General features: G+C 33.4%; 2 protein-coding genes across 2 annotated transcripts; one reads left to right on the top strand and one right to left on the bottom strand.

The window, feature by feature from the left end:
• Positions 1–26,798: 26,798 nt before the first annotated feature.
• Positions 26,799–30,055, bottom strand: LOC139889219 (uncharacterized). The gene is made up of 10 exons (XM_071872183.1): positions 29,879–30,055; positions 28,648–28,921; positions 28,473–28,560; positions 28,256–28,380; positions 28,087–28,174; positions 27,885–28,002; positions 27,654–27,796; positions 27,411–27,531; positions 27,034–27,341; positions 26,799–26,886 (listed from the first exon to the last, which is right to left on the bottom strand). The coding sequence occupies exons 1-10, from the start codon at positions 30,053–30,055 to the stop codon at positions 26,799–26,801; spliced, it is 1,530 nt and encodes a 509-aa protein (XP_071728284.1).
• A 26,563-nt stretch (positions 30,056–56,618) lies between these two features.
• On the top strand, positions 56,619–60,362 carry LOC139892393 (plant intracellular Ras-group-related LRR protein 7-like). Its single transcript, XM_071875460.1, has 9 exons — positions 56,619–56,756; positions 58,014–58,083; positions 58,386–58,432; positions 58,545–58,653; positions 58,751–58,836; positions 59,095–59,185; positions 59,474–59,559; positions 59,664–59,750; positions 59,976–60,362. The coding sequence occupies exons 1-9, from the start codon at positions 56,658–56,660 to the stop codon at positions 60,084–60,086; spliced, it is 786 nt and encodes a 261-aa protein (XP_071731561.1). The 5' UTR covers positions 56,619–56,657; the 3' UTR covers positions 60,087–60,362.
• Positions 60,363–72,089: the final 11,727 nt, after the last annotated feature.

The raw sequence follows: 72,089 nt of genomic DNA, 5'->3' as shown, positions 1-72,089 counted from the left end.
CTGTTAACAGAATCACATACATGTTCAAAAAAAATTCTTAACATTAACAGAAAGTAGAATTTATCAAGTACTCATTTAGCCTTAATGTTTACAAATTATCCATACTTCGTAACACCGGTACAGTGCTAATTTAACTATACAATTTTAGATGAACTTGTTAACCTAATATGTTTACAACCCACACATACACATGTAAATCTCAAAACAAAGTTATTGTTTAAAAACAACATACATTACCACATTTCTTTAATTTTGAACTGCATCAAATAAGTAGTTACTGAACATGGTAAAAAAAAAAAAAGGCAGTTAAAGTCTCACATATGGTAAGAACCCATACAAAAATAATAACTAACACAATCGAACACTTTTAGTATTTACATTTACCATGAATGATTATGTTTAAAGTTGGGTTTTTATTGTTAGACATCCATAATCTAAAGTTACTGAAAGAAGTGTCAGATTTTTTTTTTCCTTTAAGCAACAGATGTACCACATGCAGGATTTAGGCTCACAAATAATCAACTCCAAATCTATATTTAGCCTACAAATTAGGGATTTCAATGTTAATCCCTCCAACATCGGTAGTTTTATCACATTTAGAGTTTGTTACCGCGATGCCAAATTTTCTCAACTGCTCAGCTATGCATAATTGCTCAGTTATATTATATTCTATTGACCCATTTCAAAATGAAGAACCTCGTGTAATTACCTGATGACTTGGATGGGGTGTTTACAAAGGGTTGGTTGCGTCCTCTCAGTTGTGTAATGAAAGTCCCTGCACACAAGAAAGGAAACTGAGAAAACAGTGAGTGGACGTCATAGAATTTCCACCAACTTCACTTTGATCTATATATCATTTGTGTTTATGTATTCAAACATAGATGTACAATATATATATATATATATATATATATATATATATATATATATATATATATATATATATATATATATATATATATATATATATATATATATATATATATATATATACATAAACTGAACTACTACAAACAATTTATGAAGCTTGAGCTCATCAAAACAATATATATCAAATAATAAACCCATACAACACTTATATATATACAACGGAGGCTTGCTCAGTTCTATCACAAAACGCCTAAAACGTACAATGAAAAATGAAAACAAATTCGTAAGCAAGGTATACAATTCGTTTAGTACTCACGTTGTGACATTGTAAAAAACATAGCATGGGCCACCAGTTGATTCACATTACATACCTTTTCTAATCATCCAAGATATGTAGCATGTTGCACATATCTGGCAACACCTACACATACAGTGGCTGTGTAGCCAGTGCTCAAACCTGCACATTAAAAAACACTCTCGGTAAGAACCTAAGCTTTATACCTGAGATGAACGCATAGAGTAACAAAGCATATTTTAGAATGACGACATTGTTATCGTTAGATATATTTCTAATGACACCCTGACTCAATTAAGAAGGTGACAGGTCAATGACCTATAAAAGGTAATATGGCGACGTCTCCAAATACGTGAAAGTTGACACTCACAATCCACATATCATGTACGCTATACGCAAAAAGCCACAGCACTTGAGTTGGGAATACCATAGACAAATTGTGATGCCCCGTACTAAATCATCATGTACGGACCATCAACAACAGGATCATTACAAGGTTAAGTACTATATGCATTTTCAAAAAGAGTTTGCATTCATAATTAAAAGTGATGTCAAACCAACACCGAAAGTTTTACATTCCAAAAGTATGCTTCACTAAGTAGAAGCAATAATTAAGTGTACGTGACCCCAAATGGTCGTTACAAGTCATAATTCAAAAGTACTAATGTTTGAATGCAAAGTAAAGTAGTTCATGCGTGGACAACTCTAAGCAGCGGGTGTCTACAGCACAACAAGTAAGACAGCGGAAGCAACCTCAAGCACCTGAGAAATACATGCTTAAAAACGTCAACACAAAGGTTGGTGAGTTATAGTTTAAGTATAACAGTATGTATGGTAGGCCACGAGATTTCAGTGCTACAAAGAGCGTTTCAAAACAGTATGATAAAGTATATGTTAACCGTGGGCACTTGGTAACTAACTTAACGTTTATACCCCCTGAAAGTACACTTGGCAATTGCGTATGTCTATGAAGTATTAAACACTCGTTAAATGCTAGCGCTACTAGCCCGAGTGGGGATGTCAAACCCTATGGATCCATATCTAAGATTCGCGTTCACGGTTCAAAAACCAATGATTAAACGTTACCGAGCTAAAGGGAATGTTTCTGCCGTTGTATAACCCACACATATATAAGTTTAAGTACTCGTGCCTAGTATGTAAGACATAAAATCCGCATGTATTCTCAGTTCCCAAAATAAGTTAAAGTAAAAAGGGAATGCTATAACTCACAATGATATGTAGCGGTAAAGTAGTAGTCGGGAAAGGTGTGCAAGTAAACGGTCCGAGGTCCTCAACCTAAGTCAAATAGTACTAAGTCAGTAAATCGTCTTAATAGGTTTAAAAGTATGTATTTAAGGTCTTAAGGGTCATCATCATTCATCATCAAACAAAAGGCGTAAAGTAAGTTTCGTTTATGAAAGTAGTTTAAAACAAAGTCTGACTTCAGTCAGTCACCACGGCCTCTACCCTTACTGAATTAAGGTGAGACCAGTGGTCATGGCTCCGTCTATGAGTCCCTTAAGTGTGATAAAATTTACAGAATCAAACTCGTCTTGGTTTGACCGTGGCGATGGTCTAAGTGCGAGTAGGTCAGAAATTTCTGCACAACGTTAAAGGACATAGTAACGATCGGAGGGCCATAAATCCTAAACCGTAACTCGGATTAAGACGAGTCCTATATGAAAAGTTATCTACTCGAAAAGATCTATCTAAAAATCATGGTTAGAACAGCTCAGGTCTGATGGTCTGTTACAGAAACAGCAGGTCAGTAGGTTTTGGACAGAAACAGTAAGTTTAAGTGAATTCCGGTAGTCTTGGTGCTTGATGTTCATCATGGTTCTCATCCTTGATGCATATAGCTTCAAGTGTACAACTCATTGATGTATCTACATCCTCTTAACCAAGTCTTGACCATCATAACTCTAGTGCAAGTCTAAGACATGAAGCACAACTCACTTAAGAGTTGCATGTAGTTTGATGAACCAAAGTTACATCAAAGTCTTAGGTTTGACACTTATATGAACTATAAAAGAAATATTGAACTATAAACTTGAAAGTTAACTAACTAATCAAGATCATAAGTAGTAGAACATAGTTCTTAGTTTGATCTTGAAGATCCAAGACTCAAAAGTCTAGATCCAAAGTTATATTTAAAGAAAACTTATTTGTGTGTTCTTGAACTTTCAAAGTTAACTTAATTTGTTCAAGAGATATGAGATCAAGAATAACTTGTAGTACTTGACCATATACACTAACTACATGAAATTAAAGTGCATAAATTGAAGAAGTAAACTTAAATAAATAAGAAAAGGTTCATGGTTTGTTCATACTTTTAAAGATTCAACCAAGGTTTGATCTTTAAGTAAAGTAAACTTTAAGTTTACTTCAAGAACTACAAGTATGAATTTAACAACTATGAACTTACAACCTTTGAAACAATAAATGTAGAATCATAAACTAGTAAGTTTATGTTCTTGTGTTCTTGAAAATACAAGATAATAGAAGAATCAAAACTAGAAAGTTAGATTCTTGAAAGCTAGTAAGTAACTACAACTAGTAAGTAACAATTAACAACAAGTAATCAAACAAGCAAGTAATAAAAGATGATGATGATGATGATGATGATGATGATGATTATGTGCTTCATGGCTACGGTTTTGGGACAAGAAAGAAGAGGGAAAGAGTCTTCAAATTTCTTACCAAAACTAGAGAGAAAATAGAGGAAAGTTGAGAGGATTTCAAGTGTGTGTTTTTGAGAGAGTAAACAAAGAGTGAAAGTAATGAGAAAATGAATTCAAAACCCCCTTATTGCCATCCCAAACCTACCGCCAGCAGCCTCAAGGGGAGAGGGAGAAGATTCAATGGTTCCAAGCATGTAAAGAGGTTAAAAGTTGGTTAATAGAATAGGTTACATGGGGATTATAAGGTAACTAGATTCCTATTGATCAAAACAACTAGTTACATGTTCTAAGTAGTACTTACAAGGAAGAGTGGGCTAACTAAGTCCACTAATAATGTAGGGTGGGCTTACAAGTCTTAATTCATGAGTCCATTATCTTTAAACAAGCCCAAGTCCAACTAATAACAAGTTAAACCAATTAAAGCCCAAGTAATTAACTAATAGCCATAGTTAATCAAAATAATTAATAAACCTTAATCATGAATGCAAATAATATCTAGAAATATTATTCGTGAAGTTTCGTGTGTCACAAAGACGTTTCGGGCACTTAAAAGTCAAGTACGGGCAGTCAAGGCAATATGTAAATGTAATAACATACATTCGTTTAATCACACGTATTAATAATAATAATTATTAATAAATAAATGTTGGAAATTCCAGGGTCGTTACATTACCCACCTGTTAAAGAAAATTTCGTCCCGAAATTTAAGCTGAGGTAGATGGAGGAGTCGGGAAAATGTGAGGATACTTCCGTATCATTTGATCCTCTCACTCCTAAGTAAACTCAGGTCCTCGTTTGGCATTCCATTGTACTCGAACGATCGAAATCTTGTTACGTTTCAAAGTTTTGATCTCACGATCCATAATTTCAACAGGTTCCTCCACAAAGTGGAGTTCGTTATCAATTGTAAGTTCTTCCAGTGGTATGATAAGTTCTGGTGCAGCAAGACACTTCTTCAAGTTTGACACGTGGAAGGTAGGATGAACTGAGCTCAATTGTGCTGGTAGATCCAAACGGTATGCAACGGGTCCAACACGTTTCAAGATTTCGAAAGGACCAATGTATCGTGGGTTCAACTTTCCACATTTTCCAAAACGGATCACACCTTTCCAAGGTGCAACCTTTAACATTACACGATCACCAACGTTGAATTCAAAGTCTTTACGTTTAAGATCAGCATAACTCTTTTGGCGATCACGGGCAGTCTTAAGTCTAGCTTGAATCTGAGCAATCTTCTCCGTCGTTTCGTGGACTACCTCGGGTCCGGTGATTTGCTTTTCACCTACTTCGGCCCAACAAATAGGAGATCGGCACTTACGGCCATACAATGCTTCAAAAGGTGTAGCATTAATGCTCGAGTGATAACTGTTGTTGTACGAGAATTCAGCGAGTGGAAAATGCCTTTCCCAGGCCTTTCCAAAATCAATGACACATGCACGCAGCATGTCCTCCAAGGTCTGAATCGTGCGTTCACTTTGCCCGTCAGTCTGAGGGTGATAAGCAGTACTCATGTCGAGACGAGTTCCCATGGCTTCTTGCAAAGAACGCCAAAATCTAGAAGCAAAACGGGGATCGCGATCTAAGATGATCAATAAAGGTACACCATGACGAGATACAACCTCTTTGATGTATAACTGAGCAAGTCTCTCCATTGTATCAGTTTCGTTCATCGCTAGAAAGTGTGCAGATTTGGTAAGGCGGTCAACAATAACCCAAATAGTATCGTATCCGCCCACCGTCTTTGGTAGCTTGGTGATGAAATCCATTGTTATCCATTCCCACTTCCATTGTGGGATTTCTGGTTGTTGAAGTAAACCAGAAGGTCTCTGATGCTAGGCTTTAACCTTCGAGCAAGTCAAACACTTACCAACATAAGTCGCAACGTCCTTCTTAAGATTCAGCCACCAATACTGTTCTTTAAGGTCGTGGTACATTTTGCCTGCACCGGGGTGAATCGAATATCTCGATTTGTGTGCTTCATCAAGTATGAGGTTCCGTAGATCTCCATAGAGAGGTACCCAAATTCTTTCGGCATAACATCGGAGTCCAGACTCCCTAACCTCGAATCGAGAGACAAGTATGTTCAAATGTTCGTGAGATATGTTCTCCTCCTTGAGAGCCTCAACTTGGGCTACTCTGATCTGGCTGTTGAGGTTCGAATGGATGGTGATGTTCAGAGCCCTAACACGAAGAGGTTCCGTCATCTCCTTTCGGCTTAAAGCGTCAGCTACAACATTGGCCTTGCCAGGGTGATAACGGAGTTCACAATCATAGTCGTTGAGCGTCTCGATCCATCGACGCTGTCTCATATTCAGTTGTTTCTGATCAAAGATGTGCTGGAGACTCTTGTGATCGGTGAATATAGTGCTCTTAGTTCCATACAAATAATGTCTCCACAATTTGAGCGCAAAGACAACGGCTCCAAGTTCAAGATCATGTGTAGTGTAGTTCCACTCTTGAATCTTTAATTGGCGGGAGGCATAGGCAATAACCTTTGATCGTTGCATCAGTACACAACCAAAACCACTCTTCGATGCATCACAATAAACAACAAAGTCGTCACTGCCTTCAGGAAGTGATAGGATAGGTGCGGTGGTCAACTTCTTCTTCAAAGTTTGGAATGCTGATTCGTGTGCGGGTTCCCAAATGAACTTCTTGCCCTTGTGAGTCAGCGCGGTCAAAGGACGCGCAATCAGAGAGAAACCTTCGATAAACCTTCGATAATAACCGGCGAGACCTAGGAATTGGCGAATATGCGTTGGAGTAGTGGGGGTCTCCCATTTGCTGATGGCTTCAATCTTGGCGGGATCAACTTTGATACCCTGGTCGCTCACAACATGACCCAGAAACTGTACTTCCTTCAACCAAAATTCGCACTTGGAGAATTTGGCGTAAAGTTGCTCTTGTCTTAAGAGTTCAAGCACTAATCGGAGGTGTTGCTCATGTTCTTCTTCGCTCTTAGAGTAGATGAGGATATCATCTATGAAGACGATAACAAACTTGTCCAAGTAAGGCTTCCAGACACGATTCATGAGGTCCATGAACACGGCAGGTGCATTTTTCAAACTGAATGGCATCACGAGAAACTCATAATGACCATAACGGGTCCTGAATGCAGTTTTCATCACGTCACCTTCCTTCACCCTCAGCTGGTGATATCCGGATCGCAAATCGATCTTTGAATAAACGCTCGATCCTTATAGTTGATCAAAAAGGTCGTCAATTCGTGGAAGAGGATACCGATTCTTGATAGTCAATTTGTTGAGTTTACGGTAGTCGATACACATACGGAAGGATCCATCCTTATTCTTCACAAACAACACAGGTGTGCCCCAAGGCGAGAAACTTGGTTGGATAAACCCACGGTCTAACAGCTCTTGTAGTTGACTCTGTAATTCTTGCATCTCGGAAGGTGCGAGTCTATAAGGTGCGTGAGCTACAGGTGCAGCTCCTGGCACTAAATCAATCTGATACTCTACTGCTCTCTGCGGCGGCAATCCAGGCAATTCCTCTGGGAAGACATCGGAAAATTCGTTCACAATTCGAACGTCATTCACGCTCTTCACCTCAGTTTCTACCGCTTTCACATGTGCTAGGACAGCAAAACGTCCCTTCTTCATAATCTTTTGTGCTTTCACGCAACTAATGAGGTTCAACTTCGAGGTACATCTCTCTCCATAGATAACCAGTGGTTCGCCATCTCCTTATGGTATGCGAAGTTCTTTATCTCCACAGATAATATCGGCCTTTATCTTTCTCAACCAATCCATACCGACGATCACGTCAAAACTTCCCAGTTTGATAGGTATCAAATCAATTTCGAAATCTGCACCAGCTATGTTGATAATAGCTCCTCGACTAATGTGGTCAACTTTTTCAAGTTTACCGTTGGCGACCTCGACAAGCATACTTTCTTTTAACGGGACTAATGACCAATTAATCTTATCGTAAAAAAGTCTACATACATAACTTCTATCCGCACCAGTATCAAACAAGACAGAAGCTAAAAGATTGTTGATTGTGAATATACCTGTCACCAAGTCAGGGTTATCGCGTGCGTCCCTTGCATTAACATTAAAAGCTCTACCACGGGGTGGTCCTCAATCTTTTCGCTTGTTTGGGCACGCATTTCTGAAATGGCCCGTCTGTCCGCATTCGTAGCACTTCTTCGGTCCATTGGTGTTTGGCTTCCCATTCAAAGTGGTGACCTTGCAGTCTTTTCCGATATGCCCAGCCCGTTGGCATTTCTCACAAACAACATTGCAATACCCAGTGTGGTGTTTGTAACACCTCTTGCATTGAGGTAGGGTTCCCTTGTAGTTCGGGTTGGAGTTGGTGTTGTTGTTAGGATTAGGGTTTCCACCGTTGTTGTGCCTCTTGGCGGGGGTTTGATCGTAGTTTCTCCCTCTGTTGTTGTTGTTGTTGTTGTTGTTGTTGTGGTTGTTGTGGTTGTTGTGGTTATTGTGGTTGTTGTCCCATTTCCTCTTTTCGCTACTACCAGCCTCAAACTTAGCCTTCTCCGGCTCATCAATAAGAATCTGATTCATGAGAGTATGAGCCATGCGCATTGCTTCGGGAACATTCGGTGGTTTGGATGAGGTAACATTACCCTTGATGGACTTAGGAAGTCCCGAGAAGTATTTCTCCAAGCGCTTAAATTCGGGGGTGACCATGGTCGGACACATAAGAGCCAACTCCAAAAACCTACGATTGTAACTGTTAAGGTCGTTCCCTACGGCCTTCAACTGCATGAATTCAATTTCCATCTTCTGAATTTTGGTTCTCGGACAATACTCATCAATCATAGCCGCCTTGAATTCCTCCCATGGCGTAGCATACGCCTCATCGATACCTTTCGCTTGAGCTAACGTGTTCCACCACGTTAGCGCGCCGTCAGATAGCGTGCAAGATGCAAACTTGGTCTTATTGTCCTCTGAACAGTTGCTAACTCGGAATACTGATTCAAGTTTCTCGAACCATCTGGTGAGACCAACTGGTCCCTCGGTGCCGCTGAAGTTATGCGGTTTGCAATTCTGGAATTCCTTGTAAGTACACCCATTTCGAACGGGTGGGATAACCGGTGGTGGTGGCGGTGGAGCTTCAAGATTTCTTTCTGCTAGGGCTGCAGCGACCCGTTCATTGATCATGTCCTCAATCTGGGCGGCGGTAGGTGTGGATCTTCCGTTAGCCATGGTATTCTAAACAAAAATTTTGACTCAAGTCAAAATCCAGTATGCAAGTAGTAATAATACAGTATATAGTGACCAACATGGAATCAAAACATCACATGTTATTAAATAATGCATCTAGGTATAAATACCACAGAATCATCGTACAACAATGTAAATAGAACATCGTGCAAGAATTAAATAACGCAAAGTTCCATTAATTAATAATAATAAGTTTCATACATCTGAATAAGTTCGTACAATACATATGAAATACATGAAACTATATCTAGATTACATCATGAAATCTAAATACAAGGTCCTACGGTGAAGGCGGGTGAACTGCTCCTCGAGCCAACTGCTCCTCGAGCTCAGTTACTCGAGCTCGGAGAGTCTCAATCTCCCTCATCAGTTCCTCGTTAGAGGGAGCTGGTGGGGCAGGCGGTGCAGGTGGGGCGGGTGGTGCGGGTGGTGCCGGCGGTGCTGATGTAGATGGTCCGGCTCTGGATGTAGACGGTACATCCCTAGATGTAAGTGGTCCGTATCTAAATCTAGGTGGTAAGGTTCCAGGAATAGTCAATACGTAACGGGGAACCTTACGTATCTGTGGGTCGGCAGGGTATGGCACAACTCTTTTACGAGCAGTAACCCTACGATGATGGCCAAATGCGTCAGTAAAAGCACGACCTCCATTCACCCCTGGAATGACGGTGCCGTCGAAACGGTACCGCTTCTTCGGCGGGGTGGAGGGTGCCTGAATAGGTCTGTCAGCAGGATCCTCATCATCGCTGGAGTCGTCTGATGATGAAGAATCAGCGGATGATGAGTCATCCGAATCGTGTGGTGGTGACACTGGTGGCTGAGCTGGTAATCCGAAGCGTCCGAAGGCGGCCAACATCTGTCTGTGTCTGCCTGGCGGAATCATGACTAAACGTCCGTCGGGAGTGCATCGGCAAGGCGTGCGCATGTGGTTACGAAACGGACCTTCCCCGAACTCCGTGCGGATCTCAATATCACCAATACGGGGCTGTGACCTCGAGGGTCTGGGAGCAGACACTGGGGCAGGTGCACTAGTACCAGCTCCGGAAGTAGAAGCGCCGGGATCACTAGTGGGTGTCGGGGCCAGTGTATCGACAGTAGCAGCAGCAGGTGTAGCAGTAGGTAGGGCGACGGGGTCTGAGTCTGTACTGCCCGAAATGCCAGCAGGTGAAACATCCGACATCTGAATAAGGAAAAATAAATTTTCCATGTCAGTATGTCATAAAGCAAGCAAATAATAGGCCAACAGTTTAAATCATGTATAACGGTAACTAGCATGGCAATAACAGTAATTCGTATGAAAGTAGCATGCAATCGAAAGCAAGTAGCATCATGCAGTAGTGAAATCATGTAGTAGCATACGGCATATAGCGGAAAAAGTAAGCAGTAGCATGCAGTAAATTCAGCGAAAACAAGTAAACTAGCAAGTTATAGATTAGTCCTATTAGTGAATCCTACTCGGGTCGGTCTTAGACTCACTAATGCAACCTAAGTCCCTACAACCAATGCTCTGATACCAAATGTGATGCCCCGTACTAAATCATCATGTACGGACCATCAACAACAGGATCATTACAAGGTTAAGTACTATATGCGTTTTCAAAAAGAGTTTGCATTCATAATTAAAAGTGATGTCAAACCAACATCGAAAGTTTTACATTCCAAAAGTATGCTTCACTAAGTAGAAGCAATAATTAAGTGTACGTGACCCCAAATGGTCATTACAAGTCATAATTCAAAAGTACTAATGTTTGAATGCAAAGTAAAGTAGTTCATGCGTGGACAACTATAAGCAGCGGGTGTCTACAGCACAACAAGTAAGACAGCGGAAGCAACCTCAAGCACCTGAGAAATACATGCTTAAAAACGTTAACACAAAGGTTGGTGAGCTATAGTTTAAGTATAACAGTATGTATGGTAGGCCACGAGATTTCAGTGCTACAAAGAGCGTTTCAAAACAGTATGATAAAGTATATGTTAACCGTGGGCACTTGGTAACTAACTTAACATTTATACCCCCTGAAAGTACACTTGGCAAGTGCGTATGTCTACGAAGTATTAAACACTCGTTAAATGCTAGCGCTACTAGCCCAAGTGGGGATGTCAAACCCTATGGATCCATATCTAAGATTCGCGTTCACGGTTCAAAAACCAATGATTAAACGTTACCGAGCTAAAGGGAATGTTTCTGCCGTTGTATAACCCACACATATATAAGTTTAAGTACTCATGCCTAGTATGTAAAACATAAAATCTGCATGTATTCTCAGCTCCCAAAATAAGTTAAAGTAAAAAGGGAATGCTATAACTCACAATGATATGTAGCGGTAAAGTAGTAGTCGGGAAAGGTGTGCAAGTAAACGGTCCGAGGTCCTCAATGTAGTGACCCGAACTTTTCCATGTTTATATATATTAATTGAGATTGATATTTACATGATTAAATGTTTCCAACATGTTAAGCAATCAAACTTGTTAAGACTTGATTAATTGAAATATGTTTCATATAGACAATTGACCACCCAAGTTGACCGGTGATTCACGAACGTTAAAACTTGTAAAAACTATATGATGACGTATATATGGATATATATATAGTTAACATGATACTATGATAAGTAAACATATCATTAAGTATATTAACAATGAACTACATATGTAAAATCAAGACTACTAACTTAATGATTTTTAAACGAGACATATATGTAACGATTATAGTTGTAAAGACATTTAATGTATATATATCATATTAAGAGATATTCATACATGATAATATCATGATAATATAATAATTTAAAATCTCATTTGATATTATAAACATTGGGTTAACAACATTTAACAAGATCGTTAACCTAAAGGTTTCAAAACAACACTTACATGTAACGACTAACGATGACTTAACGACTCAGTTAAAATGTATATACATGTAGTGTTTTAATATGTATTTATACACTTTTGAAAGACTTCAATACACTTATCAAAATACTTCTACTTAACAAAAATGCTTACAATTATATCCTCGTTCAGTTTCATCAACAATTCTACTCGTATGCACCCGTATTCGTGCTCGTACAATACACAGCTTTTAGATGTATGTACTATTGGTATATACACTCCAATGATCAGCTCTTAGCAGCCCATGTGAGTCACCTAACACATGTGGGAACCATCATTTGGCAACTAGCATGAAATATCTCATAAAATTACAAAAATATGAGTAATCATTCATGACTTATTTACATGAAAACAAAATTACATATCCTTTATATCTAATCCATACACCAACGACCAAAAACACCTACAAAAACTTTCATTCTTCAATTTTCTTCATCTAATTGATCTCTCTCAAGTTCTATCTTCAAGTTCTAAGTGTTCTTCATATATTCTACAAGTTCTAGTTACATAAAATCAAGAATACTTTCAAGTTTGCTAGCTCACTTCCAATCTTGTAAGGTGATCATCCAACCTCAAGAAATCTTTGTTTCTTACAGTAGGTTATCATTCTAATACAAGGTAATAATCATATTCAAACTTTGGTTCAATTTCTATAACTATAACAATCTTATTTCAAGTGATGATCTTACTTGAACTTGTTTTCGTGTCATGATTCTGCTTCAAGAACTTCGAGCCATCCAAGGATCCGTTGAAGCTAGATCCATTTTTCTCTTTTCTAGTAGGTTTATCCAAGGAAATTAGGGTAGTAATGATATTCATAACATCATTCGATTCATACATATAAAGCTATCTTATTCGAAGGTTTAAACTTGTAATCACTAGAACATAGTTTAGTTAATTCTAAACTTGTTCGCAAACAAAAGTTAATCCTTCTAACTTGACTTTTAAAATCAACTAAACACATGTTCTATATCTATATGATATGCTAACTTAATGATTTAAAACCTGGAAACACGAAAAACACCGTAAAACCGGATTTACGCCGTCGTAGTAACACCGCGGGCTGTTTTGGGTTAGTTAATTAAAAACTATGATAAACTTTGATTTAAAAGTTGTTATTCTGAGAAAATGATTTTTATTATGAACATGAAATTATATCCAAAAATTATGGTTAAACTCAAAGTGGAAGTATGTTTTCTAAAATGGTCATCTAGACGTCGTTCTTTCGACTGAAATGACTACCTTTACAAAAATGACTTGTAACTTATTTTTCCGACTATAAACCTATACTTTTTCTGTTTAGATTCATAAAATAGAGTTCAATATGAAACCATAGCAATTTGATTCACTCAAAACGGATTTAAAATGAAGAAGTTATGGGTAAAACAAGATTGGATAATTTTTCTCATTTTAGCTACGTGAAAATTGGTAACAAATCTATTCCAACCATAACTTAATCAACTTGTATTGTATATTATGTAATCTTGACATACCATAGACACGTATACAATGTTTCTACCTATCATGTCGACACATCTATATATATTTCGGAACAACCATAGACACTCTATATGTGAATGTTGGAGTTAGCTATACAGGGTTGAGGTTGATTCCAAAATATATATAGTTTGAGTTGTGATCAATACTGAGATACGTATACACTGGGTCGTGGATTGATTCAAGATAATATTTATCGATTTATTTCTGTACATCTAACTTTGGACAACTAGTTGTAGGTTACTAACGAGGACAGCTGACTTAATAAACTTAAAACATCAAAATATATTAAAAGTATTGTAAATATATTTTGAACATACTTTGATATATATGTATATATTGTTATAGGTTCGTGAATCAACCAGTGGCCAAGTCTTACTTCCCAACGAAGTAAAAATCTGTGAAAGTGAGTTATAGTCCCACTTTTAAAATCTAATATTTTTGGGATGAGAATACATGCAGGTTTTATAAATGATTTACAAAATAGACACAAGTACGTGAAACTACATTCTATGGTTGAATTATCGAAATCGAATATTCCCCTTTTTATTAAGTCTGGTAATCTAAGAATTAGGGAATAGACACCCTAATTGACGCGAATCTTAAAGATAGATCTATTGGGCCTAACAAACCCCATCTAAAGTACCGGATGCTTTAGTACTTCGAAATTTATATCATATCCGAAGGGTGTCCCGGAATGATGGGGATATTCTTATATATGCATCTTGTTAATGTCGGTTACCAGGTGTTCACCATATGAATGATTTTTATCTCTATGTATGGGATGTGTATTGAAATATGAAATCTTGTGGTCTATTATTATGATTTGATATATATAGGTTAAACCTATAACTCACCAACATTTTTGTTGACGTTTTAAGCATGTTTATTCTCAGGTGATTATTAAGAGCTTCCGCTGTCGCATACTTAAATAAGGACGAGATTTGGAGTCCATGCTTGTATGATATTGTGTAAAAACTGCATTCAAGAAACTTATTTTGTTGTAACATATTTGTATTGTAAACCATTATGTAATGGTCGTGTGTAAACAGGATATTTTAGATTATCATTATTTGATAATCTACGTAAAGCTTTTTAAACCTTTATTGATGAAATAAAGGTTATGGTTTGTTTTAAAATGAATGCAGTCTTTGAAAAACGTCTCATATAGAGGTCAGAACCTCGCAGCGAAATCAATTAATATGGAACGTTTTTAATCAATAAGAACGGGACATTTCAGTTGGTATCCGAGCATTGGTCTTAGAGAACCAGAATTTTGTATTAGTGTGTCTTATTGAGTTTGTTAGGATGCATTAGTGAGTCTGGACTTCGACCGTGTTTACTTGAAAAATGATTGCTTAACAAATTTTGTTGGAAACTATATATTTTTAACATGTGAATATTATGTGATATATTAATCTCTTAACGCGTTTGATATTATGTGATAGATGTCTACCTCTAGAACAAGTCCCATTGAATCACCTAATAATAATGAAGAGTCAAATGTAAATTGGAATGATTCGTGGACTGATTCACAAGTTCTCGAAGAGTAACCGGAAGAAGAGTCGGAACCGGAAGAAGAATCGGAACCGGAAGAAGAATCGGAACCGGATGAAGAAATAGAACCGGTGGGGGAAATAATAAAACGGTTAAGTAAAAGAAAATCCTCAACCAACCGACCAAGGTTAATTATGGTCAATGGTGTTTCCGCCAAGAAAGCAAAATATTGGGAGGATTACCAATTCTCCGATGAATCGGATTCCGACGAGAATTCCGATAATGTTATAGAAATTACCCCAACTGAATTTAAAAAGGCAAAAGAAAATAATAAGGGAAAGGGCATAAAAATAGAGAAATCTAATTCTAACCCCGAAGTCCTTAAGTTGTAACAATGACCCGGGAACCTCTAAACCACCGGGTTTTTCTAAACCAATGTGGAAAACGACGGCTCGTATTAGGAGAACATCATATATCCCTAGAAACTTGGCAAAACGAACCAAAACCGAAGAAGAAGAAACAAGCGAGTCGGAATAAGATAGTTGTATTTGTGTGGTGTAATATATGTAATATAGTGTGCTTATGCTTTATGATATATGTAAAAATTGCTTGTATTAATAAGTATTTTTTTTTTTTTTATGAATCTAACTCTTGTCTATTTTACAGTATAAAAACACAAAATGGATAGACAACCCAATATTTTAAGAGACCTACCCGGAGACATGATTGATGAAATCTTGTCTAGAGTCGATCAGAATTCTTCGGCACAACTATTTAAGGCGAGATCAGTTTGTAAGACATTCGAAGAACATTCCAAGAATGCCTTGGTTTATAAAAGGCTTTCGTTCAAAAGATAGGGGATATCACATTGGGAAATCTATAAGTTACGATGTGTTTACTTTGACGCATATATTGCGGGGAACCCAAATGCTATTTTACGCAATGGGTTAAGAAATTATTTTGACTCAATATATCCGAATATTGGACTTCGTGATTTAGAAAAAGCGGCTAACATGCAACATAAAGAAGCATGTTATGCTTACGGATTAGTAATGTTCACTTCTCACCAAAGTGAGAACAAGAACATCGGGCTACAACTATTAAACAAAACGTTCCCACAAGTGATGGAGTCGGTAATTGGGGTAAGAAATGAGGTTTTTAGATTGTTACGGGACTGTTGGACATTACGTAACCCTCGTCCCTTTGACGACGTTACAATACGCTATCTTATCAACGGCCATAACGGTTATGTTCCACAAGACCAAGGATGGGAAGTAATCCTAGTAAAACCAGAATGCATGACTTGTTTCTGGACGTATGAATTACGTGTCTTTATTGCCTTTGCTGAACGACTTGTGTACTAGCTAGAATTATCTTCACAACCATCTTGTATCAAATTTATTGTGTGCTATATTTCATGCTATATGTAAAATAAGCGGTATTGTAAGTTTGTAAAATATTGTGTAAAAGTTTGAACGCGAAATATTATTATAATCAGTTTTTCATATAGAATTGTAGTAGTTGAATTGTATATTAGCTACTAAGTATGAACTTAACGGGTAGGTACTACCCGAAATTAAACTTATAAAATGCTAATATGAAGAAAAAGCTTTTATAAATGAGTTCATATTATGCTACGAAATACTATTAACTACTCTTAATATTCTGTATGATTAACTTGTTCCATTTGACTATTTTGAAGGAAATGGCACCGACTACTCGACACACCGTGAATATGAATGAAGAGGAATTCCGTACTTTTCTAGCTTCAAACATAGCCGCAGTACAGGCTGCGCTACATACCAACAATAACCTTGGATCTAGCAGTACAGGAAATCGTGTAGGATGCACCTACAAAGAATTCACTGCCTACAAACCTTTGGAATTTGATGGAACCGAAGGACCGATCGGATTGAAACGGTGGACCGAGAAGGTCGAATCGGTGTTTGCCATAAGTAAGTGTACTGAAGAGGACAAAGTGAAGTACGCTACGCATACCTTCACAGGTTCTGCGTTAACATGGTGGAATACCTATCTAGAGCAAGTGGGACAAGACGATGCGTACGCACTACCGTGGTCAGCATTCAAGCACTTGATGAACGAGAAGTACCGTCCCAGAACCGAGGTCAATAAGCTCAAGACAGAACTTAGAGGGTTATGAACCCAAGGATTTGATATTACCACGTACGAAAGATGATTCACAGAATTGTGCCTATTGTGTCCGGGAGCATTCGAAGATGAGGAAGAGAAGATCGACGCGTTTGTGAAAGGATTACCGGAAAGAATCCAAGAAGATATAAGTTCACACGAGCCCGCCTCCATACAACAGGCATGTAGAATGGCTCACAAACTAGTGAACCAGATTGAAGAAAGAATTAAAGAACAGATTGCTGAAGAGGCCAATGTGAAGCAAGTCAAAAGAAAGTGGGAGGAAAACGGTGATAAGAATCACCAATACAACAACAACAGCAATTACAACAATAATCGCAACAATTATCCCAACAATCGCAACATCAATCGCAACTACAACAAACAGCCCAACAACAACAACAACAACAACAACAACAACAACAACTACAACAATCATCCCAACAACAATAATAACCGCAACAATAACAACAATCAGAAGCAGCTATGCCAAAGGTGTGAAAAGTATCACTCGGGGTTCTGCACCAAATTTTGCAACAAGTGTAAAAGAAATGGTCATAGCGCGGCGAAGTGTGAGGTCTACAGACCAGGGGTTAATAGAACGAAAGGAACAAATGGTGTCGGAACGAGTAATGGCGGAGCAAGTAGTGTCGGACCAAGTTATGCCAATGTAGTTTGTTATAAATGTGGAAAACCGGGCCACATTATTAGAAATTGCCCGAACCAGGAGAACACGAATGGACAAGGCAGCGGAAGAGTTTTCAATATTAATGCGGCAGAGGCACAGGAAGACCCGGAGCTTGTTACGGGTACGTTTCTTATTGACAATAAATCTGCTTACGTTTTATTTGATTCGGGTGCGGATAGAAGCTATATGAGTAGAGATTTTTGTGCTAAATTAAGTTGTCCATTGACGCCTTTGGATAGTAAATTTTTACTCGAATTAGCAAATGGTAAATTAATTTCAGCAGATAATATATGTCGGAATCGAGAAATTAAACTGGTTAGCGAAACATTTAAGATTGATTTGATACCAGTAGAGTTAGGGAGTTTTGATGTGATAATCGGTATGGACTGGTTGAAAGAAGTGAAAGCAGAGATCGTTTGTTACAAAAATGCAATTCGCATTATACGAGAAAAAGGAAAACCCTTAATGGTGTACGGAGAAAAGGGCAACACGAAGCTACATCTTATTAGTAATTTGAAGGCACAAAAACTAATAAGAAAAGGTTGCTATGCTGTTCTAGCACACGTCGATAAAGTACAAACTGAAGAAAAGAGCATCAATGATGTTCCCATTGCAAAAGAATTTCCCGATGTATTTCCGAAAGAATTACCGGGATTACCCCCACATAGATCCGTTGAATTTCAAATAGATCTTGTACCAGGAGCTGCACCAATAGCTCGTGCTCCTTACAGACTCGCACCCAGCGAGATGAAAGAACTGCAAAGCCAATTACAAGAACTTTTAGATCGTGGTTTCATTCGACCAAGCACATCACCGTGGGGAGCTCCAGTTTTGTTTGTCAAGAAGAAAGATGGTACATTCAGGTTGTGTATCGACTACCGAGAGTTGAACAAACTTACCATCAAGAACTGCTACCCACTATCGAGAATCGACGACTTATTTGATCAACTACAAGGCTCGTCTGTTTATTCAAAGATTGACTTACGTTTCGGGTATCATCAAATGCGGGTGAAAGAAGATGATATTCCAAAGACTGCTTTCAGAACACGTTACGGTCATTACGAGTTTATGGTCATGCCGTTTAGTTTAACTAATGCACCAGCTGTGTTCATGGACCTTATGAACCGAGTGTGTGGACCATACCTTGACAAGTTTGTCATTGTTTTCATTGATGACATACTTATTTACTCAAAGAATGACCAAGAACACGGTGAACATTTGAGAAAGGTGTTAGAAGTATTGAGGAAGGAAGAATTGTACGCTAAGTTTTCAAAGTGTGCATTTTGGTTGGAAGAAGTTCAATTCCTCGGTCACATAGTGAACAAAGAAGGTATTAAGGTGGATCCGGCAAAGATAGAAACTGTTGAAAAGTGGGAAACCCCGAAAACTCCGAAACACATACGCCAGTTTTTAGGACTAGCTGGTTACTACAGAAGGTTCATCCAAGACTTTTCCAGAATAGCAAAACCCTTGACTGCATTAATGCATAAAGGGAAGAAATTTGAATGGAATGATGAACAAGAGAAAGCTTTTCAGTTATTGAAGAAAAATCTAACTACGGCACCTATATTGTCATTGCCTGAAGGGAATGATGATTTTGTGATTTATTGTGACGCATCAAAGCAAGGTCTCGGTTGTGTATTAATGCAACGAACGAAGGTGATTGCTTATGCGTCTAGACAATTGAAGATTCACGAACAAAATTATACGACGCATGATTTGGAATTAGGCGCGGTTGTTTTTGCATTAAAGACTTGGAGGCACTACTTATATGGGGTCAAAAGTATTATATATACCGACCACAAAAGTCTTCAACACATATTTAATCAGAAACAACTGAATATGAGGCAGCGTAGGTGGATTGAATTATTGAATGATTACGACTTTGAGATTCGTTACCACCCGGGGAAGGCAAATGTGGTAGTCGATGCCTTGAGCAGGAAGGACAGAGAACCCATTCGAGTAAAATCTATGAATATAATGATTCATAATAACCTTACTACTCAAATAAAGGAGGCGCAACAAGGAGTTTTAAAAGAGGGAAATTTAAAGGATGAAATACCCAAAGGATCGGAGAAGCATCTTAATATTTGGGAAGACGGAACCCGGTATAGGGCTGAAAGGATTTGGGTGCCAAAATTTGGAGATATGAGAGAAATGGTACTTAGAGAAGCTCATAAAACCAGATACTCAATACATCCTGGAACGGGGAAGATGTACAAGGATCTCAAGAAACATTTTTGGTGGCCGGGTATGAAAGCCGATGTTGCTAAATACACAGGAGAATGTTTGACGTGTTCTAAGGTCAAAGCTGAGCATCAGAAACCATCAGGTCTACTTCAACAACCCGAAATCCCGAAATGGAAATGGGAAAACATTACCATGGATTTCATCACTAAATTGCCAAGGACTGCAAGTGGTTTTGATACTATTTGAGTAATAGTTGATCGTCTCACCAAATCAGCACACTTCCTGCCAATAAGAGAAGATGACAAGATGGAGAAGTTAGCACGACTGTATTTGAAGGAAGTCATCTCCAGACATGGAATACCAATCTCTATTATCTCTGATAGGGATGGCAGATTTATTTCAAGATTCTGGCAGACATTACAGCAAGCATTAGGAACTCGTCTAGACATGAGTACTGCCTATCATCCACAAACTTATGGGCAGAGCGAAAGGATGATACAAATGCTTGAAGACATGCTACGAGCATGTGTTATTGATTTCGGAAACAGTTGGGATCGACATCTACCGTTAGCAGAATTTTTCTACAACAACAGCTACCATTCAAGCATTGAGATGGCACCGTTTGAAGCACTTTATGGTAGAAAGTGCAGGTCTCCGATTTGTTGGAGTGAAGTGGGGGATAGACAGATTACGGGTCCGGAGATTATACAAGAAACTACCGAGAAGATCATCCAAATTCAACAACGGTTGAAAACCGCCCAAAGTCGATAAAAGAGCTACGCTGACATTAAAAGAAAAGATATAGAATTTGAAATTGGAGAGATGGTCATGATTAAAGTTGCACCTTGGAAAGGCGTTGTTCGATTTGGTAAACGAGGGAAATTAAATCCAAGGTATAGTGGACCATTCAAGATTATTGATCGTGTCGGACCAGTAGCTTACCGACTTGAGTTACCTCAACAACTCGTGGCTGTACATAACACTTTCCACGTCTCGAATTTGAAGAAATGTTTTGCTAAAGAAGATCTCACTATTCCGTTAGATGAAATCCAAATCAATGAAAAACTTCAATTCATCGAAGAACCCGTCGAAATAATGGATCGTGAGGTTAAAAGACTTAAGCAAAACAAGATACCAATTGTTAAGGTTCGATGGAATGCTCGTAGAGGACCCGAGTTCACCTGGGAGCATGAAGATCAGATGAAGAAGAAATACCTGCATCTATTTCCAGAAGATTCATCAACACCTTCAACAGCTTAAAATTTCGGGACGAAATTTATTTAACGGGTAGGTACTGTAGTGACCCGAACTTTTCCATGTTTATATATATTAATTGAGATTGATATTTACATGATTAAATGTTTCCAACATGTTAAGCAATCAAACTCGTTAAGACTTGATTAATTGAAATATGTTTCATATAGACAATTGACCACCCAAGTTGACCGGTGATTCACGAACGTTAAAACTTGTAAAAACTATATGATGACATATATATGGATATATATATATATATATAGTTAACATGATACTATGATAAGTAAACATATCATTAAGTATATTAACAATGAACTACATATGTAAAAACAAGACTACTAACTTAATGATTTTTAAACGAGACATATATGTAACGATTATAGTTGTAAAGACATTTAATGTATATATATCATATTAAGAGATATTCATACATGATAATATCACGATAATATAATAATTTAAAATCTCATTTGATATTATAAACATTGGGTTAACAACATTTAACAAGATCGTTAACCTAAAGGTTTCAAAACAACACTTACATGTAACGACTAACGATGACTTAACGACTCAGTTAAAATGTATATACATGTAGTGTTTTAATATGTATTTATACACTTTTGAAAGACTTCAATACACTTATCAAAATACTTCTACTTAACAAAAATGCTTACAATTACATCCTCGTTCAGTTTCATCAACAATTCTACTCGTATGCACCCGTATTCGTACTCGTACAATACACAGCTTTTAGATGTATGTACTATTGGTATATACACTCCAATGATCAGCTCTTAGCAGCCCATGTGAGTCATCTAACACATGTGGGAACCATCATTTAGAAACTAGCATGAAATATCTCATAAAATTACAAAAATATGAGTAATCATTCATGACTTATTTACATGAAAAAAAAATTACATATCCTTTATATCTAATCCATACACCAACGACCAAAAACACCTACAAACACTTTCATTCTTCAATTTTCTTCATCTAATTGATCTCTCTCAAGTTCTATCTTCAAGTTCTAAGTGTTCTTCATATATTCTACAAGTTCTAGTTACATAAAATCAAGAATACTTTCAAGTTTGCTAGCTCACTTCCAATCTTGTAAGGTGATCATCCAACCTCAAGAAATCTTTGTTTCTTACAGTAGGTTATCATTCTAATACAAGGTAATAATCATATTCAAACTTTGGTTCAATTTCTATAAGTATAACAATCTTATTTCAAGTGATGATCTTACTTGAACTTGTTTTCGTGTCATGATTCTGCTTCAAGAACTTCGAGCCATCCAAGGATCCGTTGAAGCTAGATCCATTTTTCTCTTTTCCAGTAGGTTTATCCAAGGAAATTAAGATAGTAATGATGTTCATAACATCATTCGATTCATACATATAAAGCTATCTTATTCGAAGGTTTAAACTTGTAATCACTAGAACATAGTTTAGTTAATTCTAAACTTGTTCGCAAACAAAAGTTAATCCTTCTAACTTGACTTTTAAAATCAACTAAACACATGTTCTATATCTATATGATATGCTAACTTAATGATTTAAAACCTGGAAACACGAAAAACACCGTAAAACCGGATTTACGCCGTCGTAGTAACACCGCGGGCTGTTTTGGATTAGTTAATTAAAAACTATGATAAACTTTGATTTAAAAGTTGTTATTCTGAGAAAATGATTTTTATTATGAACATGAAACTATATCCAAAAATTATGGTTAAACTCAAAGTGGAAGTATGTTTTCTAAAATGGTCATCTAGACGTCGTTCTTTCGACTGAAATGACTACCTTTACAAAAACGACTTGTAACTTATTTTTCCGACTATAAACCTATACTTTTTCTGTTTAGATTCATAAAATAGAGTTCAATATGAAACCATAGCAATTTGATTCACTCAAAACGGATTTAAAATGAAGAAGTTATGGGTAAAACAAGATTGGATAATTTTTCTCATTTTAGCTACGTGAAAATTGGTAACAAATCTATTCCAACCATAACTTAATCAACTTGTATTGTATATTATGTAATCTTGAGATACCATAGACACGTATACAATGTTTCGACCTATCATGTCGACACATCTATATATATTTCGGAACAACCATAGACACTCTATATGTGAATGTTGGAGTTAGCTATACAGGATTGAGGTTGATTCCAAAATATATATAGTTTGAGTTGTGATCAATACTGAGATACGTATACACTGGGTCGTGGATTGATTCAAGATAATATTTATCGATTTATTTCTGTACATCTAACTTTGGACAACTAGTTGTAGGTTACTAACGAGGACAGCTGACTTAATAAACTTAAAACATCAAAATATATTAAAAGTGTTGTAAATATATTTTGAACATACTTTGATATATATGTATATATTGTTATAGGTTCGTGAATCAACCAGTGGCCAAGTCTTACTTCCCGACGAAGTAAAAATCTGTGAAAGTGAGTTATAGTCCCACTTTTAAAATCTAATATTTTTGGGATGAGAATACATGCAGGTTTTATAAATGATTTACAAAATAGACACAAGTACGTGAAACTACATTCTATGGTTGAATTATCGAAATCGAATATTCCCCTTTTTATTAAGTCTGGTAATCTAAGAATTAGGGAACAGACACCCTAATTGACGTGAATCCTAAAGATAGATCTATTGGGCCTAACAAACCCCATCCAAAGTACCGGATGCTTTAGTACTTCGAAATTTATATCATATCCGAAGGGTGTCCCGGAATGATGGGGATATTCTTATATATGCATCTTGTTAATGTCGGTTACCAGGTGTTCACCATATGAATGATTTTTATCTCTATGTATGGGATGTGTATTGAAATATGAAATCTTGTGGTCTATTATTATGATTTGATATATATAGGTTAAACCTATAACTCACCAACATTTTTGTTGACGTTTTAAGCATGTTTATTCTCAGGTGATTATTAAGAGCTTCCGCTGTCGCATACTTAAATAAGGACGAGATTTGGAGTCCATGCTTGTATGATATTGTGTAAAAACTGCATTCAAGAAACTTATTTTGTTGTAACATATTTGTATTGTAAACCATTATGTAATGGTCGTGTGTAAACAGGATATTTTAGATTATCATTATTTGATAATCTACGTAAAGCTTTTTAAACCTTTATTGATGAAATAAAGGTTATGGTTTGTTTTAAAATGAATGCAGTCTTTGAAAAACGTCTCATATAGAGGTCAAAACCTCGCAAAGAAATCAATTAATATGGAACGTTTTTAATCAATAAGAACGGGACATTTCACTCAACCTAAGTCAAATAGTACTAAGTCAGTAAATCGTCTTAATAGGTTTAAAAGTATGTATTTAAGGTCTTAAGGGTCATCATCATTCATCATCAAACAAAAGGCGTAAAGTAAGTTTCGTTTATGAAAGTAGTTTAAAACAAAGTCTGACTTCAGTCAGTCACCACGGCCTCTACCCTTACTGAATTAAGGTGAGACCAGTGGCCATGGCTCCGTCTATGAGTCCCTTAAGTGTGGTAAAATTTACAGAAGCAAACTCGTCTTGGTTTGACCGTGGCGACGGTCTAAGTGTGAGTAGGTCAGAAATTTCTGCACAACGTTAAAGGACATAGTAACGATCGGAGGGCCATAAATCCTAATCCGTAACTCGGATTAAGACGAGTCCTATATGAAAATTTATCTAATCGAAAAGATATATCTAAAAACCATGGTTATAATAGCCCAGGTCTGATGGTCTGTTACAGAAACAGCAGGTCAGTAGGTTTTGGACAGAAACAGTAAGTTTAAGTGAGTTCCGGTAGTCTTGGTGCTTGATGTTCATCATGGTTCTCATCCTTGATGCATATAGCTTCAAGTGTACAACTCATTGATGTATCTACATCATCTTAACCAAGTCTTGACCATCATAACTCTAGTGCAAGTCTAAGACATGAAGCACAACTCACTTAAGAGTTGCATGTAGTTTGATGAACCAAAGTTACATCAAAGTCTTAGGTTTGACACTTATATGAACTATAAAAGAAATATTGAACTATAAACTTGAAATTTAACTAATTAATCAAGATCATAAGTAGTAGAACATAGTTCTTAGTTTGATCTTGAAGATCCAAGACTCAAAAGTCTAGATCCAAAGTTATATTTAAAGAAAACTTATTTGTGTGTTCTTGAACTTTCAAAGTTAACTTAATTTGTTTAAGAGATATGAGATCAAGACTAACTTGTAGTACTTGACCATATACACTAACTACATGAAATTAAAGTGCATAAATTGAAGAAGTAAACTTAAATAAACAAGAAAAGGTTCATGGTTTGTTCATACTTTTAAAGATTCAACCAAGGTTTGATCTTTAAGTAAAGTAAACTTTAAGTTTACTTCAAGAACTACAAGTATGAATTTAACAACTATGAACTTACAACCTTTGAAACAATAAATGTAGAATCATAAACTAGTAAGTTTATGTTCTTGTGTTCTTGAAAATACAAGATAATAGAAGAATCAAAACTAGAAAGTTAGATTCTTGAAAGCTAGTAAGTAACTACAACTAGTAAGTAACAATTAACAACAAGTAATCAAACAAGCAAGTAATAAAAGATGATGATGATGATGATGATTATGTACTTCATGGCTACGGTTTTGGGACAAGAAAGAAGAGGGAAAGAGTCTTCAAATTTCTTACCAAAACTAGAGAGAAAATAGAGGAAAGTTGAGAGGTTTTCAAGTGTGTGTTTTTGAGAGAGTAAATAAAGAGTGAAAGTAATGAGAAAATGAATTCAAAACCCCCTTATTGCCATCCCAAACCTACGGCCAGCAGCCTCAAGGGGAGAGGGAGAAGATTCAATGGTTCCAAGCATGTAAAGAGGTTAAAAGTTGGTTAATAGAATAGGTTACATGGGGATTATAAGGTAAATAGATTCCTATTGATCAAAACAACTAGTTACATGTTCTAAGTAGTACTTACAAGGAAGAGTGGGCTAACTAAGTCCACTAATAATGTAGGGTGGGCTTACAAGTCTTAATTCATGAGTCCATTATCTTTAAACAAGCCCAAGTCCAACTAATAACAAGTTAAACCAATTAAAGCCCAAGTAATTAACTAATAGCCATAGTTAATCAAAATGATTAATAAACCTTAATCATGAATGCAAATAATATCTAGAAATATTATTCGTGAAGTTTCGTGTGTCACAAAGACGTTTCGGGCACTTAAAAGTCAAGTACGGGCAGTCAAGGCAATATGTAAATGTAATAACGTACATTCGTTTAATCACGCGTATTAATAATAATAATTATTAATAAATAAATGTTGGAAATTCCAGGGTCGTTACACAAATGATGTGATTGTAATGCATTTAAAAATCAACCAACACAACACAAACATAATGAAAATGAAGGCTGCTGATGTATAAGCAAAAATTGCTTTTATTGATGTAGTATATTATTATAAGTAGCATGGAAACAAAACAAAAACAAATGAAAACCAAAAAGTGTCTTAGAAAACCAACATGGAAATTTTAAAAGTCAATAGGCTGACCCTTTTTATTTATCACTAAAAAACAACCTATGCATTGGTACAAACGCTAGTCTTGGGATTTGTGTCATCTCCAGCTATCCCATCCTCATCTTCAGTGTCACTTGTAACAACAAACCTGCGGGGGAGCATAATGGTGTATATAAGAATAACGATGGTGTATGAAGGTGGCAAACATAAAAGATAAGAATTTTAGTTGTGCGTGTAGGTCTGTTGCAATACATGTAAGTGTACTATGTGAATACAAATATAATTAACATCTTACTTGTGACGGGTGACACGCTCTACAACCTTCGAAGGTGTAGGAACTTCTACGGTTCTCTTTGTGGCTTTTGCTGTTGAGGGCGAAGGGCCGACCAGTTTCGAAGCTTTGTCAACGATTGTAGGACCCAAATCGTCTTCCAAATCGTCAGTGGGTGGGTTCTCGGGAGCAATTTCATGGGGGTACACTTTAACACAGTTGAAAGTCTCATATGGCCCGTGCTCAAAATAGGATATTGTCTTCAACAAAACCACTTGCTTGGTATTCAGGAGATTAGCGAGCGCATTCGGCAACACCGTGTTGCAAGTCTCCTAATCCACAACACGTCAGCAAACCAAACAACTATTAACGTGTGAAGTTTATTAAAAATAGAGGCTTACCATGTCTAGCTCGAGCAACAGCCTCGCTGCAGTAGTCTTGGTCAGTTCCTCAGCTGTATCATCGAAAAGAACAATAACTGCGGACGCAGTTCCATCTGTGACATCACATTCCACACGAAACCTGAAACATTTAAATGCGTGTGACAAACCCTTTGGTAGAAAGGCATCTCAGGTGGTTAAGCATGACATTTGTAAAGGCTGCTATCGTGGAAGTGAATACCTTGTTAGTGGCTCTGGAACAACATCGCTGCACGACGCACACCAGTGTTGGTTATGCTTTCGTGAGAGCCCCTTCCGTGCCTTACAGACATTGCAAGTGTTGTAGTACCAGCTGTTTTTAGGCGGATGTTTGTGATCTCAACTCTGCACTTGAACACATCATCCGACTATAATGAAATGATAAAAACCAAACAGAATTAGTTGTACATTTTAGTTGATAAGAGAAGGTGAGGTCGTCGGTGCAGTCATACTTACGATGTGCTTTTTCCCCTTCCAAACCATTGCAAACAGCTCAGAAAGTGTTCCTTCTTTTGATGGTGGAAGCTGCCACACTGAAGAAGTGTCTTCCACGTCGGCTGGGAGTTCAACGCCACTGCAAGAAGCACGGTGGGAAATTTTTTGGAACAAAACAGTGTATAATGTGAATATTACATATTAGTATTAGTGCGGACCAAACCTAATTTTCTCTAGGAACTTCACAAGCGTCGGAATCTGAATGTCATTGATAATTTGGGTGGCGGAGGTGCTCGAGAGAGATAGGTTGCCTGGAAATAGCAAAAACTCAGTGATACAAACAGGGCATAAATGAATCGAATTAATTGATATAGGCTATGTTCAGAGGGTACCGTTAAAGGTCTTTTTGAATGATACGGAGGTTAGAATGATGCAATATAAAGTATTAGCAGTAGGCATCTTCTCCACAAAAGACGGACCTAAGGTTCCCCAAAGTGAGGTTTTCATTCTTCGACCCCTATGGAAAAGTAAAAGAGTAGAAACAAATGTACAGATAGCTATTGATAGATGGGAAAAGTAGAGAGTTTTAAAGTTTAGATTGTTGTACACCTTTCATTAGCAAGGTCAAATTCTAGATTGACCGCCCCTGATTTCTGTGTTTGGGGCTCCCCGACGTTAATGACACGCCCAACTACGTCTACAGCAATTAGAGTCCACTTTTTCAGTAAGTGACAACAACAATAAATTGTAGGTAAAGTACTGGGCAAGGGTAATTAAGTTATACCAATCACGTATTTGCCAGAAGTGAGTTCCATGTCTTCCATTTCAACGCAGCTGAAGGGATGACGGACAAACAAAGCTTCCTCACGTGCGGGCTGTTTTCTTAGGAATGTGGAACCGGTGAACTGAATGAGTAGCTTGTTATCCTTCATAGTACGGTACTCAACTTTATTGCGCACCACATCAAAGTGGTTGAGCAAGTAGATGGATCCCTCCTTCAATCGAGGGATGAAATGGTGAGCAACATTGCTCTTAGCGGTCAACTGGATTACATCGCCCTGCATCACATGAAAGGGAATTCATTAGTATACCTGATACCAAGCGACGGTCAAATATGGGAACAATTAGCGGTTTCAAAAATACAAAGAAGCAGGGTAGTTTGGAGGGTGAGGAGCAGCAAGAATGTTTTTCTAAAATGCCACAAAAACCATAGCCACTCTTTATGTGGAAGTAAATAGGAGACATTTATGTGAGGAACAATGTACGGAACCTACATGTTAAAAACTTGGGATACAGAGTAGTGTAACACATGACAATAAAGGAGCGGATTCAGAAAATTAGAGAATTAGGGTAAGTTGGAGAATTAGGGTTTACGAAAGTGTAATGCCTAAATTGCATACAATGTTGCTCCTATTTAAATGACTACTTATCATTACAGGTAAATAAGAAACATAAGTGTGAGATACCTTCTAAATACAATTATAGCAAAAGTGTTGCACACAGCCTAAAAACCAATATTCATAACCTTTATTTGTGGGTAAATACCTTCTAAATACAGCTATTGCCAAAGTGTGACACACAACCTAAAAACCAATATCTATGACCTTTATTTAGGTTCAAACGGTCTAATAGGAAACACGGTCGAAAGTAAAGCACTGAATAAATATGAGGAATAGTGCACTATGAAACACTATCATTTTTTGAAAAATATATTTGACTTCTGTTTATGAATAAAACCTGTAATAGGATATAGTTTTGACCAATAGTGTATAAATATCATTCACCTATTTGAACCTCATCCGGTAATTACATATTCTGTTAGAACTAAGCACATGGCTAATTCAACAAAAATAGCCAATTTAAATGCAAATCCAAAGTTAATTTGTTGACCTGTTATAAATATCATTCACCTATTTGAACCTCATCCGGTAATTACATATTCTTTTAGAACTAAGCACATAATAATTCAACAAAATTAGCCAATGTAAATGCAAATCAAAAGTTAATTTGTCGACCTGTTCATCGGAAGCGATGAAGTCTGTGCTCAGATACGTGCCGTAGGCGGTATACGTATCCCAACTTCTACATATCATGAGTTTCACCTCCGCTTCCTTGCCAATTTCGAGCTGCCTAAAAAAGGCGTATGCTTTTCTCTCAACACTGCCGGCGGATGTTTCTTTAGCATGTGCCATTGTAATATTATTAATTTAATACTCTGTTGCAGTTGATATTGAACACAATACTGAGTGACCTTGAAATTTATACCCATCCCAAACATCTATCTAGTAATGCAGCAAACAAATGTCCTCTTCAACAGCCGAATTGAATTAAAATATTCAATTGGACAAACGAAGGGATCTACAACAGGCACATTCAATTCAGATATTGAATTGGAGTAATAGTAAACAGAGTAACTGTCCAACTTTTTAGCAAACCAAAAATCTTGAATTAAAATTGACTGTAATATAGGAATTGAATTGGGTTCGCGTTGGGAAAAATGGGCTTACAGGATACAGATCTGGGAAGAAGGGAGGTGGCCGATTGAATTAGGGGGAAGGTAGGGTTCATGCAGGAGATGCAATTGCATATCCGTCCACCATGATTCTGGAATTCAAGTCGATTAGGGATAAGAAACGATGAAGAAATAGAATAGTGGCCAGTAGCGGGATATAAGGATTTAATTAAATAAATTTATCTTTTTTAAATGTAATTTAGAAGCCTTTTTATGTATGAATTGAATTTTTTTATATATATTAATATAGTAATATAGTAAACGTATTAAAATTGCAATTGTAGGAATAATTAGCATGGAATTAAATAGGCTGATTTATGACACAGGGTGTCACTTTTTAGGTGGTAATAGATATAGATGATTGTGAAATTCTATATTTGATTTGATTTTATATATATGTTTAATGTTTAAAACTTATCAAATAAGGAGCTAAAATGAAAGGTGTTCAAAAGAACTAACATCTGTATCTATCTATATTCTATATTAAATATTTAAATATAAATAATAATAATAATTTTGACAAACTCGAATTAATTAAATGCAGCTTAACATAAACTGAATATGCATATGTTAACAAAACACATTATATATATAAATATTATATGTATATTTTCTATATACTAATTTACAAGAGTAATAATATTTCATTCTACAATTGTCCTTAAATATTTTGAGGATCTCTAGGGTCTTAAAACTAATCTAAGCAAAAGTTGTTGACGTGTGTCCTACACCTACTTTTATTATACTAAACTTAACCAATTTAACACACGAATATACGCAACTTCCTGATCAATGTAGTAAAGAAGCTAGTAATCACAAGTTCGTCGACAGAGAGCAAAGTGTTTAAGATTGAACTAACTAATAATTATCCTATGAATTTGGGGGATTTTTATTTGTATTAAAGTAAATTAAAACAGTAGCAGAGATAAACTAACGAATTAACCAGATAAGGAGAAGCCATGTCCACTTTAATGCTCAACAAATAACAATGATTGTTCTTTTATTAAATTCGTTATTAAAGGTGTAGGTAATTAGTTCATATCGGTCTCACGAAATCAATGAACCAAAGGCATAATGAATTCAATTAACTCACATTAATTATCATTCAGAGGTCCAAATTACCATGTAAAATTAAACGAGACTTTCTTTTGAATAAACTCACATAAAACCTAGACTATCGGGATCACTCGGAATAGCCTACACGATTATGTTATCACAATATCAATTTAATCACCAATTGCACTCACATACAATTGTCTAGATCTAAAAGATGAAGTATAAGCTATGAATATTGATAAACTCACATAAGACCATTCTCTATGCAAAGTTAGAATGTTGTGATGTTATGGTGTTGTGGAGGGGATTTTCGCTGATGTGGCATTGTTGTGGAATTGAGAGAGCTGTGGTAAATGTATTCTTGTGCTGTTGTGGGTTGCTGATGTGGCAAGTATTTTTCATTTTTTGATTTTAATTACATATTTATATAAAATAAAAGTAAAAAATAATGACATATATTAAATATTTGTTACATAATATTAAAAGACTAAAGTAAATATTACATACTATTAAAATGCTTAAAAATAAAAAATGACTTATATTAAAATTTTAATTAACGCTACGAAAGTTTATTGGCAAGCTCCAAATGTTCCCGGTAAGGTCTTCGCGCAGTCTGTTGTGCACTCTGCGATCTCGTATCTCTCTATTAATCGTATCCCAATCTCTTGATCTATTTCTGATATTCCTTGTCGGACGGTTATTCAATTCGGATTAGCAAACATTGCTTCTTTGATTAAGCTTATTTGAAAACCGTTATCCTCTTGAATCATATTGTGTAACAAAATACAAGTATTCATGTATTCTCTTAATTTATTGAATCTTATTGATCGGGCGGGCATTTCAAAATAGCATATTGTGACGACCCAGAAATTTCCAACAAAATTTAAACTTAATCTTTATATGATTTTGACACGATAAGCAAAGTCTGTAATGTTGAGTCTCAAAAAGTTTTGGAACTATATTCATGTAATCAATTACCCTTTGATTGTGCTCGACGATTCACGAACAATTATATGTAAATCGATATGTACATATATATATATCATAAGATGTACAAATTGAAATGTCCCGTTCATATTGATTATAAACATTCCATATTAATTGATTTCGTTGCGAGGTTTTGATCTCTATATGAGACGTTTTTCAAAGACTGCATTCAATTTTAAAACAAACCATAACCTTTATTTTATCGATAAAGGTTTAAAATTGATAATAAAAAATATAGCGTTTTCACACGACCATTACATAATGGTTTACAATAATATTACACAACAATATATGTCTTCGAATGCAGTTTTCAAACAATATTAAACAAGCATGGACTCCAAATCTTGTTCTTAATTTAGTATGCAACAACAGAAGCTCTTAACAATTACCTGAGAATAAACATGCTTAAAACGTCAACAAAAATGTTGGTGAGTTATAGGTTTAACCTATATATTCATCAATCATAATAATAGACCACAAGATTTCATATTTTCCTTTTTCATAAACATCATCCCATACATAGAGATAAAAATCATTCATATGGTGAACACCTGGTAACCGACATTAACAAGATGCATATAAGAATATCCCCATCATTCCGGGACATCCATCAGACATGATATAAAAACTTGAAGTACTAAAGCATCCGGTACTTTAAATGGGGTTTGTTAGGCCCAATAGATCTATCTTTAGGATTCGCGTCAATTAGAGGTGCACTAATTCTCAAAATTATTGATATTCCCTAATTCTTAGGCTACCAAGCAAAAAAGGGCATATTCGGCTTCGATCATTCACCCATATAATGTAGTTTTGATTTCTTGTGTCTATTTCGTAAAACATTTATAAAACTGCATGTATTCTCATCCCAAAAATATTAAATTTTTAAAAGTGGGACTATAACTCACTTTTACAGATTTTTACTTCGTCGGGAAGTAAAACTTGGCCACTGGTCGATTCACGAACCTATAACAAATATGTACATATATATCAAAGTATGTTCAAAATATATTTACAACATTTTTATTACATTTTAATGATTTGAGTTTGTTAAGTCATCAGTCCTCATTAGTAACCTACAACTAGTTGTCCACAGTTAGATATACAGAAATAAAGCAATATATAATATCTCGAATCAATCCACGACCCAGTGTCTACAAGTCTCAGGCTAGATCACAACTCAAAGTATATATATTATTTTGGAATCAACCTCAACCCTGTATAGCTAACTCAAGCATAACTGCATATAGAGTGTCTCTGGTTGTTCCGAAATATATTATATAGATGGGTCGATATGATATGTTAAAACATTGTATACGTGTCTATGGTATCCCAAGATTACATAATATATGTTAGAATACATGTGTAATACAATATAAGTTAGTTAAGTTATGATTTGTATAGATTTGTTACAAATTTCACGTAGCTACAACAAGCAAAATTATCCAATCTTGTTTTACCCATAACTTCTTCGTTTTAAATCCGTTTTGAGTGATTCGAGTTGCTATGGTTTCATAATGAACTGAAATTTATGAAACTAAATAGAAAAAGTATAAGTTTATAGTCGGAAATACAAGTTACAAGTCGTTTTTGTAGAGGTAGTCATTTCAGTCGAAAGAACGACGACTTGATGACCATTTTGAAAAACATACTTCCACTTTGAGTTTAACCATGATTTTTGGATATAGTTTCATGTTCATAAGAAAAATCATTTTTAGCCCTATACCGAGTTCCATCTTATCGAATATTAAGATGTTTCTCCGATCCTTTGGGTATTTCATTCTTCAAATTTCCCTCTTTTAAAACTCCCTGTTGCGCCTCCTTTATTTGAGTAGTAAGGTTAGTATGAATAATTATATTCATAGCTTTTACTCGTATAGGTTCTCTATCCTTTCTACTCAAGGCATCAGCTACCACATTTGCCTTCCCCGGGGGGTAACGAATCTTAAAATCGTAATCATTCAACAGTTCAATCCACCTACGCTGTCTCATGTTTAGTTGTTTTTGATTAAATATATGTTGGAGACTTTTGTGGTCAGTATATATAATACTTTTGACCCCATATAAGTAGTGCCTCCAAGTCTTTAATGCAAAAACAACAGCGCCCAATTCCAAATCGTGAGTCGTATAATTTTGCTCGTGAATCTTCAATTGTCTGGACGCATAAGCAATTACTTTCGTTCGTTGCATTAATACACAGCCAAGGCCTTGCTTTGAGGCGTCCCAATATATCACAAAATCATCATTCCCTTCAGGCAATGATAATATAGGTGCCGTAGTTAACTTTTTCTTCAACAATTGAAACGCTTTCTCCTGCTCATCCTTCCATTCAAATTTCTTCCCTTTATGCGTTAATGCAGTCAAGGGTTTTGCTATTTTGGAAAAATCTTGGGTGAACCTTCTGTAGTAACCAGCCAGTCCTAAAAATTGGCGTATATGCTTCGGAGTTTTCGGGGTTTTCCACTTTTCAACGATTTCAATCTTTGCTGGATCCACCTGAATACCTTCTTTGTTCACTATGTGTCCGAGGAATTGAACCTATTACAACCAAAATGCACACTTTGAAAACTTAGCGTACAGTTTTTCATTCTGTAACAACTCTAGCACTTTTCTCAAATGTTCTTCGTGCTCTTGGTCATTCTTTGAGTAAATAAGTATGTCATCGATGAAAACAATGACAAACTTGTCAAGGTATGGTCCACACACTCGGTTCATGAGGTCCATGAACACAGCTGGTGCGTTAGTCAACCTAAACGGCATAACCATAAACTCGTAATGACCGTAACGCGTCCTAAAAGCAGTCTTTGGAATATCATCCTCCTTCACCCGCATTTGTTGTTACCCAGAACGTAAATCAATCTTCGAATAAATTGACGAGCCTTGTAGTTGATCAAATAAGTCGTCGATTCTCGGTAGTGGGTAGCGGTTCTTGATGGTAAGTTTGTTCAACTCCCGGTAGTCGATACATAACCAAAATACCATCCTTCTTCTTGAAAAACAAAACAGGAGCTCCCCACGGTGATGAGCTTGGTCGAATGAAACCACGCTCTAAAAGTTCTTGTAATTGACTCTGAAGTTCCTTCATTTCGCTGGGTGCGAGTCTGTATGGAGCACGAGCTATTGGTGCAGCTCCCGGTACAAGGTCTATTTGAAATTCAACAGATCGGTGTGGAGGTAGTCCCGGTAATTCTTTCGAAAATATATCGGGAAATTATTTTACGATGGGAACATCATTGATGTTTTTTTCTTCGGAATTGACTTTCTCGACGTGTGCTAGCACAGCATAGCAACCTTTTCTTATTAGTTTTTGCGCCTTCAGGTTACTAATAAGATTTAACTTCGCCTTGCTCTTTTCTCCGTACACCATTAAGGGTTTTCCTTTTTCTCGTATAATGCGAATTGCATTTTTGTAACAAACGATCTCTGCTTTCACTTCTTTCAACCAGTCCATACCGATTATCACATCAAAACTCCCTAACTCTACTGGTATCAAATCAATCTTAAATGTTTCGCTAACCAGTTTAATTTCTCGATTCTGACATATATTATCTGCCGAAATTAATTTGCCGTTTGCTAATTCGAGTAAAAATTTATTATCCAAAGGCGTCAATGGACAACTTAATTTAGCACAAAAATCTCTACTCATATAACTTCTATCCACACCCGAATCAAATAAAACATAAGCAGATTTATTGTCAACAAGAAACGTACCCGTAATAAGCTCCGGGTCTTCCTGTGCTTCTGTCGTATTAATATTGAAAACTCTTCCGCAGCCCTGCCCATTAGTATTCCCCTGATTCGGGCAATTTCTAATAATATGGCCTAGTTTTCCACATTTATAACAGACTACGTTGGCATTACTTGCTCCGACACTACTTGTTCCGACATTACTCGTTCCGACATTATTTGTTCCTTTAGTTCTATTATACATTGGTCCGTAGACCTCACACTTTATCGCGCTATGACCATTTCTTTTACACCTATTGCAAAATGTTGTGCAGAACCCCGGGTGATACTCTTCACACCTTTGGCATGGTTGTTTCTGATTATTGTTATTGTTGCGGTTGTTATTGTTGTTGGGATGATTATTGTAATTGTTGTTGTTGGGACGTTTGTTGTAGTTGTTGTTGTTGGGATTGTGATTGTTGTTGTTGCGATTTATGTTGCGGTTGTTGGGATAGTTGTTGCGATTGTGGTTGTAATTGTTGTTGTTAAACTGGTGACTCTTGTCACTATTTTCCTCCCACTTCCTCTTGAGTTGTTTCGTGTTGGCTTCTTCGGCCGCCTGCTCTTTAATTCTTCCCTCAATCTGATTTATGATTTTATGAGCCATTCGACTTGCCTTTTGTATGGAATCGGGCTCGTGTCAACTCACATCTTCTTGAATCCATTCTGGTAATCCTTTTACAAACGCGTCGATCTTCTCTTCTTCATCTTCGAACGTTCTCGAACACAATAGGCACAACTCTGTGAATCGTCGTTCATACGTGGTAATGTCGAACCCTTGTGTTCGTAACTCTCTAAGCTCTGCCTTGAGCTTATTGACCTCGTTTCTAGGACGGTACTGCTCGTTCAGCAAGTGCTTGAATGCTGACCACGGTAGTGTGTAAGCAGCATTTTGTCCTACCTGTTCAAGATAGGTATTCCACCACGTTAACGCAGTACCTGTGAAGGTATGCGTGGCGTACTTAACTTTGTCCTCTTCAGTACACTTACTTATGACAAACACCGATTCGACCTTCTCGGTCCACCGTTTTAATCCAATTGGACCCTCGGTTCCATCGAATTCCAGAGGTTTGCAGGCAGTGAATTCTTTGTAGGAGCATCCTACACGATTTCTTGTGGAATTAGTTCCACTGCTAGATCTAGAGTTATTGTTATTTTGTATTGCAGCCTATACTGCGGCTATGTTTGCTGCAAGGAAAACACGGAAATCTTCCTCGCTCATGTTCAAGTTCTGACGAGTCGTCGGTGCCATTTCCTTCAAAAATAGCCAAAATAATTAAGTTAATCATATAGAATTTAAGAGTAGTCAATAGTCTTTCGTAGCATAATATGAACTTATTTATAAAAGCTTTTTCTTCATATTAGCATTTTATAGTTTTAATTCGGGTAGTACCTACCCGTTAAGTTCATACTTAGTAGCTACTATACAATTCAACTACTACGATTCTATATGAAAAACTTTTTACAATAATATTTCGCGTTCAAACTTTTATACAATAATTTACAAACATACAATACCACTATTATACATATAGGATGAAATATAGCACATAATAACTTTAATACGAGGCAGTTGCGAAGACAATTCTAGTTAATACGCAAAGGCAATAAAGACACGTAATTCATAAGTCCAGAAACAAGTCATGCATTCGGGTTTTACTAGTATTATTTCCCATCCTTGGTCTTGTGGAAAATAACCGTTGTGACCGTTAGCTAGACAGCATGTTGTAACGTCGTCAAAAGGACGAGGGTTACGTAATGCCTAACAACCCCGTAACAATCTAAAAACCTTGTCTCTCACCTCAACTACCGATTCCGTCACTTGTGGGAACATTTTATTTAAAAGTTGCAACCCAATGTCCTTTTTCTCAATTTGGTGAGAAGCGAACATTATTAATCCGTAAGCATAACATGCTTCTTTATGTTGCATGTTAGAAGCTCTTTCTAAAGAACGGAGTCCTATGTTGGGATGTGTTGAGTCAAAATAGGTTCGTAACCCGTAGCGTAAAATTGCATCTGGGTTTCCAGCACTAGATGCCTTAAAGAAAACTTGGCGTAACTTAAAGTCTCCCCAATGTGATATAACTCATCTTTCAAAGGAAAGCCTTTTATAAACTAAGGCATGCCTGGAATGTCTTTCAAATGTTCGACAAACTAATTTTGCCGTAAATAATTGTGCTGATGAATTCTGCCCTACTCTAGACAAGATTTCATCAATCATATCTCCTGGTAGGTCTTCTAAAATTTTTGGTTATCTATCCTTAACGTCCATTTTTGTTTTTATACTGTAAAATAAACAAGGATTAGATTCGTAAAATATAATTAACAAACAATACAAGCAATTTTTACATATAACATAAAAATACAAACACACTACAAAACATATATTACACAGCATGATTACAACTCTTTATTCCAACTCACTCGTTTCTTCTTCTTCGGACTTAGTTCGTTTGGCTAATTTCCTAGGGATACATGGTGATCCTCTAATACGAGCCGTCATTTTCACAAATGGTTTAGAAAAACCTGGTGGCCTAGATGTTCCCGGATTATTGTTAAAATCTAAGAAATACGGGCGTTTACGATACACATAAAGTTCATCGGGGTCGGAATCAGGTTTCTCTAGTTTGAAGCCCTTTCCCTTATTATTCTCTTTTGTCTTATTAAATTGAGTTGGGGTAATTTCTATAACATCATCGAAATCCTCGTCGGGATCCGATTCATCAGAAAATTGATAATTTTCCTAATATTTTGCTTCCTTGGCGGAAACACCATTGACCATTTTTAACTTTGGTCCATTGGTTGAGGATCTTCTTTTATTTAATCGTTTTACTATAGGTATTAATATTTCATCCTCCGAAACATCTTCTTCTTCCGGTTCCTCTTCTTCCAGTTCCTCCTCTTCCGGTTCCTCCTCTTCCGGTTCTTCCTCGGGAATTTGTGAATCTTCCCAAAATATATTCGACTCTTCATTATTATTAGGTGAGTCGATGGGATTTGTACTGGAGGTAGACATCTATCACACAATATCAAACACGTTAAGAGATTAATATATCACATAATATTTACATGTTAATAATATATAGTTTCCAACAAAAAGTGTTAAGCAATCGTTTTTAAAGAAAACACGGTCGAAGTCCAGACTCACTAATGCATCCTAACAAACTCGGTAAGACACACTAATGCAATTTTCTGGTTCTCTAAGACCAACGCTCGGATACCAACTGAAATGTCCCATTTATATTGATTATAAACGTTCCATATTAATTGATTTCGTTGCGAGGTTTTGACCTCTATATGAGAAGTTTTTCAAAGACTGCATTCGATTTTAAAACAAACCATAACCTTTATTTTATCGATAAAGGTTTAAAATTGATAATAAAAAATATAGCGTTTTCAAACGACCATTACATAATGGTTTACAATAATATTACACAACAATATATGTTTTCAAATGCAGTTTTCAAACAATATTAAACAAGCATTGACTCCAAATCTTGTCCTTAATTTAGTATGCAACAGCGGAAGCTCTTAACAATTATCTGAGAATAAACATGCTTAAAACATCAACAAAAATGTTGGTGAGTTATAGGTTTAACCTATATATTTATCAATCATAATAATAGACCACAAGATTTCATATTTTCCTTTTTCATAAACATCATCCCATACATAGAGATAAAAATCATTCATATGGTGAACACCTGGTAACCGACATTAACAAGATGCATATAAGAATATCCCCATCATTCCGGGACATCCATCGGACATGATATAAAAACTCAAAGTAATAAAGCATCCGGTACTTTGGATGGAGTTTGTTAGGCCCAATAGATCAATCTTTAGGATTCGCGTCAATTAGGGGTGCATTAATTCTCAAAATTAGTGATGTTCCCTAATTCTTAGGCTACCAAGCAAAAAGGGGAATATTCGGCTTCGATCATTCACCCATATAATGTAGTTTTGATTTCTTGTGTCTATTTCGTAAAACATTTATAAAACTGCATGTATTCTCATCCCAAAAATATTAAATTTTTAAAAGTGGGACTATAACCCACCTTTATAGATTTTTACTTCGTCGGGAAGTAAAACTTGGCCACTAGTCGATTCATGAACCTATAACAAATATGTACATATATATCAAAGTATGTTCAAAATATATTTACAACATTTTTATTACATTTTAATGATTTGAGTTTGTTAAGTCAGCAGTCCTCGTTAGTAACCTACAACTAGTTGTCCACAGTTAGATGTACAGAAATAAAGCAATATATAATATATCGAATCAATCCACGACCCAGTGTCTACAAGTCTCAGGCTAGATCAAAACTCAAAGTATATATATTATTTTGGAATCAACCTCAACCCTGTATAGCTAACTCAAGCATTACTGCATATAGAGTGTCTATGGTTGTTCCGAAATATATTATATAAATGGGTCGATATGATATGTCAAAATATTGTATACGTGTCTATGGTATCCCAAGATTACATAATATATGTTAGAATACATGTGTATTACAATATAAGTTAGTTAAGTTATGATTTGTATAGATTTGTTACAAATTTCACGTAGCTACAACAAGCAAAATTATCCAATCTTGTTTTACCCATAACTTCTTTGTTTTAAATCCGTTTTGAGTGATTCGAGTTGCTATGGTTTCATAATGAACTGAAATTTATGAAACTAAACAGAAAAAGTATAAGTTTATAGTTGGAAATACAAGTTACAAGTCGTTTTTGTAGAGGTAGTCATTTCAGTCGAAAGAACGATGTCTTGATGACCATTTTGAAAAAACATACTTCCACTTTGAGTTTAACCATGATTTTTGGATATAGTTTCATGTTCATAAGAAAAATCATTTTCCCAGAAGTATAGCTTTTAAATCAAAGTTTATCATAGTTTTTAATTATCCAAACCAAAACAGCCCCGGTTTCGCTACGACGGCGTATGTCCAGTTTTACGGTGTTCTTCGTGTTTCCATGTTTTAAATCATTAAGTTAGCATATCATATAGATATAGAACATGTGTTTAGTTGATTTTAAAAGTTAAGTTATAAGGATTAACTTTGTTTGCGAACAAGTTTAGAATTAACTAAACTATGTTCTAGTGATTACAAGTTTAAATCTTCGAATACGATAGTTATATATATATGAATCGAATGATGTTATGAACATCATTACTACCTCAAGTTTAGTAGGTAAATCTACTGGAAGTGACAAGAAATGATCTAGCTTCAAAGGATCCTTGGATGGCTTGAAAGTTCTTGAAGTAGAATCATGACACGAAAACAAGTTCAAGTAAGATTTCTACTCGAATTAAGATAGTTATAGTTATAGAAATTGAATCAAAGTTTGGATATGAGTTTTACCTTGAATAATAAAGATAACCTACTATAAATAACAAAGGTTTCTTGATCTTATATGATTACCTGGAATGGATTAGAAAGCTTGGAAGTATACTTGCAAACTTGAAAGGATTTTCGAAGTGTTCTTGAAGTGTTCTTCCTATGATGATTATAGCTTGATTCTTGAAGTAGTTTTTGATGAAAATGATGATTTGGTTACTGGAAAAATTCGTTCATAGGAGTATGTGTGTGTTGAGAGAGAATTAGAAAGGAAAATGGAAATGAAATGAAGTGAATGGTGAGTGGTGAGTGGGGTTAAAAGGAGTTCTTGTTAGTTGACTAGTTCATGGTAGATGTTAAAATTGATTAGTCATGCATGACATAATTAAGAGTGGAATCCCATGCTAGTTCCTATTGGTATATACCCCTAGTAAGTATGTCTAGAAGCTGGGTATAATACGAGTACGAAGACTGAATGAATACGAGTAGAATTGTTGACGAAAATGAATGGGAATGCAATTGTAAGCATTTTTGTTAAGTATGAGTGTTTTGATATATGTCTTGAAGTCTTTCAAAAGTGTATTAATATATCTTAATACACTACATGTATATACATTTTAACTGAGTCGTTAAGTCACCGTTAGTCGTTACATGTAAGTGTTGTCTTGAAACTTTTAAGTTAACGATCTCATTAAATGTAGTTAACCCATTGTTTATTATATATAATGAGATGTTAAATTATCATATTATCATGATAACATGGTGTATGAATATATCTTGATACAATATATATATATATATATATATATATATATATATATATATATATATATATATATATATATATATATATATATATATATATATATATATATATATATATATATATATATATTAAAACATCGTTACAACGATAATCGTTACATATATAACTCGTTTCGAAACTCTTAAGTTAGTAGTCTTGTTTTACATATGAAGTTCATTGTTAACACACTTAATGATATATTTAATTATCATTTTATCATGTTAAACATAGGGTATCAATATCTTAATATGATTCGTATGTATTTAGTAAGACGTTGTTATAACGATAATCGTTATATATATCGTTTCGAGTTTCTTAATTCAATAGTCTCATTTTTATGTATATAACTCATTGTTAATATACTTAGTGTGATACTTACTTATGATAATTCTCATGTTAACTATATATATATATCCATATATATCATCATGTAGTTGTTACAAGTTTAAATGTTCGTGAATCGCCAGTCAACTTGGGTGATCAATTGACTACATAAACTCATTTCAATTAATCAAGTCTTAACAAGTTTGATTGCTTAACATGTTGGAAACATTTAATCATGTAAATATCAATTTCATTTAATATATATAAATATGGAAAAGTTCGGGTCACTACACAAATTAATATATTTCTAAACGAAAATATATGTATATTTTACAATGTTATAAAATATAATATTAACTTAGATATAAAATGTCTTGATTTAAAAATACTATTAATTATATTGTAGTAAATAACGAAAAGACGATTTAAAGAAGCAAATGACCAAAATATTAAAATGTATAAGTTACATTTCAAATAAGATAATTTATTTGCAAATAAGTCTAATTATTGATAAAGGTACTTATCGCGAACCGTAAATTACAAGATATTTAAGTGTACGAAAAGACGTTCGAGAAACTGGAACCGAGACATAAACTGGGCGTAAATGTAAGAGACAGCGGAGCTAAAATTACCAGTCAACTATGCACAAGAATATAATATAATATATATATAATTATATATATTATATATATTTAATTAATTATGTCGACAAGCTAGTGAACAAAAAATATCTGAGCTGGAAATGCGCACCTTCGCAATCGCGGAGCTGTAAGGCATAAACGCTTCGCGATAGCGGAGCCGTCTGTCTCACAAATGCCTATAAAAGCCAGTCTTGTTCTGCCGATTTATGTACACCAATTCAATCTCTTTCTTTCTCTCGATATGCATATTTATATTATAATTTTAATTTTAATTTAAGTTTAATAATAATAAGGTATATACGAGGGTGTTTTAAATCGGGTTTCAAACAGTTTTAAACTAAGAAAATATTGGGTATTATTCGGGGTATTGTTCGTGAATCCAAGACCAACCATACAGTCATCTACTATCTTTACGTCTACGTACTTTCCTGCAATATTGAATCACAATATTGATACGTGAGCATTCATATCTTATCTTTTATATATTAATAGTGTATCCATGTCTAGTGCTCGAGTATATATGTTTATGCATGCTTGTATGCTTTAAATTTGTCATTAGATAGTTTATGATGAATCACGAATTTGATATATTTTCTACTGATATAAAGTATATGATATGCATGTCATTGGAAAGCTATCGAAAAATTAATAATTTTTCATTTAGAAATCGCGTGATTTCGATAAACGGATTAAAATATATGGTCAACTGAATTATGTTTGACGTTAATTGAAATTGTGTTTGAAACTGTAAATTAATATTTAAACAACTTGTCTATGAGATTGATAAATTAGATTTTTAGATATTACTAATCGAGTAAATGAATTTCTATATAAGGCACGTCTCGTTTTGTTGAACAATTGTCAAAGTTGACTGTCTTATCATGTTTTAAAGCTTTATAAACACTATAATCTGATTTTACAAGTATTGAAAAACTATGTGAAATAATAAAATATTTTCGATCGCCATGATAATTCAAATATAATATAGCTCCTGAAATAAATAATATTTTGAGTTTTATAAACTATAAATTCGTTCAATTATCAAGACTTATACTATGTTAATATAATAAACATGTATAGATTTAAAGATCATATTGGGTCAGGTTGACTTTTGAGATGACTTTTGTTAACTTTTGCATGTCGGTCTCGAGCATTAGGATTGTGATACACTATGACCTGACCTAGCTTGTTAGACATGTATTGACCAACATATGTTCTCTAGGTTGAGATCTACGGTTATTTTGCATTCCAAGTTTCGGTCACATTTCGGTGAATGACCTTATGTGCTGCTAAGGTGAGTTTCATTTGCTCCCTTTTTAAATGCTTTTTCATTATATATTTTTGGGCTGAGAATACATGCACTTTATTTTAAACACAATGGACACAAGTATATACATAATTCTACACTGAGTTTGAACCTAAAATCCCTTAGATTTGGTAACTAGTAACCGCCGATTATAAAAACTGGTGGGTGCGAGTAGTTATATATGAATCTATAGGGCTTGACATCCCCGTTGTGACGACCCGGAAATTTCCGACCAAATTTAAACTTAACCTTCATATGATTTTGACATGATAAGCAAAGTTTATTTAATCGAATCTCAAAGATTCTGAACTGTTGTTATACATTCAATTAACCTTTGGCCATTCCCGACGATTCACGAACAATTTAATTGTAAATAAATATGTAATTAAATATATATACATATATATAAATGTAAGTATATATGATAATTAAAAATAATAAAATAGAATTTAAATATTTGAATTAAAAATGTAAGATAAGTTATAAAATAATTATGTTGTAATTTAAAAAGAATCTATATATAAATATATTTGATTTGTATGTATATTATAATATGTGTATTGAGTATAAATATTCAATTACATATCATATAATTAGTAACTATGATATAATTGATAAATTGTGATATTAACATATCAAATGTAATTACAAGCTAAAAATAAAATTTGTTACATTAAGAATATTATTTAGAGTAATATTAACCAGTATTAGTTATATTATTATTTTCAATGTACAATATATATATATATATATATATATATATATATATATATATATATATATATATATATATATATATATATATATATATATATATATATATATATATGTGTGTGTGTGTGTGTGTGTGTGTGTGTGTGTGTGTGTGTGTGAAATTGATACATTTGATTAATTACATTTTTATTAATATTATTATCATTGTTAATAACATTATTGTTATAACTAATAGTAAAATTTTAATTTTAGTTATTATAATTATTAGATATTATTATTAAAATATATAAAAAAATCTAATACTAATTATGATATAATACATATTATATAATTATATTACATGATCTATAATATGTAAATATTAATATATTAAAAATAGTTGTTATAATAATATTGTAATTTCTTTTAAAATTAATACAATACTAGTGTCATTAATATCATTATTTTAAAAATTATAATATATAAATATGAAATTTGATATTATTATTACTAATATCAATACTAATATAATTAGTAATATTATCATATCATTAATAACACTAGTATTATCAATTTCATTAAAATCTTATTATGGTGATTTATTATTATTACTACTTTTATTATTATTATTATTATTATTATTATTATTATTATTATTATTATTAACTTTATTATTAATGAATATCATTATTGTTAATAACAATATTAACATATAATTATTTAAAAAAAATATTATTATTAATATTAATATTAATATTCTTATAATTATTATTTATAGAAAATAATACAATATATTAATATTATCATAAGAAATATCATTTTATCTTTATAACTATTATTATCAGTATTAATAATTATTATTTTTATTTATATAATTATTAATAGTATTAATATTATTAATATTAATCTACTTAATTATTTATACCAAAGATATATAGATCGAGTAAATAAAGGGAATCAGTTCACGTTCCAATCAATTCGTACTAAACTTTGTTTCCTGTCTATAATAATGTTAAATGTCGGATTCAAGCTACAATTCAAAACAAATTCTGTTAGGAGTACCTATCTTCTTTTATTTTTTTAGTTTATTTACTGTCCTTTTAACTTTGGCCGAATAATTACGATTGATCACAAGAATTTCTATATAAATCGATCCATATTAGTGTTAAAGGAATCATACCGCTTTCCATATTCAATTATCACCTTCATTAAATTTTATTTGATTAAATTTTAAAAAAATCGATGAGCAAAACTTTCGCCTGCCCTGTTCTTGATTAGATTTTCAAACAACTCAATTTCTTAAAGAATTTCAAAAACTAGATATGCAGAGTTATTAGGAATTCCATGTTAAAACTTTCTGAAAAGTCCCAAATCCCAATTCGTAATATCAAATGCGAATTCTTGAGTCAAACTTTTAAACTCAAAAAGTCAACTTTGTGTTCATCACTAAATTCGAATCTGTTTTCAAGCTTTTGTTGAAATTAACGATTCATATAGTTTCTAGAAGGGAAATGCAAACTTTTTCATGTTATGATCGTGGTCTATTACAGTCTCTAAAATTGAAATTGAATTGAAGTTCATACGTCTTTATTTACTTCTGTCTCAGCTATTTTGATTTAAATACTCCTGTTTTAAACAATTTAATCGATCTCTAAAAGTTCTGTGTCAATTGTAAACTCTAAATTAATGAATGGATTAGCTATTAAGTTAGTTTGATCTTTAATCAATTTAATGAGGAAGAAGATGAACAAATAAAATACGAGTATTATATATATTTCGGTTCAGTATTAAATCAGATAATAGAGTACAGCAGAATGGTTATGAGGGTATACGGGTGAGCGGGAGGTTGCGGTTTCGAGCCCGGGTTTTGGCTATTTTTTTTAAATGGCTTTATAAAGGTAGTTTCTATTTTTAAAATTTATATTATCATTATTATTGTTATTATTATTATTGTTATTATTAATTATTGCTATTATTGCTATGTATTATAATTATTATTAGTATTGTAACTATTATTATTATCATTATCATAATTTAAAGTATTATAACCATTATCATAATTATTATTCTTATAAGTATTATTATTATTATTATTATTATTATTATTATTATTATTATTATTATTATTATTATTATTATTATTATTATTATTAGAATTATTATTACTATCATTAAAATTATTATTATCATCATATTTACAATTGTTATTATCATGACTATCATTATTATTATCATAAGTGTTAGTATTAGCATTACAATTATTATTATTAAAATGATTATCATTATCAATATGGTTATTAATATTATTATGGTTAAGTTAATTATTAGTAATTAGTAATACTATAATAATGAAATTACATATTATTATCATTAGAATGAGTATTATTAACATGACTATAAATATTATTATCATCATTAATATTAATTTTAAGATTATTATTATTATTACCACTAATATGATTATAAGTATTATCATTTATATTATCATGAGTATTATTATTATGTAATTACGAAAATCATTATCATAACTATCATTAACAATAAAATTAATATTTTTATAGTTATTATCACTAATAGAATTATTAACATTATTACTATTCTTAGAAATCTTAAGTATTCTAATTATTATCATACTTAATATTATTTTAATATTACTATAATTACTATTTTCATTAACAAACAAATGATATATATATATATATATATATATATATATATATATATATATATATATATAACAAAACTAATATTTTTATATACAAAATGAATATAAGAAACATATATATATATATATATATATATATATATATATATATATATATATATATATATATATATATATATATATATATATATATATATATATATATAATATGAATATGATATAACTAAGAAATTCACATATAAATAATTGTTCGATTGCAAATATGTGTATTAATATATATACAAATGATATAGGTTCGTGAATCCGAGGCCAACCCTACATTGTTCAGTTGTTCAATATCGTCGTATGTATTTTTACTACAAAATACAGTATAGTGAGTTTCATTTGCTCCCTTTTTAAATGCTTTTGTAATATATATTTTTAGGACTGAGAATACATGCGCTGCTTTTATAAATGTTTTATGAAATAGACACAAGTAATCGAAACTACATTATATGGTTGAATGATCGAAATCGAATATGCCCATTTTTAGTCTGGTAATCTAAGAATTAGGGAACAGACTCTCTAATTGACGCGAATCCTAAAGATAGATTTATGGGCACTAACAAGCCCCAATCAGAGAATTTGAACTGCTTTAGTACTTCGATTTTATCATGTCCGAAGGGAGTCCCGGAATGATGGGGATATTCTATATACATCTTGTTAAGGTAGATTACCAGGTGTTCAATCCATATGAATGATTTCTGTCTCTATGTATGGGACGTATATTTATGAGAAATGGAAATGAAAATCTTGTGGTCTATTAAAATTATGGAAATGATCGATTATGATAAACTAATGAACTCACCAACCTTTTGGTTGACACTTTAAAGTATGTTTATTCTCAGGTATGAAAGAAATCTTCCGTTGTACATTTGCTCATTTTAGAGATATTACTTGGAGTTATTCATGACATATTTCAAAAGACGTTGCATTCGAGTCGTTGAGTTCATCCAGATTATTATTAAGTCAATTATAGATTGGATACATTATGAAATGGTATGCATGCTGTCAACTTTCGATGTAATGAAATTTTATCTTTCAAAAGCGAATGCAATATTTGTAAAATGTATCATTTAGAGGTCAAATACCTCGCAATGTAATCATGTGTTATTGTATTTGTCCTTATGGATTAGGACAGGTCGCTTCATGTGGTATCAGAGCGGTAGTCTTAGCGAACTAGGTCTTGCATTAGTGTATCTAACTGATAGTTGTTTAGATGCGTTAGTGGGTCTGGACTTCGACCGTGTCTGCATGTCAAAAGTTTTGCTTATCATTTAGTGTCGAAAATTATTTTCTTATCATCCTTAAAGTCTAGACACTTCTTACTACCTCTATTGCATAGACAGTGTATAGATAAATTCATATCTTAGCGTATCTGTTATTGTTACCTTTGCCTGACAGTTTCCGTAGATTCCTCCGTAACTTATGGGATTTTAGTATTATATATGCATATGTAAATTATGTATTGCAGGGTACTAATATACATTCTATAATCTATTTCTTATCAAAAATCCTTCATCTAATCGTATGAGATGAATCCCTCAACCAGTTTGAATTCCTCGGATTCCGACAGCTATTCCGATATGGAGTTTCACCTAAGCTCCGAAAGCTGTGTCACTGAAATGGATCAACCAATCAGTCATCTTCAATTCTGGATGAATTGGAGATGGGTTCGTAGTCGACTTAATCAATGGAGACGTGAAGAAGGGTGTCCCTTCCACCAACCGAATTCACCTCTTGGCGATGAACCTGAAACACTTACCGGCGAATCTATCCGCAACACCATTTTCAGCCTCATTTCCAGAGAAGCTCGACACAATTATATTTTATCCACAATTCTAAACCTTATTCATCCGCTCGTCCCGATCAACAATCATCCCGGAATAATGGAAGAAGTCAACGAGCTTCGCGCTCAAGTAATCAATTTGGAAAACGTGGTGCAAAACGTACCAGCTTCAGCAACATCACCGGCACCAGCAGTACCATCAGTAACAGCACCAGTACCATCAACAATCCATACCACAACATCACATTCTGTACCTCCAGCATAATCATCATACTACATGATTGTTCTACATCGATTATTTTTGTTCTACGTATCGTTCTACCTCATCTATCTTCGTTCGACATGGTGATTATGTAATCTCTAATGTTTTAGAGATCATGTATTCTAGTTCTAACGATAAATCAAATGAGTTTCATAGAATATTAACTCATTAAATCCATGATTACATCTGAAGAAAATATATATGTATATATGTTTTCATAAAGATTGTAATTAAAAATTCTTTTGTACAAACTGTTAATGGTGAAAATATTTTAACGGGTAGGTAATACCCGAGGAATATTTAGATTTCACATTAATAAGTTATACTGTACATCCTTCGAATCTGATTCAACAGTAATTTACTATCCTACTTACATCCATAGATATACGAATCCGTTCACCACAGAATAACCATTTTCATTCAATTTCATATTTGGATTTTGACCTATCAGAATCCAACAAGTGGCATAATGAAGAAAATATTGGACAAAATAAAATTTGTTATAAACAAACAAATTAACTATGTAAAATTTTGTTAAGATTCCACGCTAACAAAATCCTTGCTAACTGTTCCTAGCTAACTGCTAATTCCTTATTACATTTTAATTATCGCAATTTATTTTATCGCAATTTAATTCTCGCGATTTTATTTATTGTCATTTAATTTCTGTTATTTATTTTACGCACTTTATTTATCGTCATTTAAATACTGTTAATTACGAATTTTAAATATCGGGACACATATACAAGGTTTTGACATATCATATCGACGCATCTATATATATTATTTGGAATAACCATAGATACTCTATATGCAGTAATGCTCGAGTTAGCTATACAGGGTTGAGGTTGATTCTAAAATAATATATATACTTTGAGTTGTGATCGAGTCTGAGACATGTATACAATGGGTCATGATACGTATTAATTAATTCGAATATTATATATTAAACTACATATGAATTATTGAACTACTAGCATTGGATAATTAAAATGAATTAAAATATTGATTATAACATATGAAACTGAACAATTCTTCAAGTTTGTCACTTGATTTCATCTTAAACCTCGTTTGTATCTTGATGATTACAATCTACGTTCAAACCTTTCATGATTCTTGAAAACACCTCAATCGAGAGGATGAACTAACCGCATCTCATCTACGGAAGGAAAGATTTATGCATATAGCTATGCACCTGAAAACACTTGGAACCTGAGTAAACGTTTAACACGTATCCGTGTCATACCCTTTGGAATTTATTAGCTTAAATAACTTTTCAATCTCTTTTCAAAGTAGACAGTTTTGTCACAGCTCCAGCAAATCAACTTCAATTGTTCATTCGAATAAGCCTTATTATAACGATTATCTTTTCATCATTGTTATCGAGGAATTTTTTATATCTCGCCACATTAGCAGTAAACTTACCAACAACTTCATTGATCTTAAAGCCTCTTCGAAGAATCACTATACTTATTCATTGAAACCCTATCATGTACTCATCTGCATCTTGTAATGGTAGTTGCCATACTAAAAAGCTTGAATCATTATTCTCGAATTTCGCAGTAATTCTACGCCAACAGTTATATATACATATAACGTCTATCTCCAAAACTTACATACTGTGAATGTGAAGTTTCTGAAAAACACCCCAGACTGCGAACTAGTTCTCCGAAATTGGAAAAATACTGATGAAGCAGCAAAAACTATAAACGACCTTAACAGTCGAAAATGGTGATAACGAATAGTATGTTGGCAAAACTCAGATATGTTGGAACTGGAAAATGGATTGAACAAACCATGAAGGAGGCTGTGGACAAATCACAAGGACTAAATTTGTACATAAAGAATCCTGATGATTCTGATTCTGATGAAATCTTTAGCGAATATCTTGCTCCTTAATCGCTCTAAATCATCGTGAATGAATTTCTTCATCACAATTTGATTCTAAAATTCTAAGATATTATCGTATCCTCTATTATAAATATCCTCGATATTTCTGACGATAATTTTCATAACTATCCTTATCTGAAATCATTTATCTCTTCGCGATATCAGTGTTACATCAGAAGGGGAAACTGTTTTAGTTTCTAAATTCCGAAACTTTCAAATTTAAAATATGAATGTTTTTGAAGTAGTGTTGAGAACTGAAGCATAAGTTAGTATAATATAATGACACTTGATCAACGTGATTATATTACAGTAAGTCATGCTGAGTTTCTAATGGAACGTGATGATTCACAGATCATAACGTCATCACGTGCCATGTTACATAACTCTTTCATTCTGCTTAACTTTCGAACATATCAAGAAAATATATTCTTGATAGTTCTATTCTCAGTGATTCTGGTAAATTGACAAATCAAATCGTGCTATTATGTTCTTTTTTGTTTAGAACATGAAGTTCATTCGAAACTCCATACTTACGAATTCTGGACGATTACTCGCTTTACTAGAGGTGGTGAAGAAAATAAAAATGCAAAGAATTCAAAAATATAAGAGAAGATATAAAGCCCAGTAACAACACGGAGGTTACAAACCGTGGATATTAATACGAATAGCAATATAAAGACACGGTAAAATTAAGAATAGTATCATCCCAAGATAATAGTAGAAGTAAACAGATTTTTCTAGTAGAAGATTAAAAAGAAGGATGACGGAAATGATAACTAGGAAAACATCAAGGATTAGAACTGGATTAAGCATTTTCACAATCTTTTGGATGTATGAATTAAGAAATAAATTATAGGAATAGCGAGAATAATGGAACGAAAGAGTTTAATTTATAAAGAAAAAATCAGACGTAACAATCGAGACAGATGACCACATTTAATTAAAGAGATCCTAATTCCCTTAAATCCCGAAGAATCAGATCTTATAGATTTCAAAGATTTTCTTTAATCCATTGAATTCCGAAAATCAACCGTGACTACGTCACCGGTTAAGATGAACATGCAATTATTCATTTCACTCTTTTGTGATAAGTTCACTCGTACTCTTCACATAAACAAATTGTTTTATCCATATTGTTCATTGTTGATAAAACTCTAATTTCCAACTCATATAAGTCATGGAAACATTCTTATTATTATCTATGACGACCTCGATCAAATTTCAGGACGAAATTTCTTTAACGGGTAGTTACTGTGACGACCCATAAATTTCTGATCAAATTTAAACTTAACCTTCATATGATTTTGACATGATAAATAAAGTTTATTTTAATCGAATCTCAAAGATTCTGAACTGTTGTTATACATTCAATTAATCTTTGGCCATTCCCGACGATTCACGAACAATTTAATTATAAATAAATATGTAATTAAATATATATACATATATATAAATGTAAGTATATATGATAATTAAAAATAATAAAATAGGATTTAAACATTTGAATTAAAAAGGTAAGATAAGTTATAAAATAATTATGTTGTAATTTAAAAAGAATCTATATATAAATATATTTGATTTGTATGTATATTATAATATGTGTATTGAGTATTAATATTCAATTACATATCATATAATTAGTAACTATGATATAATTGATAAATTGTGATATTAACATATCAAATGTAATTACAAGCTAAAAATAAAATTTGTTACATTAAGAATATTATTTATAGTAATATTAACCAGTACTAGTTATATTATTATTTTTAATGTACAATATATATATATATATATATATATATATATATATATATATATATATATATATATATATATATATATATATATATATGAAATTGATACATTTGATTCATTACATTTTTATTAATATTATTATCAATGTTAATAACATTATTGTTATAACTAATAGTAAAATTTTAATTTTAGTTATTATAATTATTAGATATTATTATTAAAATATATAAAAAATCTAATACTAATTATGATATAATACATATAATATAATTATATTAAATTATCTATAATATGTAAATATTAATATATTGAATATAGGTGTTAAAATAATATTTTTATTTCTTTTAAAATTAATATCAATACTAGTGTCATTAATATCATTATTTTAAAAATTATAATATATAAATATGAAATTTGATATTATTATTACTAATATCAATACTAATATAATTAGTAATATTATCATATCATTAATAACACTAGTATTATCAATTTCATTAAAATCTTATTATTGTGATTTATTATTATTACTACTTTTATTATTAATATTATTATTATTATTATTATTATTATTATTAAATTTATTATTAATGAATATCATTATTGTTAATAACAATATTAACATATAATTATTTAAAAAAAAATATTATTATTAATATTAATATTAATATTCTTATAATTATTATTAATAGAAAATAATTCAATATATTATTATTATCATAAGAAATATCATTTTATCTTTATAACTATTATTATCAGTATTAATAATTATTATTTTTATTTATATAATTATTAATAGTATTAATATTATTAATATTAATCTACTTAATTATTTATACTAAAGATATATAGATCGAGTAAATAAAGGGAATCAGTTCACGTTCCAATCAATTCGTACTAAACTTTGTTTCCTGTCTATAATAATGTTAAACGTCGGATTCAAGCTACAATTCAAAACATTTTTAAGTGAATCAAAAATGATTCTCCTCTTAATTTCACTTAAATAATTCTCCTCTTTGTTTCCTGTCTATAATAATTCTCCTCTTTTGGTATTCAAGCTATATATTCATTTATGATTCACTTTAAACGTGTGAAGTTCAAAAGGTTTCAAGAAAGTGCTCGCAAAGATGTTGAAAGAACATTTGGAGTTCTTCAAGGTAGATTTGTGTGATGACCCGTCCAAATCCCTTTAGACGTAGTACATCATTCATAGATTTCATTGCGAGGTTTTGACCTCTACATGATACGTTTTGTAAATATTGCATTCTTTTGAAAAGGCACACCATAAATGAATATATAAATCCAAGGTTTTCGACATCTGATGATTTCTACGTATAGATATTTCACCTGCATCACTTCACACGTTTAAATGTGTAGTGGTGACCATTTACATAAAATGATGCAGGTGGCACGAATCCATTTTTAAGTGAATCAAAAAGAGGAGAATTATTTAAAACATTAATATCATTATTTGAACCCGCCATACCAAAAAACGCATGCCAAATCCACATATCATGTGAAGCAACCGCTTCGAGCATGACCGTTGGCCCTTTTTGGTCACCCCTAGTGTATTACCCTTTCCACACATTTGGGCAATTTTTTCGTTGCCAGTGCATGCAGTCAATACTACCCAACATCCTCCTAAAACCATGTTTCTCTTCGTGAGCACTATATAAACGTGCTATGTCAGTTGCATTTGGCTCCCTCAAATACTATCTACCATATAAATCAGTGACACAATGACAAAAGTGTTCAAAACATGTAAAAGATGAGGTTTCACTCATTTGCAAATACTCATCGAGAGAATCTGGTGCAACACCTTACGCCAATTGACATATAGCTGATGTAATCTTTTGAAAGATTGTTAGTCCTCGGCGACCAAGTGCATCATTTCTCTATTTAAAATATAAAAAGTGAGAGGGACAATTTTCATTAAAAAATACATGAGTTATTTTTTTTTTTTTTTTTTTACATTCGTGGTATTTTTTTCTCTTTGATACTCGACTAACGCTTCGGCTTTGTATGCAAGTTTTATGAAATTAACGGCTTCTTCATCACCAGAATCCGATTTCATTACGTAATTAAACATATCGTATTTCAACTTGTTTTTCTTTATCCATTTGTACAATTTTATTCAAGATATAATGATGAAAATGAAAGAGAGTGATGAAGATGAAAAAGAAAATGAGTGTGTTTAATATATAGAGGTGTGGTATATATATTTGATATTAATTTTTTTTTTTTTTAAATAAGCAACGGATACTATGGCCATCAAATCAGAAGTTGACACCTCACCTCGCCGACGTTGTCTCGGTCGTGGTTCGACACCACCACGACACAACGACTACTTCGACAACTATCGCATAGTGGCTGTTGTAGAACAACAAAAGGCAATCGTTATTTGTCGTAGTGAGTGGTCTAAACCAAATCCAATAACCTATATAATTAAATTAATGATGTATAGAAGAACACAAATATGTATCCTTCAAGAAATCACGATTAATTAAACATAAAAACTTTAATAAATCAAAAGATAAAACTTATATGTGATACACTCCAAGAGTAAAGAAACTTCTCTTTCTCAATGTTATATGGATAGAGAGATTGATTCCGAATGACGATCAAAATGTATGTTAAAAAAATGTGAGACGTCATGAAAATAGTATATTAAAATTTACGGTTTTGAATCTGTCAAAAGTTCAATTAGAATTTAAGTGACGATCAAATAGCCAACAAATCAATATTTGGTGTTAGACTCGATTAATTGAGCTAACTTTCTCAAAGTAAACGTCTTATGTCATTGATTTAATTTTCTGTTTTTTTTTTTTTTTTGTTCCTTCAGAAAATACAAAACGAAGAAGAATTTGGTACCACGAAAAATAATTCTGAAAAGTCCAACCCGGATCCGAAAATCTTTGGCCCAATATTCTTCTTCATCATCGACATAGCTGTCAACTACTCCGCCAGTCGACGATCAGAACAGATTTTAGCGAAGAATGGGATGTTTTGCCAGCAAGAACACCGATTCTAAATCCAGTCGTCTTTCTAGATGGCGCGCCACTGGCATTGTTGCTTTACGCGACGCTAAATTAAAGGTCAAATTTTGATTATTTTTTTCATACTCAAGATTCGCTTTTGCAAATCATTCTATTTGTGTTTAATACAGTAGAATTATGCTAAGGTATTTAGTTTATGATCTAGTTTATTCAAATTAAGGTTTAGGTTATGAATATTGGGGGTTTTAAGATACTTAATTGTAAGCAAGTAAGTTTAGTTGAAAGTTTGACTATAAATGAAAGTTTTGAAACTAATATCCACGGTAGAGTTACAATATGAATTCAAATTACTATGAAAAATGTAAGAATCTATTTGGACTAATCATTATAAAAGGAGTAGTTATAAAATCGATGTGTATATCCCTACACTGGTAAGAAGTATTCTGCATAATAATAGTAAGAGCTGGTTTATTCGCTGTTGGTGATTTTAGTGTCATCGAACATTCATTTTAGCTAATTGCGATTTACTTGAATGCAAGAGTTAGCTAGTTATAGTCAACAACGGGTTCGGAGAGTGTTGAGTACACGCCCGTAAGAGTTGGCTACTAGTGGTCGCGTAATTGTGGGGGTCAAGGGGGCTGCGCCCCCTTGCGGGGTCCAAGGGGTAACCAAGTGTTATACCTTTTGGTATAACAGTTTTTACCGCTCAAAATGAAAGGTTACATCCTTTCAAATTATAACTACCGAATGTATCACTTTTCTTATTTTCGGTTTTTGCATACTGCATTCACAACAACAACAGAAACACAAAATCTCTCTGATATTTTGATTAGTGAGTTCATCTTATCCCTGTAAAGATTTCGTGTAACCAAGACAATCGTTGGGTCGAAATACTTTATAGAGAAGGTCAATACACGATTCAAGAATCAATCCGGGCAGTCACTTCATACCCTCTTTCTAACATTCACCGTATAGTATATCGATCTAGTATAATTATTCATTATCCATGTGGTATGCTTGTTTGTCTTGATTTATGTTTTAAACCATCATAAGAATAAGATAGCCTAATGGTCGGTGTCCTGATATCCTCACAAGAGGTCTTAGGTTCAAACCTCGATGTCTTGCGGTGGCCGGGGAAAGGGTAGAAAATGCTACCCTGGTAACTCAGTTAGACCGTGTACATATGAGTAATAATAATTGCTCTCTCCGTGTAGCGTGAACAAGGAAAACCTCATATGTGTACCCATCTCTCTATTTCTGTTTTTTTGGTTACAAATCCAAAATTAATTCACTTAGTTAATCCTTGAGTAGATGTTTAATGTTCTGACTTGTATTTTGCTGTGCTCGGTGAAACAGTCATTTCCAGATGAAGTTCTCGAGCTCGGCACATCAGTACGGACACTTGATTTGACACAGAACAAATTAGGTAATGATATAATCTTTTTGAACATCATATACTTTATTGTCAAACTGCATTCAGTTTGACACATTCTGCTTCACACGTTTCTTTTGCTAGAGTCAGTAGTCGATATTTGTGGCTATTAAATGTTCTTTTCCTTTATTTTATTACATAAAATTTAGGAATGACCATTACATATTTGGTGTCTTATTTGACAACGAATCATTTTTGAATTTTATTTACTCCAGTTTTTCTTTTTTTAATTGCGTTTGAGAAATATTCTAGAGTCTAAATCTGTACACATCATGTCTCTAATGTGGCTACCGCAGTTGATGTTCCAGAGGAGATCAGCAAACTAACAAATATGCACAGACTGGTATAACATTTGCATTATCACATTTTGTATTTCTTAGAACATATGTGCATCTTTTTAACTTATGAGGTAATATGAGGTAATAACATCTTACATGTTCGTACCTTTATCTCAGATTTTGGCAAATAATGTGATTGCGCGTTTTCCTATGAATATCGGGAAACTTCAGTCCTTAAAGTTTATCATACTCGACGGGAATAAACTTACCACTTTGCCAGATGAAGGTATCTTCAGACACACATTTTTATGTACATATAATATAAAGCCTTCTTTATCAATATATTAAGTTCATTTTTTGTTTCATATTGCTTTTTTGTTTAGTGGGTCAGTTGGTGAGACTTGAGCGGTTATCCGTTTCTGCTAACTTGTTAACCAGCTTGCCTGAAACCATAGGAAGCTTGCGCAATGTAAGTGACTGTTTCTAGCATCTCACTCACATATTCGTTATTTGACTATTTCTGTAAATGAAATATAGTAGAGAAATTTTGTCAATCTGATGTTTTATTTGATATATACATCTTGCAAATCCTAGCAATTTGCAAACCTCTCTCGTCTTCTTTATTGACATCTCACGTTTTTTTGTCATCAAAAACCAATGTGATGCATTTGCATATTTGTATGGTATGTTAATATTGTAATGCTCATTTGAGTTTCTGAAAATGCAGTTGTTGCTACTGAATGTATCGCACAATACACTTAAGTCTCTTCCAGAATCTATAGGAAGCTGCTTTTCTTTAGAAGAGCTGCAAGCAAATGGTAATTTTCATTTTTTATTTTTGCTTTTACTTCATCTTTATTTATGTATTCCAAATTCACTGTGCCTGTTTATTTTCCACTTAATGATACAACTCTTATTTCAATAAGTAAAATTGTTATTTCTTTGTCACTTAACCTGTCACTTAATTTGAAAATTGGTTTGTTTCTAGGAGACATAGTATCAGACACCCCTCCAGAAACAGAGGTAAATGGAAACAGGACTTAATACATAAAAAAAAGTAAACAACTTAGTTGTTTTTTTTTTTTTTTTTTTTTTTTTTTGCTCAGAAAATTCTATTGAAGAACTTCCTACATCGGTTTGCAGTCTCATTCATCTGAAGTCTCTGTGCTTAGACCATAATAATCTGAAACAGGTAGCTTTATTTATCTTGTCAGTTTAGTAGATTACATGTATTCTTTTTTATTTTCATGTCATTATAGTCGTACGACTTTGATAAAAATATATGTTCTTCTGCAGATTCCTCCAAGTTTATTGAAAGAATGCAAGACTCTACAGAATATTTCATTGCATGGAAATCCCATATCTATGGATCAGTTCCAACAGGTAACGTTTAATATTCAATTGCCTGATCATAAGATATTTAGTTTCAGCCACAAAAAGTGAAAAGTAGTAAATCGTCCCAATTTAATTATCCTAATAAAAACAATGATAAGCAAAGGAAAAGCGAGACCATACCAGCCACATCTTCATTGTTTTTTAACCGTGTATGCAAAGCAAACATGTTGAAAAAACGGTTATTGGTCTAAAAGGATTAGCATTTACTCTCAGATGGAGGGATTTCAAGAGTTTGAAGATCGAAGGAAAAAGAAATTTGACAAGCAAATAGATTCAAACGTGATGATCAGTTCTAAAGGCCTTGATGAGGGTGTCGATCTATGAATCATTCATTTGCCCAGGACCCGTATCAAGTATCAGATGATGATCTGTTCTCATTTATGTTTCGGCTTGCTGCTGTTGTTTATAGAATTTTGGAGTCTAAGGTGGTCATTCTACACCTAATTGTTTCGGTAAATATGAATGACTGTTGATGAATTAATAATATCTGTTGTAAATAACATGGCGAATTTTACAAAAACATATACAAGGATTCAATTTATGGGAGAACCGAAATTTCGCTAGTGTCACTCAACAATTATATTCACTGGTGGGTAAAGTTAACGCGTTTGTTTGTTTCGTGCAATGTCTCAATATTTTAATACTCATGTTTTGAATTGTTGAATGATGAAGATGGAAATTTTAGGTTACATGATGGTTTGGTAAGATCCTCTGTGGGGTTGGGGATGTGTATTCTCATCAATTTCAATTTTGGTTTTCGGTTTTGCTCTAAAAAATTTTAAAATGGAACAAAATAAACCAAGAAAACTGAACTGAGGAGCACCCCTAATATGAACTTCTTCCATCATTTTAAAGTGTGTACACTTTTTGACATGCAGTTTTAAGCATGACACAAATAATTAGGCCACTCTAAATTCCTATAAAACTTATCAGCAAACATAAAAATCACATAAATTTCTATGAAATCTAAAGATTTGGAGGTATAGAAAAAGTGGCATGTGTGCTGCTCACATGCTTTATGCTTTGCTAGGAGCTAGGAGCTGGAAGTTAGACGCTAGACATCATTTTGCTAGAAATGTATTTTTCTTACTATTTTATAGCTTCCAAACATGTCTTCCATTTTCCAAGAGCAACTATGTCTTCTTTTATGCGTACAAACCATATTACGCACCATTACATATTAAGATCTAAGAATTACAATTAGATGATTATTAAAAGGTTTAAAATCATTAATTGAATGATGATTAAGAGATCTTAAATAGGTATAAGTGTATAACTATGTAAAATGTAATTATTAGATACTCCGATTAAGTATCTCAATTATTTTTGTTAATTAATTTTATAAGTGAACAATATTTTGAAAAGAGCAAATAGTTTAATTGCTAATAACTATGTAAACTATAATTATAAGATAATTATGTGGTTTGATAACTTTTCATAACTAATTTTATTGATTTTTTTTTTTTTTTTTGTGTGTGTGGCAAAAAACAGAAATTAAATTATATTAGATCCAAAGATCTAAAATGATACAAACAATTGGGCACCACCCAAACTACCATTAAACAATTGACATTGACACAAAAGGCCACCAAACACTACATCTCCATCAAAAAGTAATTAGCTAAAGCTGATTCATATGACGATGAAATTGTGACCATCTAATGAAGAAGTGAAAGATGTCATAGCGAATGAAACAAGTGAAATAGCCCAAGTGTAGCCGAAGAAGCAAACCAGTAGAAACGTCTGAACCACTTGACTCTGTCAAACGGCCGACCAAACACCAACGAAAATCCTAAATCAAACTAAATTAGTAGGAGACCATTCGAATATAACCACCGCAAACCACAAACCAAATATTAACTAGGAAATCTGTAACGACCCTGGATTTTCCGACTTATATTATTAATATTTATTATTAGTAATACTTGCGTGTTAATAAATGTATTTTTATACATTTTACTTGTTACCGTATTGACTTTCCAAGTCCCGACTTGTCTTTTCGACACGTGCTTTTCTCGAATAATATTTCGAATATTATTTACGTTCATGATTAATTATTACTAATCATTTTTAATTAACTAATGTAAGTAGTTAATTACTTGAGTTTTTTACTAATTTGTTGCTTACTTATACTTGGGCTTATATTATTGGACTTGGAAGCCCACCCTACATTACTTAATGGACTACTAGTAAGCCCACTATTATGCTAATGATCCTTTAAGGTTAAAGATGGATTAATTAGTTAAATGAGGAGACAAAAATGTTCAAGCATGCATGACCATCTTCCCATGCATTTAACTTTATACTTCTTCCTAGCATACACCACCCTCCCATACATGAAAGCATCAAGTTAACTACCCCCTTTTGGCCTCCAAACCGTCAGCATTGGGCAAGTGAGCTCCATTTTTCTTTTTTGTTACTTATTTGCTAGTTTGAACTCATTCCACACACACCTCATTCTTACACTACTTTCACTCTTTCTTTTTCTCACTAAATTGTAAGTAACAAACTTTATTTTTCTTCTTCTTTTTCCTTTAAAAATCACCAAGTATCATCATCAATTTACTTGTTGTTGTTTGTTGTTAAAGATCAAGCTTTATAGTTTGTATCTTCATGTAATCTTGTTTCTTCCATCCTTTGTTTGATGAGAAGTTAAGAACAAGAATCTAAGCTTGTTAGTTTATGGTTCTACATTTGAAGTATTATAAAGATCTGGAGTTCATAAGCTTTAAGATCTTACTTGTGTTCATGTTTTGTAAACTTAAGATTTATTTTCTTAAGATCCAAGCTTTGGCTTGAATCTTCTTAAGTATGAAACAAACATGAACTTGTTACTTGTAACTTTAGTTTATTTCTTCACTTTATTTATTTATTTCATTATTGTATAATATTGGTCAAGTATTACTAGTTAAACTTGATCTCATTTTTCTTGAAACTAAAGTATAAACTTTGTAAGTTCAAGAACATGGAAGTTTAACTTTCTAGTTATAACTTCATACACTTATGTTGGATCTAAGTTTCTATAGCTTATGGTCTTCCAACTTTGTTGTAAACAAAAGCTTATAAGCTTAAATACATTCTACAAGATAAAAATCTAAGTTTCATAACTTATGATTTTATTAAAGTGAAGATCCAAGTTCCATAACATAGGATTTAACTTAAAAACACTAGATCTAGACTTTCTAGTCTAGGATCTTCAAGATCTAACTAAGATCTAAGTTCTACAACTTAAGATCTTGTATATTTAGTTTACTTTCAAGTTTATAGCTTAATATTACTACTAGAACTCATGTATGTGTCGGATCTAAGATCTTGATGTAACTTTGGTTCATCAACCTACTTGCAACCTTAAATGAGTTGTGCTACATATCTTAGACATACACTAGTGTCATGATGGTCAAAACTTGGTAAAGATGATGCAAACACATCAACGAGTTGTACACTTGAAGCTATAAGCATCAAGGATTAGAACCGTGATGAGCATCAAGCACCAAGAACTCACTGGAACACTTTGCTTATTGTTTTTGGGATCTGATCAGTAACCTGGGCTACTGGAAAAGTTAATTTCCAGAATGTTCGGTTCGAGTAGATGACTTTTTGTTTAGGACTCGTCTTAATCCGATTTACGGTTTAGGATTTATAGCCTTCTGATGTGCGTAGAGGTGTATACGAAATTGTTATATTTTTGCTACGAAATACTATTAAATACGATACAATTTTACACAAGTTATTTATTTATTTATAGAGTGGATATACCTAAACCTTGCTACAACACTTATAGACAGTGTACCTAATCGTACAGTAGTGTAGTTTTTAGTAAGTCCGGTTCGTCCACAGGGAACTAGCCAAGTTTAACGCTATATTTTTAAAAACTATATTTGTGTATATATATATATATATATATATATATATATATATATATATATATATATATATATATATATAATATATATAAGTAGTATTATTATTATAAAAGGGGGTTTTTACCGTTTAATGACCGACTTGTCGATTTTAAAACTTTAGTCGCAGTTAAAACCTAATGTAAAATATTAAAAATAAATATAACTTAATTTAAAGCATAAAATAAATGACAATAATTAAAGTGCGATAAATAAAATTGCGATAATTAAAAAGTACGATAATTAAAAGTGCAATAAATAAAATGACAGTAAATAAAAGTGCGATAAAATATGAAATAAAGAAATTATGCTTATTTAAACTTCCGTAATCATGATGTTCGATGTGTTGATTTTAGTTTATTATCATGGGTTAATTGTCCTTTGTCCTGGATTATTCGATATGTCCATACGGTTTTGTCCATAATAGTCCATCAGTCATAAATATAAAGTGCGAGAGTCTTCGTCAAATTATCCTTATACCCGAAGTCAAATATTCCAACTAGTTGGGGATTCGAACTGTAACAAGGTCTTAATACTTTGTTTAATGAATACACCAGGTTATCGACTGTGTGTAATCCAAGGTTTTATTACTTTGTTAACAATTACACCAATTACCCTTGTATGTAATTCACCCCTGTTTCAACAAGTCTATTGATTATTAATCCATCCCCGTGTCCGGTCAAATGAATAATTATTGGTATTTATAGATATCCCGCCCACCGTACCCAGTCAAGCGTATGTGGTTATATATAAATATGTCAAATTATAAGTCTATATATTAAAATAACGATGTATAATTTAGTTAATATAAAGCCCATTAATAGCCCATAGTCTAATTTCCACAAGTGTCGTTCTTTTATCCAAACCCCAATTATGGTCCAAAGTCCAATTATCCCGTCTTTAGTATTTAGTCTAACATCATGATTACTTCAATTTAAATAAGCATAATAATAACTTAGCTACAAGACATTAATTTAAAAAGGTTGAACATAACTTACAATGATTAATAATAGCGTAGCGTTACACGGACAGAATTTCGACTTACACACTTACAACATTCGCCACTATAACCTTATTATTATTAAACTTAAAATAAAATTAAAATTATAAATTATATATATATATATATATATATATATATATATATATATATATATATATATATATATATATATATATATATATATATATATATATATATATATATATATATATATATATATATATATATATATCGTGAGAGAGAGATTGAAAAAGAGTGAATAAAATCGATCAGAATGCGCGACCTTTTATAGGCCCACATTTCACTGTAGAGCTCCGCGAGTGCGGATGTTTTCTTCATAAAAGCTCCGCGAGTGCGGAGGTCTGGAATCCAGCTCACCAAATGAATTCAACGTGTGCTGCTTTGATTAAAATAATATATAATATATATAATTAATTATATATAATATTATATTCTTGTGCATAGTTGACTTGTAATTTTTGGTCAGTTGCGTCGCACGCTAAAAGTTGATTCATGTCTCGATTCCGGATTTTTGAACGCCTTTTCGTACAATTTAATATCTTGTACTTTGTGTTTCACGGCTTGTACTCTTGTAATTTTTAGACGTTTCTCATCAATAATTTCAACCACTTTGATTGTACTTTGTACTTTTTAGCTTTTTGGTCGTTTGCATCTTCAAATCGTCGAATCCGTCTTTTGTCTTCACCTTTTATTATTTAAACGAATATCACTTTATCACTTGTAAATAGAACAATTGCAACTAAAAGCTTGTCTTTCTTGAGGGATAATGCTATGAAATATATGTTCGTTTTTAGTATTATCAAATATTCCCACACTTGTGCGTTGCTTGTCCTCAAGCAATATAGTATTGAAATAAAAATACTAGAATCACTTCTTTATTCTTCACACTTTGTACATCAGTGATTTCGATTTGGCGGTATGAACAATGATAGTAACGTTGTGGTTTACAGTCCCACATGACTATGAAAATTTAGATCCTTTAAGGAAATTGGATCTTTATGAAAACATTTGATCTTTTTGAAAATTCAATCTAGCTTTTACCCTAGATAAGTTTTCCGGAATACCCTTCACCGGTGTTTGCAAAATATTTTTGTGGGTTTTGTGGGTTTCAGATTTGAAAATTTTAGCTCAAAACTTATGGTTTTGTGTCACCCACTGGCTAACCTTGTATTAGGAAAGCAACACGTCCAGTGTACTTGCTCCGTATATTACCTTTCGGTAAACTACCGTCGGGTAGGAAAGCGTTGAACAAGCAACTGTTAAGGCAATGTCCCGTGACATGCTTTTGATTATGGTTTATAACGTGTCGGATGCAATTACTATCATTTGTAGGAGAAATAGTAAAGATCACCCTATAGTTTTTCGGTCTGGCACAAGGTCCTGTCTTCGACCATGCTATGCAACCACCGTTCTTACGGTTGACACCCGATTTGGTTCAGGTTACCTAATGAATTCTAGGTGAATTTCTAAGATTTTATGTTCAATGGTAATGAACGCATTGAAAATAGGTTTTCAAAAAACAAACCGGTTTGTAATTTTGATCAAAATATTTTCTCGTTCAAGCTCGAGTTTAGATATCATCGAATTCCATGAGTTTGAATTCTCAATCTTTAAGGTCAATCTCAAGGATTGAGTAATATAAGTCTTAAAAGCTGATTTTTGATCTTTAAGAAAATTATCCTTTCTGGGGATCTGATTCATTAGTCTTATAAGCAAATTTGCACGGTACCCCCCCCATTGTACGAGACATATCCTCACATGGTTAGGATAAGTCTGACCACTTGGCGACCCTGTTTGATGCTGAGGTCCGTGGATTTCCAGCTGATTTTCGAGAAAACTTTCCAAGGTTTTTCGTAGACTCTACAACTGGTCTGGATGACAACTTCCTGACCTAAATCAAGAAGCGAGTGTATTTTTCTCGGAAGACTTTACTTCCTTTTAAATTCCATTTATATTACAATAAACTGGGTAAAACTGATTAATATTGTTCAAAACAAAAGTATCTTCAATTATTTGTACAAAAATATGTAATATATGTTTTAAATAACTTGGTAAAATTTTCCCACACTTGGCTTTTATTTTCCTTTCTTTGCCTTTTTATTTTCCTCTATTCCATTTTAAATGAATTCTAACATTTTGAGTTGTTTCTCAATTTATGTCCTTTCCGAGGTAACAATAATTTCGGTGTTAACACCTAGTTTTATCCTTCATAAATATGTATAAACATGATTTTGAATTCATTTATTTAAAAATTTTTAAATTTTTTTACTAGAATTGGGTAGTCAGTATATAAGACTAGAGCTGTTCTTTATTATCAGAGAGCACTAGATTCTAATACAACTACTGCGTTACTAGTATTTTTAATGGTAACCAAGTGTTTAAATTTAAATTTTTTAAAAATCCCAAAGAATTTAACCCCTTCCCACACTTAAGGTCTTGCAATGCCCTCATTTGCAAGAAATCAGTAACAATTTAAATTATTGAGGGTAATTAACGTAGAAAAATGATTAAATTTTACCAAAGTTTCCAAGCATATTGTTGGTTATGTTGAATGATAAATGGTACACATCATTTGCTCATCCCTGCAGTTGTTATTTCACATATATTTTGCATCTTGTCGTCAAAATTAGTTGCTTTTGCTGAACTTAATGCCAGTCTTTGAAAATGCGATGTTTTACCCTGTTTTGTACATGAGATAAACTACAAACATATATATACATATTTTTGAAGTTGGGTATATCACCCCACATTAAAAAATTATTAAAAATCTAATAATAAAAGTTAGAAAATTATAAAACTATTATAGTATCAAAAGAAATATTAAAAGTATAAAATTACAAGTTACCAAATAAATAAAAATAGGCATAAAAGAAAATTAGGGTTGATGAGGATGGTGCCAGTAGGGATCCCATTTATAGCCGTATGTGCTGTAGAATGCTTGAGCTGGGTCATATGTAGGATACGGTGGTCGGGTCTGTATAGTCCAGGGAGGAAATACGGGCATTGGAGTAGCAATGTAGTTTGTATTTATGTGTGCACAATGACTTATGATTTGGTTTTGATGATACTGCCAATCTTGAAATGCTCATTGTCTAGCCATTTCATACTCATGTTGAGCCATAAAAAGTTGCATTTCTGTCATCTGATTCCCCCCTCCCGCATTACCTTGCTGCTGATCTCTTTCGACCTGTGGATGATGGCCGTCATATGGTGCTGCAGCGTTATGTCGTTTTTTAAGACCTTAGCACCATGATACACTTTCAAACCAATTGAATCACGGGGTTCTGATGCTGCAATTATTAATCCCCCCTGATTTCTATTGACACCGAGATACTCAGCAATTAAAGTAACAAAGATACCACCTCCTATTATACCATTGGGCCGTATACTCCTAACCATAGCCGATAAATAATAACCCACACAATAAGGTATACTCACAGCGCTCTGTGGGTCTCGAATACACATGAGATAAAATAAATCATTCTCATTTACTTTCTCTTTGTTCTTACCTCGTTGTGTAATCGAGTTTGCTAAGAACCTATGGATTACTCTTAGCTCAGCTCTATCAATATCAGTATAAGAGTTATCCCCCCCCCCCCCACGAAATCGGTTATGCCTAGTCATTCTACTCCATATTTCATTCATATCAAAATTTTCATCAACCCTCCTACCATTAACTATCAACCTTTGACAATCAGTAGATGCTAGTTCCTCAGGCGTATATATATACAAAGCCTGAGCCATGTCTAGTAGAGACATATGTCGCATCACACCTCCTAATAAAAATCTAATAAAACTACGATCGGTTAAGGTAGGTACCCGATCATTTATTTCAACACTACATAATAATTTCACACACCATTCTCTATATACACGCCTACGTATATTAAACAAACGTTCCCAATCAATAAAAGTAGAATTACCATACCTTTGTGTAAGTAACTCTTTGATTGGACCGGCCAATCCCACTGTTTCTAATGGTTCCCAATCTATTACTCTAGGTACTTCAACAACATTTGACTGAAGGGTGTGAAAGTTTCTTTGATACTTTGGATAATCTATCCAATGTCGGTCAAACCTTAAATTAGGATGTAAATCTGCCAATTCTATATTTGAATATGAAATGAATTGATGTAGTAGATTTTGTCTATATTGGTCGTTAATCTCCTATTCTTCTGCATTCTCAGGAGGAGCATTGTGAGCCTGCGATGCGGATGAAGATTCACCCCTTTCAGTCTACAAAACACATTAAACACAATTTTTGTGCATCCAAATATGCATTAGTGTTAGCAAAATCATAAATCAAAACAATCATAATGACATGTTTAATCCATATTAAACTTTATATGCATTTTCACAATATTAACAATTCTACACTTTTACAAATAAACATATATGAAAATGTATACAATGTTCTTTAGCTTTTATCTCAAATAACATGTCAAAATTATCATTACTAGCAATTAAACAAGTTCCAAATGGCATTCATATCAATTAAATTGAGTTCATGCATTTTTGACTCAAAAAGTCTACTTTAATACTTGAAAATCATGTTTAGGATCAAAGTTTTGATCATTTAACAACCTAAACATGTTACACTACTCAATTTAGTATAAACTAACAATAAAATTCGGCCATAACCTGTTTATATCAAAAAGCCCCAATTTTGCTCAAGAACACAAACCCTAGATTACTCAAAATTTAAAGTTTAAGGCTTCTAATCATGTTAAATAGCATCAATCTAGGTTATACAAGCATAATACACAAACAATTTAAGCATAATTAAACTAGAAATCATCAAAATCAAATTAGGTATAAATTTATTCAAGAACACTAAAAATCCGAATTAAAGAGTGTTTAGATGTAGAAATTACCGATCTCCTTGAGAAACTTCTTGGTAGGATCCTTCTAAACATGATTTTAGCAAAAAATTTGATGTTTAACGGTGAAAAATCTCGAGTTTGAGAGCGTTTTTGGGTGGTTTTTTGAAAAAAATGGGGTGTGGTGTGTTGGGGACTGGTCTGTTCGACCAGTTAACCCCATCTGGGTTTTGACATCTCCTCAAGTGCGGATGTGGGACCCTTTAAAGTTCAACAAGTGCGGTTTTTTTTAAAGGTTTTTTTAAAATGTTTTTGGCATACTTTAAATTAACAAGATTAAAAATAATGATAACAAAATTTCTCGTCCCGCCCTCGGGTAAAGCAATTTCGGTTCAACGACCTAGTCTTCAACTTACGACGAATTTTAGATATCAAATTTTTAACTTAATGAAATAAAGTAAATTTTTGTTTTTATATTCACACCAAACTTAAATTTAAAATGTATAAAATTAAAAATTTATATTAATATTATTAATATTTTTATACATTAATTTTACAAACTTATATTAAAAATAGTAGTTTAAAATATTTACAAACTTAAATATATTGTTTTTTTAAAAATTTACATTAATAATTTAATATTTATATATTAATTTTAAAAACAAGGTAAAAATTAAAATAAAAAATCTTTTTGGTCTTTTATCTCACTTTAATCAATCAAATATTATCAAAAATATACGCCCCCTTTTGGGTAAAGTAATTTCGGTTCCATAACCTAGTTTTACTCCTGATGAAGTTTTGAAATATTTTGGGTTGATTGATTAAAGATATTTATACCTTAAGAATAAACGGTAAATTTCGCAGTGATGTAATAAATTTTTGTATGATATCAATAATTTCGGTTTCGCATACCTAATTTTATTGAATATCAATTTAATACTTTATAGCGAACGATTCAGCGTTTATTATCAAAAGGTTAAAAGCAATAAAAATAAAAATAAAACCTGTACATACTTACCTGTGAGATAGAATTCTCAGAGACCTGCTTTATCTGACTCATAGGAGAGTCGTGTGATTTGGTTTTCCATAGATACATAAGCGTAACCTCGATTCTTCAATATATTTTCTTCTAAACATATGAACGGTCCTTCTCTGCATAGAGTAACAAATTCGGTATTTGAATATGTTTGATTGTTTGAACATTTACCTTCGTGTGACCATTTTCCGCATTTATGACATCTTTCAAGGTGTCGTGCTCTTCTTTTTGTTGCGGATTTTGATTTTCCTTTACCAAAATGTATCTTATGATGATTTTTCCTGAGTTCTTTCCTTACTTCGTCACATCTGCCTCTTATTACTGATACTAGGTCACTCGGGAGTGTGTCATTATTACGTTTAGTGATCAAAGCGTGTAGCATTAGACCATGGTTTAAATCAAAGGAATTCTTCATCTCGTAAAACCTAAAAAAAATAAAAATTCAGAATGGGGGGAGAAGACTAGTTCTTTAGGGTCTGCTAGGGAAAGACCATTCGGATTCCATTTTCGAGAACTACATGAAAACAGAAAATCCAACTCTAACAGAAATACATATTATCCTTAAAAGACTTGATTCTCCCCACACTTAGTTAGCTGTGGTGTCGAAATTGTGATTATCTTCGTTTTCAATTGGACTATCAATAACTTGTATATCTCTGACTTTTGCTTCAAGCCAATTGTTGATTTCCTCTATAACTTTCACAAATTCAACTAACATTGCCTTTTCTTTAGGCGACAAATTGGATACTAATCGGTTACATAACTTAAAGTTTCCCTTAATCCTAGCATCTTGAATCCGTTTATAAAGTTTCTTCGTTGAACTGTTAAAAACGGGTTCATCTAATTTCGTATTAATAACGGGGTTCTTTGTTATCAGGTCATCATTGGTTGTTGCTTCATCTTCCTCACACTTAGGCATTTTTATTGGTTCAACAGTTTTGGTTGGTGGAGATCTAAACTTTCAGTTCACAAAGGTGATCGATTTGTCACCATCCCTAAGTGTCATTCTACCTTCTCTTACATCAATGAATGCCTCGGTGGTTGCTAAAAATGGGCGACCTAAAATTAGAGGAATATCAAGATCTTCCTCCATATTAATAACTATGAAATTTGCAACAAAGGTCAAACTTCCCACTTTAACAAGTAAATTGTTTGCTATTCCAACAGGGTGTTTAATGGTTTGATCAAATAATTGAACACCTATTCTGGTTGGTCTTAATTTACGCACACATAATCTTTTATATAAGGAAAGAGGCATAACATTTACACTTGCTCCTAAATCTGCGAGTCCATTATACATAGCACCATCGTTAAGCAAGCAAGAAATGATAAATTCAGCTGGGTCTCCTACTTTAGTAAGTAGAGTTGGTTTGTTAACCTTTTCTAAGTGATCTTTTCTTGGTTCTTTCACTTCTACTTGAACTTCTTGTTCACGTTTTTCTTCGTTTCTTGGAATGGGAGGTTTGTATAGGAATTCTTCTTCATCACTCCAACTTGAAGCTTCCCCGTCTTCCAATTTTGGTTTTTCATATGTTGTTGATAATATAT

This window comes from Rutidosis leptorrhynchoides, chromosome 2, assembly GCF_046630445.1.
Source record: "Rutidosis leptorrhynchoides isolate AG116_Rl617_1_P2 chromosome 2, CSIRO_AGI_Rlap_v1, whole genome shotgun sequence".
Lineage (NCBI taxonomy): Eukaryota > Viridiplantae > Streptophyta > Magnoliopsida > Asterales > Asteraceae > Rutidosis > Rutidosis leptorrhynchoides.
Note: the sequence above shows the minus strand (reverse complement) of the source record. Positions and strands in the feature narration are given on the sequence as shown.

Coding starts and splice junctions, on each gene's coding strand:
- LOC139889219 (XM_071872183.1), bottom strand. CDS start 30,055: ATGGCACATGCTAAAGAAACATCCGCCGGCAGTGTTGAGAGAAAAGCA. Junction 27,797..27,884: donor GGAAGGGGAAAAAGCACATC/GTAAGTATGACT, acceptor ATTTCATTATAG/TCGGATGATGTGTTCAAGTG. Junction 27,342..27,410: donor TGTTGCTCGAGCTAGACATG/GTAAGCCTCTAT, acceptor GTTGTGGATTAG/GAGACTTGCAACACGGTGTT.
- LOC139892393 (XM_071875460.1), top strand. CDS start 56,658: ATGGGATGTTTTGCCAGCAAGAACACCGATTCTAAATCCAGTCGTCTT. Junction 58,433..58,544: donor TAACAAATATGCACAGACTG/GTATAACATTTG, acceptor CCTTTATCTCAG/ATTTTGGCAAATAATGTGAT. Junction 59,186..59,473: donor AGAAGAGCTGCAAGCAAATG/GTAATTTTCATT, acceptor TTTTTTGCTCAG/AAAATTCTATTGAAGAACTT.